General features: G+C 36.6%; 1 protein-coding gene, 1 non-coding gene and 1 pseudogene across 2 annotated transcripts; all 3 read right to left on the bottom strand.

Annotated features, from left to right (window-relative positions):
- Nucleotides 1-20641: 20641 nt before the first annotated feature.
- On the bottom strand, nt 20642-20749 carry LOC148576469 (small nucleolar RNA R71). Its single transcript, XR_015903553.1, has one exon. It is a non-coding gene; the product is annotated as a small nucleolar RNA R71 (small nucleolar RNA).
- A 9931-nt stretch (nt 20750-30680) lies between these two features.
- On the bottom strand, nt 30681-38041 carry LOC107629847 (protein transport protein SEC16A homolog). The gene is made up of 13 exons (XM_088501406.1): nt 35714-38041; nt 35298-35618; nt 34668-34796; nt 34463-34585; nt 34154-34321; nt 33883-34008; nt 33643-33777; nt 33202-33329; nt 33015-33123; nt 32601-32918; nt 32340-32468; nt 31953-32248; nt 30681-31583 (listed from the first exon to the last, which is right to left on the bottom strand). The coding sequence occupies exons 1-13, from the start codon at nt 37550-37552 to the stop codon at nt 31046-31048; spliced, it is 4359 nt and encodes a 1452-aa protein (XP_088357532.1). The 5' UTR covers nt 37553-38041; the 3' UTR covers nt 30681-31045.
- A 19112-nt stretch (nt 38042-57153) lies between these two features.
- LOC148576468 (uncharacterized) lies at nt 57154-58208 on the bottom strand (annotated as a pseudogene).
- Nucleotides 58209-72089: the final 13881 nt, after the last annotated feature.

The following is a 72089-nucleotide window of genomic DNA, read 5'->3' as shown; positions in this document are numbered from 1 at the left end:
GCAATAAAAAGGGGACAAAAATGCCCCAAAGTAAAGTTCAATAAAAATCAATGCATATGGAATGTTAATTAAAGAGAATGCATGAGTATGTGAAAAAAGTGGGAATCATAGGTAGCTAGGTTGTGTATTAGAATTGTATAGGTTGTTATATGTGTTAGGTGAGAGATTAGGTTAATCAAAGATTCAAATTTCAAGCTCACTTGACCATATGCATCCCTACCTTTACCCTAACTCCATTACAACCTATGAATAAGTCCTCATGATGAATGTATGCATGCATTGAATAATTGTTGATTGTTAGATGAAAAACAAATCATGGAAAGCATGATTAGAGGAGAATTGAGTGAATCGACCCTATACACTTGAGCGACTAGAGCGGATACACTTCCGGTGAGGGTTCGATACTCAATTCTTTGTTCTCGGCTCTCATGAGCTTTCTTCTTGCAAGTCTATTTGAACTTTATTTTGATATTTGAATTGGTAGAGTTTGTGAGTCGTCATATGACCTTTGCCCTACTTGCTTATATATGTTCTTGAAGATTGATTTACTGTTAACCAAATAGGTAGAATCATTTTGCATTTAGTTGCATTCATATAGATAGGTGCATATAGTTTCTTTACATTGAATAAATGTTCATACCCCTTTTCTTGTCCTTCTTTATTCTTAGCATGAGGACATGCTTGGTTTAAGTGTGGAGAGATTTGATAAACCCCAATTTTGTAGTTTATCTTGTGCTTAATTTGGGGGATTTTATCACTTTTTCTCACATTTATTCAATGAAATAGCATGGTTTTGCAATTCTCCCTTGATTTGTGCTTAAATGTGAAAACATGCTTTTTAGGCCTTAAAATAGCTAAATTCAATTCACTTTAATTCCATTCGATATCTTGATGTGTTTGTTGAGTGATTTCAGGTTCATAAGGCAAGTATTGGATGGAAGAAGTGAGGAGAAAAGCATGCAAAGTGGGAGAACTCATGAAGAAATGAAGGAACCGTAAAGCTATCAAGCCTGACCTCTTCGCACTCAATCGATCATAACTTGAACTGCAGAGGTCCAAATAAGGCAGTTTTAGTTGCGTTGGAAAGCTAACATCCGAGGCTTCAAAATGATATAAAATTTTCCATAGTTGCTTCGCATTTAGGGGTGCGCACATGCACTATACGCATGCGCGCCGATGTTGCATGTGGGTCCATTTTGGGCAACTCGTTGGGGGCGATTTCTGAAGCATTTTGGGGCCCAATCCAACTCATTTCTGATACTATTTCATGCAGAATTCAAGCTTGGGTAAGGGGGGAGCACTTGTTTGTAGTATAGCATCATGTAGGTTAGTTTCTAGAGAGAGAAGCTCACTCTTCTCTCTAGAATTAGGGTTCTTAGGATATTTCCATCTTAGATCTAGGTCAATTTTCATGTTCTCATCTTGTTTTCTTTACAATTTCATGCTTCTACTCTTTCATTCTCATGATTTGTAGTGTTAATTTTCCTTTTTGCTCTCTTTTGTGATGATGAACTCATGTTGGATTTGGATTTTCTTTTAGTGAGATTTGATAGTTGATGTTTCTTTATTGATGATTTGAGTTGTTGATTTACTTTTCTTGCCATTGGTAGTTGGTAGATTTATAATTCCTGTACTTTTACTATGCTTTTCTTATACACCCACCAAGTGTTTGACAAAATGCTTAATTGGGCTTTAGTGTAGATTTTGAGCATTCTTGGCTTGGGAAGAGTAATTGGGCAATCTTGAGTCATGAATACCCAATTTACATTGGTGATCTAGAATTGTTAGTTCATATCATTTCCAATGACTCTAATCTCTTGCTAATTCAATTAGTGAGTTGATTAGGATTTTTGACTTGAGATTAACTAGTCTTGTTTGAATTTCTCTAATGGAAGATAACTTACACCTTCTTCCAACATTGGGGATGACGAAATAAGATAAATTCTTGTTAAGTATTGTTATGATTAATAACTAGGATAAAAAGCCTATATTCTCAACCCTTGCCATGAATGTCTCTCTTAATTAATTGCTTTCTTTAATTACTCTCTTTACTTTTCTTGTCATTTATTTTATTTCCCCTTTTATCAACCAAATCCCTTGTTCTTGATAGCCAATAATTGACCACTTTATTGCAATTCCTTGTGAGATGACCCGAGGTTTAAATACTTCAGTTAATTTTCATTGGGGTTTGTACTTGTGACAAAACCAAATTTAATTTGATTTGAGGATTGACTATTGGTTTGGACTATACTAACAATGAAATTATTTTGTGAAATTCCGAACCGGTATAAATCTTACAATCAACGCACTGGTCGAATTTTGGGCGATAATGAGAAAGAGTGCCCCGTCTTGCCATTCTCTTTCTTCCTTCTTCTTTCTTCTCTTTTCTCCTTCTTTCTTCCTCTTTCTTCTTCCGGCTTTCTTTTTCTTCTCTCTTTCTTCTCTTCTCCGGCGAAGCACCACCACTGTGAGCCTCGCAGTGGCTATCACAAGTGCCACTATTACCTATCCCTTTCTTTTCTATTCTGCATCTTTTCACTTTTCTTGTTTTAATCATATTTGTTTTGTTTAGTTGCATGCTTTCTATTTTTCTTTATTTAACTTTGGTAATTTAGCTTTAGTTTTGTTTATTTATCTGTTTGTTGAATTGCAAGTGTTCAAATTTCTGATTTATGGGTTGTTGATGTTTGAATTTTGACTTGAATTTGTGAATATGTGCACCACACTCCATATGTTTGACATAATGCCTGAATGAACTTTTTGTTTAATGCATGTGTTGTCGTGACCATATGTGTTAGACCATATCCTTGTTTGGCATTCTAATCAAGAATTGTGCACTTTTAAATGATTATGATATTATTTTGGATTGAAATTTCAATAATGTACTTGTTTAATGCTTTGAGTTGCTAGCACCAAATTGATATGAAAAGTGACATTTGACTTCTTTTTGGTAAAATTTTTAACAAGTACATATTGAATTCAGTGAATTGAATGAAATTGCTTGTTCATCATGATTTTTAAGTCAATATAATCACATCACAAGGTATTTGCTCCTTGTTAATGCTTTGCATTTGTTTGAGTTGACTTGACTTGATTCTTATCAAGACTTGTCACTTTTTGTAGCAAGCACCTTCCCATGTGATTATTTGATTATTCTTAATGATGAATATGTAGTTCTCTTCATCATTGCATTGGTTATTGTTGGTTGTGCTATTTTATATTAATCTTGCACTTTCACTTACACAACTTCAATATCCAATAATTTCCACATTCAATTCACTCTTGTTGCAATTGCCTAAGCTTGCTTGTGTTTTAATTGATGCTCATCTCTTAGTTGCATCTTAGGCCATTTAATTGAGGAACTCATTCTTACTTTTTGATTGTGTGGATGCCACTTTAATCGACCGTTGTGTGTATTCCACATCACTATGCAAACTTCCTCAATTAGATGCTTATTTGCTCCTTCCTTTACCCTTTTGTGTTACTTGCCTCATGATTCTAATTATAATTTCTCCATTCTTTTTTAGGATGAGACGTCAAGGCAAGGAGCCTGGAGAAGAGGAGGACACCGAGGATGGAGATGCCGAGCATACATTAGACTTGGCGATTTCCACACAACTCAAGTCCCCGCATCCGCCAAATGAAGGTGGAGCCCTTGAGAGACATTTTTCCCAGATTGTGTTTATGCACGGAGGACCATGCAACGCTTAAGTGTGGGGGAGGATTCGTCATTTTCGGGGTGTAAATTTCTTTTCCGAACACTTTACAATTTCATTTTTTGTTTTCTTTTATTATGTTCTTGTAGATGTTTGGAGTATTTTTTATTGTTGTATTGCATTTTTTTCTAGTACATATATCTTAGACTATTCATAGTTTATATCTATTGCATTTCGCATCTTTTGCATGGTATATATTTTATAGATAGAAGTTGTGATTGGATGATGTGAATAGTATAACACCTAGTTCAATTTTGTCCTAATTGTTCATGTTAATTTTTTCATTGTTAAAAATTAGAAAAAGAACTAGGAAATTTTTGAAAAATTGCATCCATCACATACATACATACATATAGAAAATAATTTCGGTGATAAACAACAAGGATTTTCAAGAATTTTGTTTCAAGTGCATTCTATTGAATTGATTGAGAAAAATATTTTCAAACTTGCTTGAATGAATTTTTGTGGAACATAGAAGAGGAAAGAACAAAATACCTTGTGAGTTTTTGAGCCTATAATGAATGGTTACACCTTTTAACCACTAATTTTGTTCATTGTGTGCTATATCTCTTCTATGATTGTGATCTTGGTTTTGCTTGATTCTTTATTTCCAATATTTAATATTGTGATTGCATTTAGCATGATTGAGACCATATTTGAACTAAACTCACTCACCCATATAGCCTTACCCTTGCATCTACCATTGTTAACCCCTTTTGAGCTTTTTAATCTCCTTTGTTCTAATTATTAGCACATCACAACCCTAAGCCAAAAATCATGAATTACCTTGAATTGCATCTTTGATTAGCTTAGGTTAAGGTGTGTGCGTCATTTAAGTGTGGGAGAAATTTTGGAAAACATTGGTAGAGAAAAATTTTGTTTTGGGTAATTATTGAAAAATTTGGAAAAATGGGTGTACATTCATGTATCAATTTACTTTAACCATATGCATTTGTCATAAAAAAAAGAAAAAAAAAGAGAGAAAATATAGTAATAAGATGGGACAAAAGTTATCCCAAAAAAAAAGAAAAAAATGAATAAAAACTGCATATGTGTTTTGAATAGAAACTAAGGCATGAATGCGTGTGTGAAAAGAAGTAATGGGTGGCTAGAATGCAATTTTTGTGGGTTGATTGATATAGGTTGAGTTGGGTACTTGAGCTAATCAAAGATTCAATCCTTTAGTCCACTTAGCCATATACTCATCCTACCCTTGCCCCAACCCCATTACAACCTTCTAAAGACCTCATGATACTTGCATACATGCATCAAATATTTGTTGATTGTTAGATGAAAAGCAAATCTTTGAAAGCATGATTAGAGGAGATTTGAGTGAATTGACCCTAAACACCGACTGATGAAAGTGTATACACACCTAGTGAGGGTTGGATCACTCAATTCTATGTTTTCACCCTTCTTATCATGCATTCTTGCAAGGTGCTTCTTTTTGATGAGTTGAATCAATTCTTTAGATTTTGTTTACATTGAGATACTTCTTTACTTAGCCCTATATGTCCATACTCTTGCTTGGAAATATGATTGTTTGTTTTCACCAAATCAATAGAAATCATAGTATAGATATAGATAGATAGTATTTAGTATATTTGCATGCACGTAGTTAGTTGCATTTAATAAATTGCTTACTCTCCTTATCCTTTTCCTTTGATTGTGATTAGCATGAGGACATGCTATTGTTTAAGTGTGGGAGAATTGATGAGTCCATATTTGACGATATACTTTGCTTTGATTTGAGTGAATTTTATCATATAAACCCACATTTATTCATCCAAATAGCATATTTTGTGTTTTCTCTCTAGATTGCGCCTAAATGTGAAAACATGCGTTTTTGTGCTTAAATTAGTTATTTTAATCCCACTTTTATGCCAGTCGATGCCATGACATGTTTAATGAGTAATTTTAGGTCCTAAAGGCAAGTTTGTCAAGGCAAAAGTGGAAGAAAGCATGTACAAAGGGAGAAAGCATGAAGAAAACAAAGGAGAAGCACACATTGGAGTGTGCGTGCGCACAACCTCCTGTGCGTACGCACAAAAGCCGCAAAACCATGTGTGCGTATACACGACAACTTGTGCGTCCGCACACGTCCCAGCACGTGACTTACTTAATGAAAATTGTTCGGGGCGATTTCTGGGCCTCCAGAGCCCAGTTTTTGGACTTTCTAATGCTGATTCTTCCTATATTAACCAAGGCCTCACTCCATTTGAAGGGGGGGGGCAATTAGGGTTAGATTTTAGTCATGTAGTTCATTTTCTAGAGAGAGAAGCTCCTCCTTCTCTCTAGAACCTAGGATTTTTAGTTTAATTTCCTTGTAATTGCTACTTTTAATTCTTGTTTTAATATAGTTTCTTCTACATTTCTTTGTTCTATTGCCTCAATTTCCTTGTTTATCTTGTTAATTTCTCATTTTAGTTGTCTTTTATGTTTATGCACACTCTTGTTATTTTAATTTACATTTAATGCAATTTTATGTTTCATGTCATTTATTGCTTTATTGAGTTGCCATCTTTACTTTTCTTGCTTGGTAGTTGTAGCATTTATTATTTCTTGTCATTTTACCATGCTTTGTTTTCACACCCACCAAGTGTTTGACAAAATGCTTGGTTGGGCTTTGCATAGTTTTTTCTCACTCTTGGTTGGGAAATTGTGTGGTTTGGGTGAACTTGAGTGGTGGATGTCCATTCCACATTGTGTGTGGGTTGTTAATTAATTTGGTTTCCCTTGACTCTAAGTGACCCCTTAGTGTTGACTTAGGACTTAGGGATTGAGATTAATTATGCCTAGTTGACTTATTCTCGATGTAGGGTTGACTAATTAGGATTAATTCATGCACAATTACCATGTTTGTGGTCCACTACTAGGATAGAAAGCCCTAATTACCCAATTCTCACCAAGAGTTTGTTTTTGTCATTTAAGTTCCTTTATCGTTGCCTTTACTTGTTTTCTCTTTTAATTACTTGTATGCTAAGTTACTTTCTTGCCTCTTGCACTCTAATTTCTTGCCGTTTTAATTTCTTGCTTGCTCTTGCTCTCACAATCCCCCGTTTCCCCTCATGGCCAATAACATACACTTAATTGCAACTCCTAGGGAGAACGACCCGGGAGTTTAATACTCTCGGTTATTATTTGAATTGTATTGTGACATCTTTAGAATTAAATTTGATTGGGAGTCAGTTGTTCATCTAGACTATACTTGCAACGAAAGAAATCCTATTTTAGAGAAAAAAATCTAGATCGACGACAAACACTCATCATCAATATATATATATATATATATATATATATATATATATATGCTTTATTGTTTAGTATGTCTTAAGATTGAATCTTGTGATGGATATGGAGTCTAGGATTATCTTTGGCGTCCCCGAGTTTTATATCCTATATCACTGGGCACTGTTACTATACTGAGAACCTCCGGTTCTCATATCATATTCTGTTGTTGTTTTTCAGATGCAGGTCGCAACCCACCTCGGTGAGTTGTCTGGATGGTGACAGAACCGGAGGATCCTGTTGCTCTTGGAGTCTTTTTGATTTATTTTGTTTATACATCTCTCACTTTTGTCTTTTGCTGTTGCCTAGAGGCTTGTATTGAGAGAGAAAAACTTGTATAAGCTATTTTATTGTCAGTTTCCTGTATGGTCGGTATATCGCTAGCCGGCTTAAACTCTGCGAGTCTGGCTAGATTCTTATGTTATTATACTATTATCTTTTGTTATAATATACCTATGTCTTGTGCATTAAGTTAGAAGTTTCGTTAGTACGTTTTGCGCTTTTCAAATCCTGTTTTTGAGTTATATCCTTTATCAGGCTTCTTGATTATATTAATTATTTCTATATATTATATGTATGAGCTTAGAACTATCGTAACCTTTGATTAACCTTTGCTTTACGATGCGAGGTAAAGCTTAGGCTAATTAGGGTGTTACATTTAGTGGTATCAGAGCAGTTCGTCCTCGTGAACCTGAGGGATGGACCGATTGTGCTTCATTGCATACTTTGTGTGTCTTTTCTTTGATGCTATTAGGTTATCTATTTGATATATGCATAGCATGCTTGTTTGTGAGTGCTTGTTTGGGATAATTGAAATACTAGGCTTTTGATATTGAGACTTATCACCTCGATATCGATTGTTTGGTATAGACAGGAAACCCAATGGCCACTCGCAGACGAGGTCGAGCACGTTCACAAGAGAGTAGGAATGAGCAACTGGCTGATAACCATGTCGAGTTCATGGCGGCGATGACGAATCTGGCAGACACCATGGAAGCGAATGCTGCTGTGACTCTGCAAGCTGTGCAGTGGTTAGCCCAACCGGCCAGAAACGGAAACGAAAAAGGAGAAGGTGCTGAGGACAGCTTGAGTGGTGTCCCGAGAACACTAGCTGCTTTTCTAAAAGCTGACCCGCCTACTTTTAATGGATCGACAGCTCCTACTAAAGCAGACAACTGGTTCCAAGATGTGGAGCGGGTCTTGCAAAATCAACATGTACCGTATGACAAGTTCGTGGAATATGCGACTTATCAACTATTGGGAGAAGCTCAGCAATGGTGGCAAGGAGAGCGCCGACTGCTACACCAACAGAATGTGGATGTTACATGGGCGTTATTCTAGGAAGCTTTCTATAAAAAAGTACTTGCATGAGTCAATAAGGGAGGTCAGAGAATTGGAGCTCTTACAGCTGAAGCAAGGGTCCATGACTATAGCAGAATACATCAGCAAGTTCGAGGAACTCTGTAGATTCTCGAGAATAAGTCAGGGTACTCCTGAGTCTTATGAGGGATGGAAATGCGTCAAATACGAAGTAGGGCTGAGGGAAGATATCAGGCATTGACGATCGGATTTTTGCTAGTAAAGAATTCACAAATAAGTTCTCGTTGCAAGTATAGTTTCTAAACAAACAATAATCCTTTCGTACAAAAATTTGGTTGTCACAAGTAACAAACCCTAATGAAATTGATAACCGAAGTATTTAAACCTCGGGTCGTCTCTCAAGGAATTTCAGGGAGGTGGGTTTATTATTGGTTATGGAAAAAATATCTTTTTGGGGTTTTTGAATAAGGAGCAAGAAAAGTAAATTGCAAGAAAGTAAATTAATAATTAAGAAAATTCTTAGCAAGGTATGAAAATTGGAAATCCCATCCTAGTTATCCTTATCAATTGCAATGAGAATTGTTTATTTCCCACTTAGTTAACCCTTACTAAATAAAGGAAAGTCAAGTGGACTAATCAATGGGATTCCTCAAGTCCTAGTCAACTCCTAAGGAAAGACTAGCTTTAGAGGGATCCAAATCAACCAGCAAATTCCAATTGTCAATCAACAAGGGAGTTTGATAACTCAAGTGTCACCAATTAATCAATTCACGCTAAGAATATAAAAAGCTAAATTAAAATCATAAATCTGAAATACCTCAAATTGCTTTAAATAGAAATTCAAATCTAACATGAAAAGTTCATAAGCCAATTTGCCAACATAAGTAATTACCAAGTAGATAAACTAAAGTACTAGAATAAATAAAAGTAGAAGAGAAAACTAAATTAAAGGAACATTGAACCTGGGATTGAGAAGAAATCCTAAATCCTAAAACCTAAGAAAGAGGAGAGAGCCTCTCTCTCTAGAAAACTACATCTAAAACTTAAAATTGTCAATAATGAATGATTGATGAATGAATGATTTGATTCCCTCATTCTCCAGCCTCTATTCTGTGTTTTCGGGGTTGGATTTGGGCCGAGAAAGAGCCCAGAAATCGTTGGGGGCGAATTCTGCAACTTCCTGCACGTGGCGTCTGTCACGCGTACGCGATTTCACGTGTGTGCGTCATTTGGAGATTTTCCTTGTCATGCGTACGCATCAATCACGCGTATGCGTCGCTTGTGTTCTGCGCCAGGCACGCGTCGCTGCCATTTTCTTCAAAACTTCATTTTCGCGCGTTCCTTCCACTTTTGCATGTTTCCTTTCTATCCTCTCAGCCATTCCTACCCTATAAAGCCTAAAAATACTTAACACATAGATCACGACATCGAATGGTACTAAAGTATAATTAAAATTAACAGTTTTAAGGTCTAGGAAACATGTTTTTACATATATCACAGGATAAGGAAGGAATTGTGAAACCATGCAAATTATATGAATAAGTGAGCAAAGACTTGATAAAAACCACTCAATTGAGCACAAGATAAATTATAAAATAGTGGTTTATCAGGCGTGTTGTGGCTCCATTAGAGATTAGGAGATTCTTTGAAAAGGTGGACAAGGCGAAGGTTATTGAAGAATATGCAAGGACGGTAGCCTCGTCAAGGGACACTCATGGAGGAAACACTATTAGGGAATGCGATGATTACCTCGGACCAAGGGGACAGAACTTCAAGAAAGATGGACATACCCCTTAGCATCTGCAAGGTCAAGGCAACTTCAGAAGAAACAACAATGCCCAGTTTTATCAGGCGAAAGGAAATGGTCGCTGCTATACTTGTGGGAAGCCTAGACATATATCTAAGAATTGTCACCGCGGGAGGAACCGAGATGAGGGTCAGAATCAACAGTCAGGCCGTGTGTGTACCGTGGATGCACATGATACGACGGGGTCGGATCCTCCGACGAGAGGTAAGCGTATGCTTTGAATATTATATATTTCTTGGATATGAGGGTAACTTAGTTCTATCTCTGCAAAGTTGCCGTTAGGATTACAAGGGCTTAGAGTTGTGTGGGAGTAAACCATGGGAAAGGAATATTCTAGTGGCGGTAGTCGAGAATTTCGGACTTGTGATGACGAACGATCAGAGTGGACGTGCCGGAATGGTTACCAGGTATGACTAGAAGTTTTGGCGGTTCCCTGTATGGGTAATGGGTGCGGTTCAGTACTAGTGGAAATGGAAGTACCGACTGACGCCTTTGCGATTTTTAACTATGATTTTTGCGGTTTTAAGGTTTAGAATGATTTTCAAATCTGGTTTGGAGCTTTGGTTTAAATAATTTGGTTTTGAAACTAGGATTGGAATTTTTGATCAAATGACACGAATTAAAAAGGAAAGTGAGTCCTAAGATTATTTTAACTTGTGATTTTGGTTTGTAAATTTTAACTTAACAAAAGGGGTTCAAATTGAAAGGTTCTGATTTAAGGATTCTAATGAATTTAGGAAAAATCGTGCTTCAAAGTGATTGATTTAAAAATAAAATTTTTTTGACTCTTTTGATAAGGTTTTAACAATAGACTCATTTATATTGAACTTGTTTTAAAGGTTTTGAAAAATACTATAAATTCGGTATTTGGTTTAAGGAAAAATTTCAGATTCTTAACGACGATAATCAGAGTGACACAGCGGAAGGCGAGAGAGAACATCGACACGGTAGGATGATGGTGAACGAGATGCTTTGGCAACTTGTTGGGTTGGTAGCGTTGAAAGTAGGATGGTTCGTGGAGAATATGTATGTATATATATATATATATATTCAGATTTTCGAGGGCGAAAATCCTTTTAAGGAGGAGAGGATGTAAGAACCGGAGTTTTCACGAATAAAATAATTTAAATGCCCAAATTAGGTACCGGAAAGTTAGAATGTGAATTTTTGGATTTAAATATGATTTTTGGGCTCAGTGGGTCTTTCTGAGTCAGAAAATGTGTTTTCTGCGAAAAACTGTGAAAAACCGCAAATCGGCAGTCGAACCGGTTCAAGTCTGCCCGGTGCTGCGCGAGAAAAAGTGAAAATAGCCGAAAACCTTAGAAAAATATTAGAAATGAAAAACCGGGCGTTAGTGTTAAAGGTTTGGCCCAAAGTTGGGCTGAACGGGCTAAAAACGCTAACGGGTTGGACCGGGTCCAAGTTGGGCCCAAGCCCAACATATAAAAGGGTTCATTAATGAACCCAATCAGTATAACACACTAACAAACACAACACACACAACTGAGAAAGGAAGGAGAAGAAACCCTCCATTAACACTATTCACCTTCATCTTTTCAAGCTCATATCTTGAGCTACAGAGCTCCGATCGCCGCATCGTTTGCGGCTACGCATTCCTTGTGAAGACTCTACAAAACCCACCCAAGAAACTGGTAAGGCAAGCTTGAATCCCTCTAAGTTTTTCTCCTCAAAGTTTTGAGTTTTAGGGCTTTTGGCTAAGTGGGGTTTTGTGATTTTTGGGTGTTTAGGTACACTCTAGCGTTTGATTGATGTTGGTTTTGGCTTCCAAAACTGTTGGGCAAGGTAAGAGGCATTGAAACTCTTGTTAAATTTCAATTATAATGAGCCCTAGGTTGATTTGTGATTATTTATGTATATATAGCTTGATTATGGTGAGTTTGGAGCTTGTTGATGATTGTTGATGCTTGTTGGAGATTCTTGGTTGCTTAGATTGTGATTGAAAGTTTATCTTGGGCTCAATTTGGGATTTTGGTACATATTGGAGATCGGCCAAGGTATGGTTTCGATTTCTCCTATGTAGTATATAATATTCATGGACACTTAGGCTAGTGACCTATAGGATAGGTTTGGATTATAATGGTTGATGAGTTGTTGAATGATGATGTGTGATGATTTATGATGGATTGATGATATTTGAGTTTGATTATGATGATTGATTATGATATGATGATGATGAATGATTGTGTGAGGTTGAGATGTGGTATGATATATGTGATGTTGATGTTAATGATATGGTAATGTGGTTAGAAAATTGGAATGTGGGTTGATTATGGTATTACATCTTTGATGTTGATGGTGGGGAGTAGTGAAATGTGATGGAATGATTTGTATAAATGGTGTAATATGATATAAAGGTTAGATGTTGATGAAAAATAGAGTTTGGAATGGTTTTATTTGGTTTTGGTTGGTTTGAGTGGTGAAAGTGGGGAGATTGGTAACTTGTGAACATTTGGTAAAAGTTAGTTTTTAGTGAACTTTGTTTGATTATAACTTTTGCCTCGGTTTTCAAAATTTTTTAAAATTGGTTTAGAATTAAAGTTTATTGAAAACCCTTCGATTTGATATAAAGTTTGTAAAATTTGGAATTTTGTAGAGGGAGTTATGATCATTCAAAGATTGGTGTTAAAATTCTGAAATTCTGCAGAGTTGCAGAATTTTATGATTTCTGGTATGTGTGCACGCACAGCCTTGGGCGCACGCACACCTCTGCGAAAATTTTAACCTGTGCGCACGCACAGACTTGTGCGTACGTACACGCACATGCAGGCAGTCTGTTTGCAGCGCTAGCATAGCTTGTGCGCGCACATACCAATGAAAATTTGAAACCTGTGCATACGCACAGCCCTGTACGCACGCACACGTTGGGAAGACCAGTATGTTAGGGGAGTTGACACAGGTTGTGCGAGTGAACAGACCTAGTGAATTTTGGCACCTGTGTGTACGCACACCTCTATGCGTACGCACACATTTTGAAATTTCTCCAGCGCGTGCGCGCGCACACCCCTGTGCGTACGCACAGGCCCTGTTTCACAAATTTAAACTTTGTTTTCAACAATTTCACCTTCCCAACAAGGTTGTAAGCTTCTATAACACAATTTTAAGGCTTTTGAGCTAAATTTTGAGTATGCGAATATGGGAAATATGCTAAGGGTTTTAGTTGATGGTTATTATGAAAAATTAGCGAACGGAGGTTTAGGTTTTTGGTGTACTGAGGATGGGCTCGACGGAATGAGAAACAGGAATGAAAATGTTGATTTGACAGTAGTTGAGATGAGTTGTGGACTCGGAATGAGATGATGGATCCATGACATACTGAAAATGTTTTCTGAAAACCACTGATGTATCATTTGTATATTGAGATTATTGATGACAAGTCATCTTATGCTAGTTTTACAAGCATTTTTCACTTGTTTCATTAGGTTTTATGCACTTTCTTGCACAATAAGTAAGTGACTGGAGTGGAATTTCATGATTATTTTGAATCAATCAAACATCATTTATTTTACACAAAATCATAAGGTTTATGCTAGAATTAATTGATTTTATGAATGATGTAAAGATCTTGTAATTTTGGTGAGACTTTGATTGCTTGTTTGGTTGCTTGAAGGTGAAGAAATGAAGAAATGAAGAAAGGAAGCAACTAGGGAAGCGTTGCGTGCAATTAGTGAACTCCACGCTTAAAGAGCAAATGACTAGCGTTCATAAAGTGAGTGTGGCGCTCACTTTTCTAACTTTTTCGTGAATTTCACAAATGGGGAGGAAGCCTTGTGCTTCTTACACTAAGCAGCGCTCAAATATTGAACGCAGCACTCAACCAAGAGAGCGCTAGGAGAAGTGCTCAACCAAGGAAGCGCTGGGCGGCGCTCAAGGAGTGAGCGTGGCGCTCACAAAGTCACCTTTTGCGTGACTTTCACCCTGGAGGCAAGCAAGGAGAGCGCTCAAGAAGTGAACTTGCCGTTCACTGAGGGAACGCTAGGAGAGCGCCCAATTGCGCACCAAAGCACCCAAGAGCCAACGCTCAAAGAGTGAACTTAGCGTTCACTAAGGGAACGCTAGAGGATGCAAGGGGCACACCAACAATGCACGTGAGGGGAGCACCAAGGCTAGTGAACGTGGAGTTTACAAAGTGAACTGAACGCTCCACTGGGAGCACAAATTGCATCCTGATCCAATTAAACCAAGCAAATCCGGATCCACTTCTTCAAGGCCAAATCAAAAGCCCATTCCAATTGCTCAATGACTGAAAATATAGAGTGTATAAATAGGATCAAGTTTGATTTGAAAGGGACTTTTGAACCTTTACTTCACATTTTCTTTTACTTTTCTTTTTTTTGGCTCTCTTTTAAATTTTCTTTTTCTTTAGAATTTGGGAATTGGGATTAGATCTAAGTTTTCTTTCTGTTCGTTCTTTCATCTACAACTTCTATTTTCTGTTTTGGGTTTTGAATTTAGCTTGAAGAACACCACTGAATTTCTTCATCTGAGAATCATCTTTTACTTTTCCTATTTATGGTTCTAAGTATTGGAAATTGGATCTCAATCTTCTTTTCTATTTTCATTTTACTTCTTCTGCACTTTCTTCTTTTCTATTTTGGTCAAGAGAGCAATTGAGATTTGAGTTTCTTTCTGTTTTGTTATTTGAAGGCAATTGTTAAATTCTCTTTAAGAATTTAGATCTGATCCAAGTTCTCATTTTGTTTTGACTCCTTTGCAAATTTTCCATTTCTGTTTTTTTACTGAGATCTAGATCTGAACCTCTTCATCTCATAGTTCTCTGATTTACTTCAATTTACATTTTCCAACACAACTTTGAATCCCAGTACCCAAATCCCTTTATTCTTGATGCAATTTAAGTTTCTTGTCAATTTAGATTCAACAATTTACATTTCTTGCACTTTAAGTTTCAGTTATTTACATTTCTTGCAATTTAAGTTTCAGCTCTTTTACTTTCTTGCACTTTAAGTTTCTGCAATTTACTTTTTCTGCACTTTAAGATTTTGTCAATTTACCTTCTCCCTTTAATTTCCATGCAATTTTACTTCTGTTAACCAAGTTTCACTCAAATCATCAACTATTCGTTTAACTAAATTCATCACCTAACTAAAGTTGTTCAATCCATCAATCCCTGTGGGATCGACCTCACTCTTGTGAGTTATTACTACTTGATGCGACCCGGTACACTTGTCGGTGAGTTTGTGTGGAATCATTTTTTTCTCATCAACTATGAGACGCTATGCGCCCGGCAAGGACGGCGGTTGGATCCCGCCTGTCGAGGTAGCGGTGGCGGCGTAAGGGCGGTGGTTCGTCTCGCTTACATTGAGATGTGAGGTCGGTGGCAAGAGTATCCCGCTCGCATCCCTTCGGATCTCTATAATGTGTAGGCACAAAACCCTGGACAGTGATCCGAGAACTATATCTCGGGGTTCCCAATGATGATTCCGAAGTGCGACATCTCCATGGAGATGTGTCGGGTTGGCAGTTGAACCGACAATGTGATATCACAGCCAGTAGGACAGGCATTCATCATGTGCATTTTCTATCTGCTTGTTTGCTTTGCTGACTTGTAACTGTATGCCTATTGTATAACATGTTTAATTACTATCTGAGTTACTAGCTTTATATGCTTCTACTTGTGATTTACTTGCATTGTATATAATTGTGATTTCTACTGGGATTGAGGAGGTTCGGAAGGCGGTGGCGATGGGATCACATGGAGGATAGGTTGGTGAAGGTTGTGGAACAGTGGTGTTTGGTTAGAATAGAAATTCCTTAAGATAGAGTACCCTGTTTATTTATGTTAAGATTTATATATATGTGCTTTATTGTTTAGTATGCCTTAAGATTGAATCTTGTGATGGATATGGAGTCTAGGATTGCCTTTGGCGTCCCGAGGTCTTATATCCTACATCACTGGGCACTGTTACCATACTGAGAACCTTCGGCTCTCATACCATATTCTGTTGTTGTTTTTCAGATGCAGGTCGCAACCTACCTCGGTGAGTTGTCTGGATGGTGACAGAAGCGGAGGATCCTGTTGCTCTTGGAGTCTTTTTGATTTATTTTGTTTATACATCTCTCACTTTTGTCTTTTGCTATTGCCTAGAGGCTTGTATTGAGAGAGAAAAACTTGTATAAGTTGTTTTATTATTAGTTTCCTGTATGGTCAGTATATCACTAGCCGATTTAATCTCCGCGAGTCCGGCTAGATTCTTATGTTATTATACTATTATCTTTTGTCATAACATACCTATGTCTTGTGCATTAAGTTAGAAGTTTGGTTAGTATGTTTTGCGCTTTTCAAATCCTGTTTTTGAGTTATATCCTTCATCAGGCTTCTAGATTAATTAGTTATTTCTATATATTATATGTACGAGTGATGAGCGGATAATTTATACGCTTTTTGACATTGTTTTTAGTATGTTTTTAGTAGGATCTAGTTACTTTTAGGGATGTTTTCATTAGTTTTTATGTTAAATTCACATTTCTGGACTTTACTATGAGTTTGTGTGTTTTTCTGTGATTTTAGGTATTTTCTGGCTGAAATTGAGGGACTTGAGCAAAAATCAGATTCAGAGGTTGAAGAAGGACTGCTGATGCTGTTGGATTCTGACTTCCCTGCACTCAAAGTGGATTTTCTGGAGCTACAGAACTCGAAATGGCGCGCTTCCAATTGCGTTGGAAAGTAGACATCCAGGGCTTTCCAGACATATATAATAGTTCATACTTTGGTCAAGAATAGATGACGCAAACTGGCGTTCAACGCCAACTCTCTGCCCAATTCTGGCGTCCAGCGCCAGAAAAGGATCCAAAACCAGAGTTGAACGCCCAAACTGGCACAAATACTGGCGTTCAACTCCACAAATGGCCTCTACACGTGCAACACTCAAGCTCAGCCCAAGCACACACCAAGCGGGCCCCGGAAGTGGATTTATGCATAAATTACTTATTTTTGTAAACCCTAGTGACTAGTTTATTATAAATAGGACCTTTTACTATTGTATTAGACATCCTGGATTGTATTCTGATCCTGTGATCACGTTTTGGGGGCTGGCCATTCGGCCATGCCTGGACCTTTCACTTATGTATTTTTAACGGTAGAGTTTCTACACTCCATAGATTAAGGTGTGGAGCTCTGCTGTTCCTCAAAGATTAATGCAAAGTACTACTGTTTTCTATTCAATTCATGTTATTTCGCTTCTAAGATATTCATTCGCTCTTCAACCTGAATGTGATGAACGTGACAATCATCATCATTCCCTATGAACGCGTGCCTGACAACCACTTCCGTTCTACCTTCGATTGAATGAGTATCTCTTAGATCTCTTAATCGGAATCTTCATGGTGTAAGCTAGAATGATGGCGGCATTCAAGAGAATCCGGAAGGTCTAAACCTTGTCTGTGGTATTCCGAGTAGGATTCAATGATTGAATGACTGTGACGAGCTTCAAACTCGCGATTGCCGGGCGTAGTGACAAACGCAAAAGGATAGTAAATCCTATTCCAGCATGATCGAGAACCGACAGATGAATAGCCGTGCCGTGACAGGGTGCGTTGACCATTTTTACTGAGAGGATAAGATGAAACCATTGACAAGGGTGATGCCTCCAGACGATTAGCTGTGCCGTGACAGGGCATTTGGATAATTTTCCCGAGAGAAGACCGAAAGTAGCCATTGACAATGGTGATGTATCACATAAAGCCAGCCATGAAAAGGAGTAAGACTGATTGGATGAAGATAGCAGGAAAGCAGAGGTTCAGAGGAACGAAAGCATCTCTATTCGCTTATCTGAAATTCTCACCAATGAATTACATAAGTATTTCTATCCTTTATTATTTATCTTTTAATTATCTAATCCAATCACATTTAACCCTACCTGACTGAGATTTGCAAGGTGACCATAGCTTGCTTCATACCAACAATCTCCGTGGGATTCGACCCTTACTCACGTAAGGTATTACTTGGACGACCCAGTGCACTTGCTGGTTAGTTGTGCGAAGTTGTGAACCATGGTATTGGCATCATGTTTTTGGCGCCATTACCAGGGAAAGAAAGAGCGATGAATTTTACATAATTAAAGTGTAATCACAATTTCTGCGCACCAAGTTTTTGGCGCCGTTGCCGGGGATTGTTCGAGTTTGGACAACTGACGGTTCATCATGTTGCTCAGATTAGGTAATTTTCTTTTTGTTTTGTTTTCAAAAATCTTTCAAAATTTTCTCCTTTGTTTTCGAAAAAAAAAATTTTTTTTAAATAAAAATGTTTTCAAAAATATATTTTTCTTCAGAATTTTTAAGAATGAATTCTAGTGTTTCATGAAGCATGTGAAGCTTGGCTGGCTGTAAAGCCATGTCTAAATTCATTTAGACTGAGGCTTCCAATTTGTTATCAAGAGCAAGCTAATTGGTGCTAATCCACCTACTGCTGATTCACGATCTACCTGTTACATGCTAAAGCTTGGCTGGCTATTAAGCCATGTCTGACCCTTTGATTGGAGCTTTAGACTAAAGAGCACAAGATTCCTGGAATTCATACTAAAGATTTTGAAATCCTTATTTTTGTTTTTCAAATAATTTTCAAAAAAATACAAAAAAAATCATAAAATCATAAAAAATCAAAAATATTTTTGTGTTTCTTGTTTGAGTCTTGAGTCATGTTATAAGTTTGGTGTCAATTGCATACTCATCTTGCATTTTTCGAAAATTTTCATGCATTCATAGTGTTCTTCATGATCTTCAAGTTGTTCTTGGTAAGTCTTCTTGTTTGATCTTTGCATTTGCATGTTTTGTGTCTTTTCTTGTTTTTCATATGCATTCTTGAATTCTTAGTGTCTAAGCATTAAAGAATTCTAAGTTTGGTATCTTGCATGTTTTTTTTGCATTAAAAATTTTTCAAAAATGTGTTCTTGATGTTCATCATGATCTTCATAGTGTTCTTGGTGTTCATCTTGACATTCATAGCATTCTTGCATGCATTCATTGTTTTGATCCATAACTTTCATGCATTGCATCATTTTTCTTGTTTTTATCTCTCATCATAAAAATTCAAAAATAAAAAATATCTTTCCCTTTTTCTCTCTTAAAATTTCGAAAATTAGATTTGACTTTTTCAAAAATTTTTAAAATCTAGTTGTTTTTATGAGTCAATTCAAATTTTCAATTTAAAAATCTTATCTTTTTCAAAATCTTTTTCAAAAATCAAATCTTTTCCATTTTTCTTAGTTATTTTCGAAAATTCTAAAAATCTTTTTCAAAAAAATCTTTTTCTTATTTTTATATCAAATTTTCGAAAATAACAATAACAATTAATGTTTTGATTCAAAAATTTCAAGTTTGTTACTTGCTTGTTAAGAAAGATTCAAACTTTGAGTTCTAGAATCATATCTTGTGAATCAAGTCATTAATTGTGATTTTTAAAATCAAATCTTTTTCAAAACTAATTTCAATCATATCTTTTCAAAAATATCTTCTTATCTTATCTTTTTCAAAAATTTGATTTCAAAGTATCTTTTCTAACTTCTTATCTTTTCAAATTTGTTTCAACTAACTAACTAACTTTTTGTTTGTTTCTTATCTTTTTCAAAACTACCTAACTAACTCTCTCTCTCTAATTTTCGAAAATATCTTCCTTCTTTTTCAAAAATTTCTTTTTAATTAACTAATTATTTTATTTTTTATTTGAATTTTCGAAAAACTACTAACCTTTTTCAAAAACTGTTTTCGAAAATCACTAACTCTTTTTCAAAAATTATTTTCGAAAATCTTCTCCCTCTCTCATCTTATTTTATTTATGTATTCATCTACTAACATCTCTCCCTCACATCACTCACCAAATTCGAACCCCCTCTTCTATCTGTGTTCGAATTTTTTTCTTTTCTTCTTCTACTAACAATAAGGAACCTCTTTACTGTGACATAGAGGATTCCTCTTCTTTTCTTTTTCTCTTCTCTTTCTTATGAGCAGGGACAAAGAAAAAGGCATTCTTGTTGAAGCTGATCCAGAACCTGAAAGGACTCTGAAGAGAAAACTAAGAGAAGCTAAATTACAACAATCCAGAGATAACCTTACAGAAATTTTCGAACAAGTAAAGGAGATGGCAGCCGAACCCAACAACAATAATGCAAGGAGGATGCTTGGTGACTTTACTGCACCTAATTCCAATTTACATGGAAGAAGCATCTCCATTCCTACCATTGGAGCAAATAACTTTGAGCTGAAACCTCAGTTAGTTTCTCTGATGCAGCAGAACTGCAAATTTCATGGACTTCCATCTGAAGATCCTTTTCAGTTCTTAACTGAATTCTTGTAGATCTGTGATACTGTTAAGACTAATGGAGTAGATCCTGAAGTCTACAGGCTCATACTTTTCCCTTTTGCTGTAAGAGACAGAGCTAGAGTGTGGTTGGACTCTCAACCCAGAGATAGCCTGAACTCTTGGGATAAGCTGGTCACGGCTTTCTTAGCCAAGTTCTTTCCTCCTCAAAAGCTGAGCAAGCTTAGAGCTGATGTTCAAACCTTCAGACAGAAAGAAGGTGAATCCCTCTATGAAGCTTGGGAAAGATACAAGCAGCTGACCAAAAAGTGTCCTTCTGACATGCTTTCAAAATGGACCATCCTGGATATATTCTATGATGGTTTATCTGAGCTATCAAAGATGTCATTGGACACTTCTGCAGGTGGATCCATTCACCTAAAGAAAACGCCTGTAGAAGCTCAAGAACTCATTGACATGGTTGCTAATAACTAGTTCATGTACACTTCTGAGAGGAACCCTGTGAGTAATGGGACGCCTATGAAGAAGGGAGTTCTTGAAATTGATACTCTGAATGCCATACTGGCTCAGAACAAAATATTGACTCAGCAAGTCAATATGATTTCTCAGAGTCTGAATGGAATGCAAGCTGCATCCAACAGTACTCAAGAGGCATCTTCTGAAGAAGAAGCTTATGATCTTGAGAACCCTGCAATAGCAGAGGTAAATTATATGGGTGAACCTTATGGAAACACATATAATCCATCATGAAGAAATCACCCAAATCTCTCATGGAAGGATCAAAAGCCTCAACAAGGCTTTAATAATGGTGGAAGAAACAGGTTTAGCAATAGCAAGCCTTTTCCATCATCCACTTAGCAACAGACAGAAAATTCTGAGCAGAATCCATCTAGCTTAGCAAACTTAGTCTCTGATCTATCTAAGGCCACTGTGAGTTTCATGAATGAAACAAGGTCTTCCATTAGAAATTTGGAAGCACAAGTGGGCCAGCTGAGTAAAAGGATCACTGAAATCCCTCCTAGTACTCTCCCAAGCAATACAGAAGAGAATCCAAAAGGAGAGTACAAGGCCATTGACATAAGCACCATGGCCGAACCTGTAAGGGAAGGAGAGGACGTGAATCCCAAGGAGAAAGATCTCCTGGGACGTCCAGTGATCAATAAGGAGCTTCCCTCTGAGGAACCAAAGGACTCTGAGACTCATCTAGAGATCATAGAGATTCCATTGAACCTCTTTATGCCATTCATGAGCTCTGATGAGTATTCCTCTTCTGAAGAGAATGAGGATGTTACTGAAGAGCAAGCTGCCAAGTTCCTTGGTGCAATCATGAAGCTAAATGCCAAATTATTTGGTATTGAAACTTGGGAAGATGAACCTCCCTTGTTCACCAATGAACTAAGTGATCTGGATCAACTGACATTGCCTCAGAAGAGACAGGATCCTGGAAAGTTCATAATACCTTGTACCATAGGCACCATGATCTTTAAGGCTCTGTGTGACCTTGGTTCAGGAATAAACCTCATGCCCCTCTCTGTAATAGAGAAACTGGGAATCTATGGGGTACAAGCTGCTAAAATCTCATTAGAGATGGCAGACAATTCAAGAAAATAGGCTTATGGACAAGTAGAGGACGTGTTAGTAAAGGTTGAAGGCCTTTACATCCCTGCTGATTTCATAGTCCTGGATACTGGATAGGAAGAGGATGAATTCATCATCCTTGGAAGACCCTTCCTAGCCACAGCAAGAGCTGTAATTGATGTGGACAGAGGAGAATTGATCCTTCAAATAAATGAGGACAACCTTGTGTTTACAACTCAAGGATCTCTCTCTGCATCCATGGAGAGGAAGCATAAAAAGCTTCTCTCAAAGCAGAGTCAAACAAAGCCCCCACAGTCAAACTCTAAGTTTGGTGTTGGGAGGCCACAACCAAACTCTAAGTTTGGTGTCAAACCCCCATATCCAAACTCTAAGTTTGGTGTTGGGAGGTCTCAACAGAACTCTGCACATCTGTGAGGCTCCATGAGAGCCCACTGTCAAGCTATTGACATTAAAGAAGCGCTTGTTGGGAGGCAACCCAATGTTTAATTATCTAATTTTATTTTTATTTTTCATGTTTTATTAGGTTCATGATCATGTGGAGTCACAAAATAAATATAAAAATTGAAAACAGAATCGAAAACAGCAGAAGAAAAATCACACCCTGGAGGAAGACCTTACTGGCGTTTAAACGCCAGTAAGAAGCATGTTTTGGGCGTTCAACGCCAGAACAGAGCATGGTTCTGGCGCTGAACGCCAGAAATGGGCAGCATCTGGGCGTTTCAACGCCAGAAATGCACCCTGGAGGAGAGCTGGCGCTGAACGCCCAGAACAAGCATGGTTCTGGCGTTCAACGCCAGAAATAGGCTACAAATGGGCGTTCAACGCCCAGAACAAGCACCAATCTGGCGCTGAACGCCCAGAGTTGTGTGCAAGGGCATTTTACATGCCTAATTTGGTGCAAGGTTGTAAATCCTTGAACACCTCAGGATCTGTGGACCCCACAGGATCACCTCAGGATCTGTGGACCCCACAGGATCCCCACCTACCTCCACTCACTTCTTCTCACCCCTCTTTCACACAATCCCATAAACACTCTTCCCCAAAATCCTTCACCAATCACCTCAATCTCTCTTACCCATCACCTCTTCACCACTCACATCCATCCACTCTTTCCCATAAACCTACCTCATAAACTCCACCTACCTTCAAAATTCAAAATCAATTTCCCACCCAAACCCACTCTAAATGGCCGAACCTTCACCCCCCTCCCATCCTTATATATAACCCTCCATTCTTCCTCATTTTCACACAACACAACCCTCTCTTCTCTTCTTGGCCGAAACACACCTCCCCCCTCTTCTCCATCTTTTCTTCTTCTTCTTCATCTTTTCTTTCTTCTCTTGCTTGAGGGTGAGCAAAAATCTAAGTTTGGTGTGGTAAAAGCATAAGCTTTTTGTTTTTCCATTACCATTGATGGCACCTAAGACCGGAGAATCCTCTAGAAAAGGGAAAGGGAAGACAAAAGCTTTCACCTCCGAGTCATGGGAGATGGAAAGGTTCATCTCCAAAGCCCATCAAGACCACTTCTATGATATTGTGGCCAAGAAGAAGGTGATCCCCGAGGTCCCTTTCAAACTCAAAAGAAATGAGTATCCGGAGATCCGACATGAAATTCAAAGAAGATGTTGGGAAGTTCTAACAAATCCCATCCAACAAGTCGGCATCCTATTGGTTCAAGAGTTCTATGCTAATGCATGGATCACTAGGAACCATGATCAAAGTAAGAACCCGAACCCAAAGAATTATCTCACCATGGTTCGGGGGAAATACTTAGATTTTAGTCCGGAAAATGTGAGGCTGGCATTCAACTTGCCAAACATGGAAGAGAACGCACGCCCCTACACAAGGAGAGTCAACTTTGATCAAAGGTTGGACCAAGTCCTTATGGACATATGTGTAGAAGGAGCTCAATGGAAGATTGACTCAAAAGGCAAACCGGTTCAACTAAGAAGACTGGACCTTAAGCCTGTAGCTAGAGGATGGTTGGAGTTCATTCAATGCTCAATCATTCCCACTAGCAAACGGTCTAAAGTTATTATAGACCGGGCCATCATGATCCATAGCATCATGATTGGAGAAGAGGTGGAAGTTCATGAGATTATACCTCAAGAACTCTACAAGATGGCTGACAAGTCCTCCACTATGGCAAGTTAGCCTATCCTCACCTCATTTGCCACCTATGCAATTCGGCTGGGATTGACATAGAGGGAGATATCCTTATTAAAGAGGACAAGCCCATCACTAAGAAAAAGATGGAGCAAGCAAGAGAACCCATTCATGGAGCTCAAGAGGCGCATGAATCTCATCACCATGAGATCTCGGAGATGCCTCAAATGCATTTTCCTCCACAAAACTAAGGGTGGAACATCAAGAGCACTCCATCATCCTTCATGAAATAAGAAAAGATCAAAAAGCAATGAGGGAGGAGCAACAAAGACAAGGAAGAGACATAGAAGAGCTCAAGGACATCATTGGTTCCTCAAGAAGGAAACGCCACCATCACTAAGGTGGACTCATTCCTTGTTCTTACTTTCTCTATTTTTCGTTTTCTCTATGTTAAGTGCTTATCTATGTTTGTGTCTTCATTACATGATCATTAGTATTTAGTAACTTTGTCCTAAAGTTATGAATGTCCTATGAATCCATCACCTCTCTTAAATAAAAACTGTTTTAATTCAAAAGAACAAGAAGTACATGAGTTTCGAATTTATCCTTGAACTTAGTTTAATTATATTGATGTGGTGACAATGCTTCTTGTTTTTTGAATGTATGCTTGAACAGTGCATATGTCTTTTGAAGTTGTTGTTTAAGAATGTTAAATATGTTGGCTCTTGAAAGAATGATGACAAGGAGACATGTTATTTGATAATCTGAAAAATCATAAAAATGATTCTTGAAGCAAGAAAAATCAACAAAGAACAAAGCTTGCAGAAAAAAAAATAGAAAGAAAAAGAAAAAGTAAGCAGAAAAAGCCAAAAGCTCTTAAAACCAAGAGGCAAGAGCAAAAAGCCAATAACCCTTAAAAACCAAAAGGCAAGGGCAAATAAAAAGGATCCCAAGGCTTTGAGCATCAGTGGATAGGAGGGCCTAAAGGAATAAAATCCTGGTCTAAGCGGCTAAACCAAGCTGTCCCTAACCATGTGCTTGTGGCGTGTAGGTGTCAAGTGAAAACTTGAGACTGAGCGATTAAAGTCAAGGTCCAAAGCAAAAAAAAAAAAGAGTGTGCTTAAGAACCCTGGACACCTCTAATTGGGGACTTCAGCAAAGCTGAGTCACAATCTGAAAAGGTTCACCCAATTATGTGTCTGTGGCATTTATGTATCCGGTGGTAATACTGGAAAACAAAGTGCTTAGGGCCACGGCCAAGACTCATAAAATAGCTGTGTTCAAGAATCATCATACTGAACTAGGAGAGTCAATAACACTATCTGAACTCTGAGTTCCTATAGATGCCAATCATTCTGAACCTCAATGGATAAAGTGAGATGCCAAAACTATTCAAGAGGCAAAAAGCTATAAGTCTCGCTCATATGATTGAAGCTATGTTTCATTGATAGTTTGGAATTTATAGTATATTCTCTTCTTTTTATCCTATTTGATTTTCAGTTGCTTGGGGACAAGCAACAATTTAAGTTTGGTGTTGTGATGAGCGGATAATTTATACGCTTTTTGGCATTGTTTTTAGTATGTTTTTAGTAGGATCTAGTTACTTTTAGGGATGTTTTTATTAGTTTTTATGTTAAATTCACATTTCTGGACTTTACTATGAGTTTGTGTGTTTTTCTGTGATTTCAAGTATTTTCTGGCTGAAATTGAGGGACTTGAGCAAAAATCAGATTCAGAGGTTGAAGAAGGACTGCTGATGCTGTTGGATTCTGACCTCCCTGCACTCAAAGTAGATTTTCTGGAGCTACAGAACTCAAAATGGCGCGCTTCCAATTTTGTTGGAAAGTAGACATCCAGGGCTTTCCAGCAATGTATAATAGCCCATACTTTGGCCGAGTTTAGATGACATAAAAGGGCGTTGAACGCCAGTTCTACGGTGCTGTCTGGAGTTAAACGCCAGAAACAAGTCACAAACCAGAGTTGAACGCCAGAAATACGTTACAACCTGGCGTTCAACTCCAGAAAGAGCCTCTGCACGTGTAACATTCAAGCTCAGCCCAAGCACACACCAAGTGAGCCCCGGAAGTAGATTTATGCATCAATTACTTACTCTTGTAAACCCTAGTATCTAGTTTATTATAAATAGGACCTTTTTCTATTGTATTTGACATCTTTGATCAGTTGTATGCTATCTTAGATCACGTTTTGGGGGCTGGCCTCTCGGCCATGCCTGGACCTTTCACTTATGTATTTTTAACGGTAGAGTTTCTACACTCCATAGATTAAGGTGTGGAGCTCTGCTGTTCCTCAAAGATTAATGCAAAGTACTACTGTTTTCTATTCAATTCATCTTATTTCGCTTCTAAGATATTCATTCGTACTTCAACCTGAATGTGATGAACGTGACAATCATCATCATTCCCTATGAACGCGTGCCTGACAACCACTTCCGTTCTACCTTAGATTGAATGAGTATCTCTTAGATCTCTTAATCGGAATTTTCGTGGTGTAAGCTAGAATGATGGCGGCATTCAAGAGAATCCGGAAAGTCTAAACCTTGTCTATGGTATTCCGAGTAGGATTCAATGATTGAATGACTGTGACGAGCTTCAAACTCGCGAGTGCTGGGCGTAGTGACAGACGCAAAAGGAGGGTGAATCCTATTCCAGCATGATCGGGAACCTCAGATGATTAGCCGTGCCGTGACAGGGCATCTTGGACCATTTTCACAAGAGGAGGAGATGTAGCCACTGACAACGGTGATGCCCTTGCATAAAGCCAGCCATAGAAAGGATTAAGACTGATTGGATGAAGATAGCAGGAAAGCGGAGGTTCAGAGGAACGATTGCATCTCCATACGCTTATCTGAAATTCTCACCAATGATTTACATAAGTATTTTTATCCTTCTTTTATTAATTATTTTCGAAAACTCCCTAATCAATTATTATCCGCCTGACTGAGATTTACAAGGTGACCATAGCTTGCTTCATACCAACAATCTCCGTGGGATTCGACCCTTACTCACGTAAGGTATTACTTGGACGACCCAGTGCACTTGCTGGTTAGTTATGCGAAGTTGTGAAGATATGTTTAGACCATGGTTCTGTGCATCCATTTTTGGTGCCATTGCCAGGGAATCAATTTCGAACAACAATTCACAACCTGAGTAACAATTTCACATACCAACCATATAAAGATCTTTGTTATTAGACTGAGTATAATCCCTGTGAATATTTATTAGATGATTTAGATATCTGTAGTCCTTTAAAAATTTTCATATAGATGTCACGATCTAATGATCCATATAAATAAGTTGTCACCACATCCATTAGATGCATATGTAGTTTATGGTATGTTGATAAATTGATCAAATAATGCAATGTTATTGCATCTATTACAGGAGAATATATTTCTTCATAATCTATACCAGGTCTTTGTGAAAAATCTTGTGCTATAAGTTCAAGCTTTGTAGCGTCAACTTCATTTTTCTCATTTTGTTTTCTCACAAATACCCATTTGTAGCTACAGATTTTATATCTTCTAGTATACGAACTACAGGCCCAAAGGCTTCATGTTTTGCAAGTGAGTCTAACTCAGCCTTCATAACTTCTTTTCATTTTGGCCAATCATTTCTTTGTCGAAATTCTTCAACTGTTCTTAGTTCAATATTCTTACTTTCATAGATGATGTGTAATGCCACATTATATGCAAATATTTCATTGACAATTATTTTATTTCGGTTCTTTTTTTTTTATAAACACATAATTTATTCAGATCTCATCATTTTCACAATTTTCAAAATTTTTAGGTACCTAAACATCTTCTGGCGTCAAAACTATATCAGAATTTTGGACAATTACTGGTGTTCTTTCTATGTCTTTATCCTTTTCAACAAGAGTATCATTTGTCTTGGTAATATCAAATGCCTCTCTTCTTTTATGAGAATTTTTATTTTTGGTACCAATAGGTCTACAACGCTTTTGGCATGTACTTGTTTCAATAGCCATTTATTTAACTAGAACACCAATTCGAATTGGGGTATTTTCATTTGGTATGTAGGATTTGTTATCCTCTTTATATCAGAAAATACATCAGGTAATTCATTTGCTATTCTTTGTAAATGTATAATCTTTTGAACTTCTAGTTCACACTGTCTTGATTGTGGGTCCAGATGTATTAACGATGATGCATTCCAATTAAGTTCTTTTCAGGTGGCTTATTCTCTCCTCCTAATGTTGGAAACATTGATTCATCAAAATGACAATCTACAAATCGGGTTTTAAGCACATCTTTTATTTGTATCTCAAGATATCTCACTATAAAGGAAAAATCATATCTCACATATATCCTCAATTTTTTTGGGGGTCCCATTTTAGTCCGAGAAGGTGGAACAATTGGAACATATATCGCACACCAAAATATTCTCAAATGAAAAATATTTGGCTGTTGTCCAAAAGCTAATTACAAGAGAGAGAATTGAGGGTAACTTGTTGGTCTCAAATGAATAAGTGCCATGGCATGTAAAATCGCATACCCCAAAACAAAAATAGGAAGATTTGTTCTTATAAGTAATAGTCTAGTAATTAATTGGAGGCATTTAATAAGTGATTTTGCTAACCCATTTTGTGTGTAAACATGAGCTACTAGATGCTCAATACTTATTCCGTTAGCCATACAATAAGTATAAAAAGTTTGGAAGTGAATTCACCAGTATTATCAAGGCGAATTGATTTGATTGGATTTTCTGGAAAATGTGTTTTTAATCAAATAATTTGAACAAGTAATCTCGCAAATGCCAAGTTGTGAGAAGACAATGAGTACACAAGTGACCATCTCGATGATGGGTCTATTAGGACGATAAAGTATCTAAAGGATCCAAATGGTGGCTAAATTGGTCCACATATATCTCCTTAAATTCTTTCAAGAAATTCAGGAGACTCAAATCTAATATTTACTGGTGATGGCCTTACAATTAACTTTTCTTGAGAATATGCAACACAATAGAATTTATTACATTGAATAACTCTCTGACTCTTTAGTGAATGTCCATGAGAGTTTTCAATAATTTTTCTCATCATGATTGTTCCAGGATGACCAAATCGTTCATGCCAAATTATGAATTCATTTGGACTAGTAAACTTCTGGTTTACAATAACATGTGATTCAATTGCATTGATTTTAGTATAATATAACTTAGAAGAAAGTGAGGGTATCTTTTCTAATATAACATTTTTATTTGAATCATGAGTTGTGATATATAATTAGCTCATGATTTTTCTCAATATTGTTTCAATATGATATCCATTTCGCCGAATATCTTTAAAATTCAATAAGTTTCTTAGAGACTTAGTAGACAATAATGCATTATTTATTATAAATTTTGTTCCTTCGAAAAATAAAAGTATAGGTCTTTCACAGTCTTCTATCACATTGCCTGAGCCAATAATGGTATTAACACATTCTTCTTTTGGTATAAGATGAGTAAAATATATATTACTTTTGAGAATGGTATGCGAACTTGCACTATCTACAAGGCAAATATCTTTATTATTTTTCCTTGTCATTTTCTCGATACTGCTGTTATAAGAGCACATTTGAGGGATGAAAGGTTGAGAAAGTTTTCTCTAACATGTCATTATCAGTTATCTTTTTTCATATAATTTCTTTCGTAAGGTAATTCGGAACATCGCTGAATTGTATTCAATTATGGATTTAAAATTCTGTAGACGCAAATGTGTCCATTCATTTCGAGCTTGAGGAAATATCACTGTCTTTTGATGATTATACCTTTCTTCAAGGTTCTTCCAAAGATCTGTAGGATCTTTTAATGTGAGATACTCATTTTTCAGTCCTTCGTCAAGATGACGATGAAGGAAGATCATGACTTTAACTTTATTCTTCTGGTATGTTTTATTATCAATCTTAATGGTATCTCCAAGATCCATTAAATTAAGATGGATTTGGGCATATAATATCCATGATAAGTAGTTGTCTTCAAATATATTAAGAGTATTAAATTCAAGATGAGAAAATTTTAACATAATGTAAATTTATTACCTATGTCTTCTTGAATTTTTATCAGAGTGTCGTACTGATAACGTATTGTAAAATAAATAATAAAAAAATAAAAAAAATAAATATAAAATAGAAAAGTGTAAATAGAGAATTCTAATATTAATATTCTCTAATTATTATCTCAATATAATTGAGATAATTCATATGTATATTCACTCTTTCATATATATAGAAAAAAATATTTTAAGCCAGTGTGATATGTCTATGTATTATGCTTTTCTATTTATATACGTACAAAATTCACATTTTTAAATTTCATTAAGTTCAATCCATCTTGAAAATTTAAACATTCCACTATTAAAAAACTGACCTGCCCATATTTTGAAGAAAATCACATACAACAATATAAAATACTTATCACTTGATTCTCATAATTTCGTAATATTATTATAGTATCATTAATTCATTATAAATGAGAGAATAAGTAAATGCATTACTTTGTAAACCACGGTTTAAGATGACAAGAATAACGGATCCTTTGTAAATTAAATTCCATTAATAACCGAAAAAAATTACAAAGGGCCAAAACTCATATTTCACAATTCCATGTTGAGGGCCATCTTTTTCTTGTAGGATACATTGTATTTGTTGTTTTTAATAAAATGAACAAATGAACTATGCTATCTATCCCTTACTAAGAGACCACCGGTATCTTAAAGCCAAGATGGGTGACCTTTGCATTTTTTTTATATATATAAAAACACCTACGTATGTATTATAGAACAGTGGGACAGGGGAAGAGATCTTGTATCACCATCCTGAGACCAAAGAAATGCATTAGGGACATCCCAACGATGACTTAATCACGAACAAAATTTGATATTTACAGCTGAATTATCTTCTCAAAGTTCAACATCCTGGAGATCTCCGAAACTGCCACTGCCATTCTTTGGAAGAGGGCTGGTAGGCATGCTCCTCGGAGAATTGTACTCGTTAGGCATAAATGTTGATGGTGGCATTCCCAAAACTTCACCTAGAGGCCTATTGTTACCCTTTTTTCTCGGGCTAAATGAATTGCCAGCACCAGCATCCCATGAAGCTGTTCGCCGTTGAAGGAAACCAGGGTTACCACCATTCGTCATTGCTAGCTGGTTTGAGATGTGACCCATACTCGAAATCCTTTGCGGGGGCAATGGAGGCTTGGGACTGAGGGGTTGTGGCCTATCAGTCCTTGGAGATGTAGCAGGATTTTCATTGCCGAAGCTATCTCCTTGATTGCTTTCTGCTATACCCGTCATGGTCTGATCATTTAACGACGGTACAGGAGAAGGAATGAAAAACTTTGCACTGGCAGCAAGAGCAGGTTTGGGAGAAGTAATAGGTGATGTCTGAAAAAAGTTTGCAGAGCTTCCACCTCCTTGGTTGAAGGTGTCAACGTACCTGTATAATTCATACCAGTAATAAAAATTATGCCTTTCAAATGCAGTAAATGACACAGAATCAACTATCATTAAGAGACTCAGCCCCTTGTTTCGAGAAACCAATCCTAGCTGCAAAGAAGAGACAGAACTCATACGCTCTCCTCTTATTTTCAGCTCTAAATTACCGGTTATTTACAGTTTTTGAAGCATCTTTTTAATTCAATCTCAAAGTTCTTGAAGGATCTTCATCTTCAAAATTTATAGTTTATTGGATAAACCAGCGGGAGATTAGATTTACAATGACAACTGACAACTATTGCTTGTATTGAAGTTGAACTCTGCTTCCAAATATGACATGATCATATAAGAATTGAAAAAATTGTATTACCTTGACCTAACACCCATGCGGGAACGTGCAGAGAATTGATTTGTGCTAGGTGGGATTGGTGGCATCCCTGGAGTAAGTTCAGGACTCGAATGTATTGAATCAGAGCCTCCATTGACAGATGATGCTTCTGTCTTCAATGCAGATTTCAAGTTGTATTCAGTTGAACCATTTTGCAAAACAGCAGTTGTTGGAGGTGGTGGCAGTGCTGTTTCTTCAGCAGGAGGTTCAGCACCTTCCTCTACCCATCTCTTCAGTTTTTCGTCATAGTAAAACTTGTTCTTTTCTCCCAATTTAGCCTTCAAAGAGCAGAATAAAACCATTTGAATTAGTAACACTGTTGAAAAGAAAAAGAAAATCAAGCATGGAATAGTAAACAACTAATAATACCTGTTTGCCAGAACGAGGCCTCAAGACTAACCCCATCGTCTTTTGCAGAAGTTGTGAGCCAAAACCAAAACGAGAAAAGCGAGACGTGCCCCCTGATACTGCCTCTCCTTGTGAATCAGATGATGTTTCCTATAATAAAATGAAACAACCTTATTCTTTTATTTATGTAAGTTATTACAAGAGCTCAACCAAACACATGAAGCAGAAGCAGAAGCAGAAGCAGAAAATGTCCAAAATACCCCTTTCAAATCAATCACACACCTGTCTGGGGCTTCTACCAAAGTCTGGTTCTGAAACACTTCTGTTAGACATTGTCATTCTATTACTGTCAGTTGTCCACTCACTTATGGGTTCCATTGAAGCAGATGGAACTAAGGATGACATGGCCATTGTTGATTGGCTACTGGATACTCTATGTGCCACAGAGTAGTGATGTTGTTCATTTCCATGAAGGGTTCCTTGCGATGATGATGGAGCAGGTGGGGGCAAACCACCAACAACTTTATGTGCAGTACTATCAAAAAAGTTTAGCAATTTGCCCACTAATTTAGCAGGAGCCAAATTTGCAGCATATCCACCCTGAATAGATATTGTTAAATGTGTTATGGGAGATGCTAATAAGTAATAACCAAGACTATCAAAATAATGAAGATTCAATCAAGGACTAGGAAGTACCTGTTGATGGGTTCTAATTCTCTCTTCAAGAGACAATACCAATTGTTTCCATATTTCTACTTCTGGATTGCGGCCAGTTTTCAAGGACTTCAGTGCTGCTTGACAGTACCTGATGTTGTATTACAATGATTATTAGTTCAGGAAGACTACATAGCGCCTAAATCACAATTATATAAAATGCACTTACTTCAATGAATCTGAAACCTTTCCCACTTCAGCAAGCATATAGGCATATATAAGCTTATATGGCTGAAATGGAAGCAAAATAAACTGAGAGTTCCCAATCACCTTTGAATATTCATATAACTCGGTCCTCTGTTCAAGTAACCATTACAGAAGTTATGTTTTGAGCAGTTTCAGCAACGCAACTTGCAAAATATTAATCATACTGCGTAAAATATTATTTGAGTTACATGTCGAGGTCGCTTATGTATGTCACAATTATTTGTTGATAAACCTAGGATGGGAGAACATGGAAGACCCAATTTCAAAACTTAGATTCCCAAAGTACCCCCATGCACTTTACACAAGCCAAATCTATGAGAAAGTACTTAAAACATGTACATGCAATAGGGAAACCGAAATTTGTGGAAAAACCAACTTAAGAGCTCAAGTACTTTCAGTGAACCTGGATAGCTTCTGGACTAGCATAAGTTCGAGGAAACTTCCAGTGATCTGCCCCTAAAAGACAGAGCCTTGCAGTGTCTGAATATGACTCAAAGCTTGCTTCAGCAACTAAATAGCAGATGTGTGCAGCAGTGATCTAAAATACAAGTATCAAATCAAAAAGGAAACTGAACTCTTTTTTCTTAAAAAAAAAAAGGAAAGTCATCAAACAAAATAAAATAGAAATTCAGAAAAAGTATACCTCACTTCTCTCCTTCCACAAGCAATCGCCTAAATGAACAATTACAAGTTCATCATCTTTGGTTCTGTTTGCAGTTATTACAGCCAGATTTTCCTCCCAATCATCAAGCATGGCATTAGATCCTAGCTGAAAATTTAAGGAGACAACAACAAACTCTCCAAATCAAACAAAAACCAATAACCTTTGCAACTATTGGAACCTGGAAGTAAGAAAGACATCTGAAATTACATAAGCCGATGTATGGCTTATAGTATTATCCTATTGAGATCACCTGTGCAGACTGCTCAGGCATATTAAAGGCACTGGGATCCCTCCCAGTTGAGCTGTCAGAAGAGAAAACTTCAGCAGGTTGTCCAGCAATTAGAAGGCACAACGTTCGCAGAGGTGAACCTGCAACCAGTTGTCGAAGTGCCATTTGCTTTACAGTATCAACATACAACTGCATTGCAATCATGTACCAAATTCATTCCCATAAAAAGGCAGCATGAAAAAGGACTTTAGGACATAAAGACTGTCTTGCTCAGCAATTCAGGATCACTACTTCAGTCCAGTATATAATTAGTGAAAATTTGCAGCTGACCTGTTCACCAAGTTGTGAAGCAATGACAAGTGCAGGACCCCACAATTGACCTTCTTGTGCACATTGCAAAGCCTCCTTCCTTCTGCCAGATACAAGAAGATTTTGTACCTCACAAGCCGTAGCCTAGATCAAAATCAAAACGAATTAATGAATATAAGTTCAACAATCTGAAAGGAAGGGACAGCGGTCAGGATTTAATACACACCCGCATTTGTCCTTCAGAAGGCAAATTTTGCAGGCAGTGTCTCAGCACACCATATTGAGTGAACTCCTGGCCACTCGTCTTAGCAGATGCAAATAGTTTTGCAACGGCTGACTCAGGAGTATCATTTTCCTACATTCAATCCCAATAAGTTACCAAATCCAGAACTTTCTCCTGAGGCGAACAGTATTAGGGCAGTAATATGACAGTGAATTTATATAATAAAGGGGGGGCATGATAAATTAAAAAAATAATCATACGTCATAACTTCTAGGAATATTTTTTTTGGATAATGAAAAAAAATAAAAAAGAAGATAATATGGCAATTGGCAATAACTTCCAGATATCAACCAAAAATATTACAGAGTTGGGGTTTGAAGAAAGTTATAGCAACAAAATTAATCACCAACTGATGTTTTGCAGTGTGTCTAAATATGTTCAGGGCCTTATTTTTGCTCCCAATAAACCCATAAAACTGTCCCTTCTCAGTGCTAAGGTAGAGTACATACCACATGTCTACATCCACCAAAATCCTTTTCCTTGTTAATCTACAGCTCTCAAAGGTATGGAGAATTCAAGGAATGATGACAGATAAAGGAAACAATATAATTACAGGATATAAATCTAACTTACTTTCAGTTTGTTGTCCGAACCAAATGGCGAACGTAGTTTCCCATAATGTTGACACGCTATTTTAAGCAAGGAGAGAAGGAGTCTCAATCTTTCGCCTTTCTTATAATCCATGTCAGATGATCCACAGCGTGCAACCCGCTCATCTATCCATTTGTACAAATCTTTACTTCCTACACTGCCACCAACCAAAGGACCTGGGAAAGATTGCTGGGTCAACGCATGAAAATAATCACTGCTGCTACCAACGCTGGAAGAATCCCTGCTTCCTGTGACAACTTCCATCACGTTCAACACAGAAATTGAGCCTTTTCCAGCAGTATCCTGCGGATAAAAACTAATACAAAGTTAATCATCATAGAGACAAAATGAAGGTTGAAGCATATATCAAAATCTTTTAGAGAGAATCAAGAATTAACCTGGCTACCATATGATGAGCTCGTGAGACTAGAACCCTTCATTACAACAAGTTTTCCACCAAATCCAAAGGTTACCAAGGCATGAGGAGGACGTCCAGCTGATGATCTCCCTGCATGAGGGGCATAAGAATATTGATGCCCACCCTGATATGATTGCTGGGCATAACTAAAGGATTTCTGACTTTCAGCATAATCACTTGAGAAACTTTTGTGCTCATCAAACATTGTATTAGAACAATTTAAATGTTGAGCAAGATCTGCAGTAGGGGCAAAGCTTTGAGGTTCAAAACTACCAGACCGATGATGATTGCGATTTACTTTATTGTACAAAGGAACAGATCCAAATGAACTAGAAGTACTCTGTTGATCTTTGTTTACAGAAGCATTTGAGCCATAAGAATGATCAAATTTCTTGTTTCCAACAGATGGTACATGATCCCCACTTCTATTAGCATTCTCAGTTTTGTATGGATCCCAACCCTGCTGATGGTTAACACCATACGAAACACTCCAGCTACTATCCCCAGCTGCTTGGCCACCAATGTCCTGTGAACTGTAATTGCCAGCTTGACTGTATTCTGGATACAAACTATTATCGGTATGCAAAAGAGAACTGGTAGAAGCATGCCCATTTTCCAGTCCCTGAGCTGTGGATTGAACTGATGAATTGTAACTATCTAATGAGCGCCATTCTTGGGCAATTGTGTCATAGTACCAACCAGGATATTGAGGATCGAGATACATATGTTCTGGGTACCCACTGTTCCCTTGCAAAACCTGATTCCAGCTAGATACACTTTCAGTTCCAGTTTCAGCCAATGTTCCTGAAACTGATTGAGAAGTTTGCTGCATATAGGAGACCTCTGCTGTAGCATCGGAAGCAGCGGTCCAACCTACTGCCACTGCTGAATTGGCATCAGAGCTTCCTTGAGTCGCAGCCGTCACATCATCAACTTGATACCATTGCCCAGTATTGTAATCATACTTCCATCCAGGATAAAGATTTTCCCAATCCTGCACATCTTGCCCACTTGTGCTATTTTCAAGAGATGCATCGTAACCTTGACCCTCTTGATATTGCCCATCACATTGAATCCCATTATCTTGTTTCACCTCATCGTTAGAATCACCATATGCTTTCCCAGCAAAATCCCCACCAGATTGATTCCCAAAATCACTGAAAAATTCAGAATAACCCTCTCCCCCGCCAGAATTGGTATAAAAAGCATTCCAATCTACTTCCTTAATTCCCAGACTGGTGGCTCCGTTGCCTTTGCCCACACTCAAATCCTTTGTAACTCCCCATCCCATTTCATGATTTCCTGGATCTGCAGTTACTTCGCTTGAAGACACCAAAGAACCTACCTTTTGATAATTTCCTTTAACGGTTTCCACATTAGATTTATCAGCATCACATTCCCTTTTAAGCTCAATCTCATCCTTGCCGACACCACCTCCCTTTTGATAATTTCCTTTAACAGTTCCCGCATTGGATTTATTGGCATCATGTGCTGTTTTCAGCTCAATCCCACTCTTGACAACATTACCTTCCTTCTGATAATTTCCTTTAACAGTTCCCACATCGGATTTATCGCCATCGTCTTTTCTTTTCAGCTCAATCCCACTCTTGCAGACACCTGAATTCTCAAATGCAGCATCGGCACGGGCATCGTCAATTGCCAGATTTGCAAACGCCTTCACGGAATCATCAGAATCGTTTCGTACATCACCGGCGGCAGGCTCAACAGGTGCCTCGTCGACATCATCGTCCTCAACCAGCTTATCGAAGAAATCCTCATCCGTTTGATCCTCCAAATGGAATGGAGGATAAGAAGCCATCTCCCAAAACCCTAGCTCCTTGATTTCAATTCCCGATTCGCATTAAAAATCCCTAATTCTCACCTCCTAACACAAATCCTAACCTCCGTGTCGGAGCTTAAACTCGAGATCCAAAAAGAATAAAACATAAAAATACAAATCACTTCTCCATCAAACCACAACCTTGAGTTGCAGAAAAAGCAGCAACAACAACATAACCGAGATCTATGAACTCCGAAATGGAAGAACCTGCGAATGAACGAGGAAAATTTCAAGGAGGAAGCATTACCCAGAAACTGAAGAGTTTCAGCCTCAATCAAACGCACCGTTTTGTGCCGCGGAGCAAAAAACATTTATTTAAAAAATCTTAAAGTTGTGCATTATGGATTTTATTTATTTATTTTCTTTTTTCTTTGTTCCCAGAAATGAAAGAAAACCAGAGAGAGACAGAAACGAAAGAGAAAGAGAATGATAGTAAACAGGGGAAAGCCCTTGATTTCGCACCTCACCACCTACTAACGTCACAAACGGAAAACTACAACGTTTTTTAGTTTTGGATTATTTATTATTTATTTTACGACCCTTAATATATATATTTTTAGTTTCTCCAACTTCCTCATCCTTTTTGTATATTTTTTTTCCGTTTTCTGTTGTTTGTTTTTTTTTCACACTTTACCGCCAGATTTTGATTGTTCAACATTCAGTTATGATTGGAAGAAGGTTACCGTGTATTTGCATGCAACTCCACCTTGCACATGTATATTTTTGCTGCTCCAACAAGGCACTACCAAGGTCACAGCCTCATAGCCTGCGGTAGACACAATAATATTATTCAAGTCATCTAGGAAAGTAGAAAAATAAAACCAATGAAATTTCAGAAATGATAATTGTGTGCGGTATTAAGTATTAACGGTGTAAAATATTGAAAGTAAGTTCAATACTTCAATTTTCATAACCCTATTCGCAGTTTGGCACAGTTCAACAGTTCAATGCTGAAGCTACTTTTTAATCATAATTAAACTAATAATGTATAAATGCACTTATCTAACATAAAATTAGGGTGTTCATGAATGAGATCCGATTTGCATATTCGTGATATTTATCCAAATTCGATCCAAAAATTGTGGATATTAATCCGATCTACACACTAATAGAATCGAATTGCGAATTCTATGTAGGTATATGCATATTCGCAGATTCACAAAAATAATAAATAAAAATACTCTTTTATATTTTATTTCAACTAATAATTATTATATATATTTATTATTTTATTTTTATTATTTAAGAAAAGTATGTTTAATAATATTTTAAGAATAAACATATTTAAAAGTGTAAAAAATATTATTTTATTGATAATTTTTAATAAAATAAATTTTTTAAAATATTTATATATTTTACGAATATATTCGAGGATCAAATTTAAACTTAAAAATTACGAATATTAAATTTTAATCTCATCTAATAATTTTATTGAGGATCGGATCGAAATTTTGGCTAAATTTAATCTGCGTTCACCACTATATAAAATCCGTCATACTACATAGAAAAGAAATCAATTACTGCATAAAAAATGTCTATTTAGTGTTCATACAAAAAAAAAATCATATTGCCATAGAAGTATTAGAATATTATGGCATGATAAATTTGATTATTCTACTATGAAATGTTTAATTATATTATTTTGATAATAGATTACTTTTGTTAAAAAATATATAAAATAAAATGTATACTATGGAGATTTTTAATATCAAATATGGAGAGTGAATTATAGTTACACTTATTGAGATTTGTTGAAATTACACTTCACTATTTTATATGACAATTATATAAATCCTTATAATCCTCAATACAATATATTTTCTTCTTCTTATTTTAATATGTAACTCTCTAATTAATTTTTGTTATGTAGCTATCTTTTTTTTTTTTTAATATTTCTTTCATATTCATTACAAGAAAGTTGAATTTTACTGACAGGTCTACCAGAACGTCCGTAATGATAAATTTTTATCAAGATTATCGATTAAAGTGCATTGGTAAAACTCTTGGATATATATTTTCAATGTCCTGATAAGAAATATTTTTTTAATATAAATTGGTGAAAGAAAATAAAATTAATCATATGAACGTATTGTGAAATTTTTAGTAATTATTAGTGTACTGTATTCTTAATATATTGGTAAAATTAGATTATATTTCGGTAGAATCAAACAAATTTAAAATAGATAACTCTCTATTATAATAAATTTTTTCTTCTAATCTCATATTTAATCGGGATATAAGATCACAAAATAGAATACACAACACTATATTTATTCTTTTTAAAATATTTTATTGACTTGAGTGTCGAAGTTCTTTTTGCAAGTATCACACTTAGGTTCGAGTTCATGAGACTACTCTTCCGTTGTAACTCGGCAATATACGTTATAAATCATTTATGTGATATGATCGTTATAACTCATCTTTAATGCTATAACTCAACAATGTACTATATAGATTAGTTAATGCTATAACTCCACAAGAACAATAACTATAAACCAAATACAAGAATATTGATTACCAAAATAACTAGATAAGCATATAAAAAAATCATGTGCCAATAAACACAGATCTTAATTTTTCTGAAAATGTGATTTTTGCTAGGCTGGGAATAACATTCCAAAGAATCTAGTTTCCAGTTAAAAAAAAAATCATAAACATACAGTTAAGCATTCCTTTGTTTAGTTGATGGTTATTTACTTTTATATATATATATATATATATATATATATAATGAAAATATTGTTCTAATTTTTTAAAGAATAAACAACAAAATTGATTTTTAAAAAATTTTAGATAAAATACTTTAATTCTAACCCGTTCTTATTTCTATAGAAGTCCCCAAGACAACATAGCCTCTTTATAAGGGGATAAATTTGTCTTATAATAAATTATTTTGAAATATATTTGTTATATAATAAAATTTACTAAAATTTATTTGTCTAACATATATATTAAAAATTTTATTGAGTGCAATGGAAAGACCAACCTATATGATAGGAGTAATTATCAGGAATTTTTATATTAATCTATTCTATTATATTAAAATTGGATTTCTACACTCAATGATGGAGTTGATGTAGCATGCTTCGAAGAGTGTTTTTCGATTTAATTATTTTAACTCATTTAATATAATTTATTGCACTGACTTAATTATATCAACTAATTGATTTGATTAGATATTTAAATATTAATATAATTTATTATATTTTATATTACTTAATTAATTATACTACATTATTTTTAATTCGTTATATTAGTGAATAAGTTTTTTTATTTATGAAGTCTATAATAAAATAAATAACTTATTGTTTATTCTAATTAACTTCATTAATTTTATTTATATATTATATATGAATTAACGTTAATTTATAAAACATAGAACTTGTGGAGAATAGCACCAAAAGTCCTCTTTTAGTTTTTTTGGTTCTTCTCTCTCCAGGCAAACAAGCATATACAGCAAGCACATAAGCCAACAATGGAGAATAGCAGCTTAGTACTGGCAACTTCAGAATGGCAAAGACGAGATGACTGGTATCTCCTGATTATGCAACCAAAAATTATCACGTGACATCTCCTGATTTCTCTTAAATTAGAAATGTTTTCGGTATTTTTTTCCAATTGCAAATTGATTTGCTTAACAATATTCTTTATCCAATTTTAATTGGTCTTCTCCTTGCGTCCATGGTCAAAGGTAAAGCAATCTAACCCATCCTTGCATGTACTATTTACGATGTCCTTTGCTCTGTAATTCTGCTTGAAGCTTTGCTTCCAAGAGCTTCTGCAAGAAGCAAATAATGCAAATCAGAAAAAATGCAGTCTCCAAGTCATTTCACGCATTTCCTTTTTCGATTTCCATCCAAGCCATACCATCTGCCATCAATGGAGTCGCTTAACCCTTTGCTCTCTGCCACTATTGATGTTTCATTAGCTTACCATTGCATAAGCTCTTTCAGATCCTTGTAAGCAACTACGTACTCCTTTTTTTTTTTACCTTGCTCTTATGATTAGAGAGTGAATTTGCTTATAATGCTGTGCTAATATTCAAGCAAGAAATTGATGAATTGCTATAGTTTTTTTACCTGCATATTACACGTTTCATGAATTTCTGATATTATAAATTCATTATATTTTTATTTGGCATTATTTTCTTGCACATTACATATTTGATGAATTATTTTGTATTATGAAAGTTTGATAGTGGAGCGTATTGGTTCAACATACTACAATGATTGTTGAATTACTTTATTTTTTTTCTTTACACATTACATGTTTGATAAAATATATAGTTGAATATGATAATGTCTTCCTTGAATGTAATAATCGTGATTTATAAATATAATAATCTCGCACATTACACTTATCAAATTACAGAAATAAGAAGATCATAATTTTGCATAATAGCAACTACAGATTAGACCTTACTTATTTTTCAGGTGATTATCCATATTTACTTTGTATTATGAGTGATTAATTCAGTTTATCTTATTACTTTCTTTTAAGTGTTTATCTTATTCACTTTAATAAGTGATGACCATCCATTAAAATGATTTTATTTGCTTATTCACTCCGAAAAATGAAGATTGTTTATAACAAAAAATAATCATTCTATTTATTAGAGGCACATCAATCATGACTGCGATGAGTGATTTTATCGGCATATGTGCAATTAGTCACTTACTATCCACTTCTGAGAATGGTTCTTATTTCATTTTATTATTTTATTCCTTTTCAATTTTCAAGTAATCAAATACTATTTACTTCAAATTAAAGGAGTGTTATTGAATTAAGATAAACTATAGAAAAGAAATTTAGTTAAAATAATTGAAGTAAATAAATAAGAATGCATACAAAGTTAAGTAACCAAAACGTCAAAAAAAAAAAAAAAAAAGAGCATTAGAAGGAGAGAAAATGTATTATTTATAAAAAGGTATTATTATATTTCTATGCTTGAAACCTGTATGTACCAGCTTACTAGTAATTCTAATTTTTTGGACTTTAAGAAATATTTATGGTAATAAGTTTTGTAATTGCAAGAAGGCATAGATTCATATCTTATTTTCATACCTTTTTTTTATTCAGTATATTTTGAATTGTCAGTATTTATGATGTAGAATAAGTGTTTTATTTTTAAATTAGATTTTTTTTCGTTTTTTAAATTATCAAGACATATTTTTTCTTCTTTTGGATTATGGAAAATATGTGATTTTGGATGCACTCTAATTTTAAAATGATTTACCAAAAAATATACCTCTTCTTGGTTGCTATAAAAACTTAAGAGGCGTGGTAATATAATCTTACCATAAGTACTTGCTAGAATATAGGTTTGCTCTTATTTCTTCACTAGAGAAAAGATGAATAGGCGATATGATTTGTTGGAGATGATTGCACCTCGCCAAAAGAATGCTGAAAGATTCATGTCAGAGTAATCAGACTTTGGTCTTTATCGAGATTCAAAGACCACACATCCATTAGCTCTATTGAAATGGTGTTGATGGATGAGCAGGTACTTCTAATTTTATTCATACACACAATTGTTTCTCTATTTTCATACACTTAGTCCCACATTTGTATGATCCTCACCCTCAGCCGTTTCTGCTTTTCTTGGGACTATTCATTTAAAAACTGAACAGGAACAAAATCCAGTTCTGTGTTTTCCTGCAAGAAAACGTACACTTTTCATCGTAAAAAAAGATTTTGCAGTCAAAAATAGATTTAATATATAGCTCATGTTGTATTCGGCCAATAAAGAGAGGGGTTGGGGGACTTTTAGCAAGATTTTCATAGATAGTTATATAAAATTATAAATTTTAGCTTGCAAAGACATGCACTAATGCCAATATATATAATCACTAAATAATGCATATTAGATACAAGAGTTTATGCTGACCAAAAATAACAAAATTTGAGCCATTCTTTCTTTCACATTCTACAAAAAGCATAATGTATATCTTTGATAAGAAATAATAAGCATATCATAAAAAAAATTAAGAATCAGATTATTCCTTACTTCTTTTTTTATTATTCTCATCTTGAAGACTTAAATTTCATCCTCCCGTATGGGTGACAACTAACAAGAGAGGTTTGTATTAGAAAAATTTGTACCAAACATCCCAGGTAGTGTTGATTGTTGGGAACCAATTAAAGCAGTATAGCCTCCACTATTTTAACATTCAAAATTCTATACTAAATCAATCACATTAAACAAAGATGCATATGGGGGGAGGGAGGACGGAGAGAAAAATAATAAGGACATGACTAATGCATATGCATGATTGTCATTAATCTTAACCCTCTTCTACATAACACTTAATGTTCATGCATGATTGTCATCACACATTTTTAATTTCTAACATCTGTGTTAAAAAAAAAATAAATCAAAAGTTTTCTCAACCTGTTTTTCATGAGTTGCATGAAAACAAAAAGTGTAGTACAAAAATTTTATACTCAAGTAAAAGTCACTAAACAATAAAATTAGTCCTTTTAAATTAAATATTTTAATTATTGTCTTAATATATAATTAAATGTAAGTTTAAAATATAATGATAGTATATATTAAAGTATTAAATATTTAAATCTATTGTATGTATATTCTTTCTTTTGGATGAAGATAAATTCGTTATTAATGCCTAATACTTAATATTTTGGAATTAATTCATATTTTTAATTTATTTAGTTATAAATATTGAAAGAAATATTTTATATAAATTTTGTTTGTTTATTTAGTTGGACTTTATTGGTATTGTGTTTAGAAAGTGAATAATAAAATAATTTATTTTGTGAAAAAATAGGAAACAACTATGCATGCTTTTGTAGGTAAGGATCTGATATCTGTGTTCGAATCATTGATATCGAAGGGAGCTGTGTATGTTTTTACATACTTTGGAGTTAGCAACAATCGTAGGTTGTATCGCACAACATCACATCAATTTCGATTATTTTTTCAAGCAAGAACTACTGTCTTACCCTCTTTCTGTGATGCAATACCGTTATATGGTATTAAGTTGGTCCCTTTTAGGGAAATTATAGGATACTCTTCTCAACATCCTTTTTTGGTTGGTAAGTATATGATCTATGGCAAGTACATAAGTTGATTTTTTTTTATTTTTATGACAAAATATCACTATGACGGGTGATTTATGCACAATCTTCTGTTTGATATTTATTTTTAGACGTTGCTGGAGTTATGACCAGTGTAGAGGGTGAGAGAAAATATGTGAAAGATGGCAAACTTATTGATATATTGGTCATTCATATTGAGAATGACGGGTGCATTTTTTCGATGCCCTTAATTACTCAGCACTTAACATGTTTATATAAGCAATTTTTTTTTTATTTTCTAAATAATTTGCTTTTTCTCTACAGTTTAAAGCTTAATGTTTCTGTTCTTGGAGAGATGGTGGACCAGATCAAGAGTCTTGTGGCATCGGGTGAGCATAAGGTGTGGAAGCTCATAGTACGTGTCATTAGACTTTTGACCGTTTTTCACTTTGCAAATTCTGGGTTGAAGGCACCTATTGAGATGGTTGTTCTTGATAAAGAGGTAAAATCTTCTCTTTGCATTTGAGATTTTCTTTGGTAATGATTGAGCAATAAACCTCATTTATCTATGACCTTATAAAACATGCATTTAGGGAGATACAATTCAATGCTCTATTAAAGGCATATTTGTTCCTATCTTCGAGAGCCTACTCGCTGAGGGCAATGTGTACGTGGTCACTAATTTTACAGTTGCTTTGAATACCATCAAGTTCAAGCCTACTAGACACGAATTTAGAATCCACTTCAAAAGGGACACGATTGTGCGTCCGGTACAAGATTCTTCAGTTCCATTGAACGGATTCAATTTTGTTCCGTTAAAAAAAATTCATGCAGAGTCTAAAGAAGATGGTTATTTAGTTGGTAAGTACTTTATTAGATTAATCTATAACGCATGCGTTTTTAATTCTGAGGTCTAATTTTTTAAGCAAAATAATTTATCAATCTTATTGTATTACATAATATGTCTATATTTAATGTATGTCATTTAAATTGGCTGATGCGTCATTTTTGTTATATGTATAGTATAAAAAAATTGTATTATTTATTAAAATTTTTCTTCAATTTGTTAATGGCTTTGTTTCCTATTCTTATGCGTTTTATTTTAACACATCTAAAGACAGATTTCATATATAGCAACTAAAGAGTTAGTACCTTTAAAAGTATCGTTCGTAACAAGTACTAACCTGTTTATTTTTTGTTTATTCACGAACTTCGATTTCTAGGCTCTAACTATTTATTAGCAATCTTTTATATTTTATTTTTAAGAAAATTAAAGAAATCTGATTTCAACATGGATGAAACTTTGGAAAAAATATGTCATTTTTGGACAAAAATTTGAGCAGATGGAGTTTTATTAATGGAAAGATTGATGCCTTTATTTTGTAGATATGATAAGTCAGCTTGCCTCTAAAGGTAACTTGGTCGAGTTCACACAGGACGGAAAGCCGTCAAGTTATATCACCATAGAACTTGATGATCTTGAGTAATGCTTAATATCTTTTTGATAGTAGCTTTTGTTTTAAAATCTTATTTTGAAATTTTGTGCCTCTCTTTACTCTACAAGTATTGCTATTTCTTATAGGGGTGGACGGAAATTAAGGGTTACTGTTCATACCCTGGGTCGAGCTATCTGATCTGGGATGTTCAGTAATAAAGCGACCGACCTCTTCAGGTCAGGCTATCCGACCTCTTCTCAAAGAGGTCGGACGAATCGACAGAAAAGCCCAGTAAGGAGCCCAAATAGAGGAACACGACCCAAATCCAAAGGCATTCCAAGCTTATAGAGATAAGGGCGGTTCCCTTAAAAGATAAGCTGACCTCAACTAAAAGATAAGATAAGATAACTAACTTATCTTATCTAAAAAGGTCACTCTACACCATTATAAATACACTGGAGCACCCATGTATAACTCATACTCTGATTCTACTAAAAACCTGTTTAATACCCATGCTAACTTAAGCATCAGAGTCTCTTGCAGGTACCCCCACCCTCCGGTGACGAAGGATCAGCAGTGCAGCCAGTCCCACAAGTCGGACACGACAACTCCGGCCACCACCCACCAGCCGGACACGTCATCTCCGACCAGTACAGAAGATCTCGTCCGAGATCGACCTACAGTTTCAGGTAACCCTCGGAATAGTTACGTTGTGGCAGTCTTTTGCTCTTGACTTTCTCAAATATCTAGAGGAACTCCCGTGTCTTACCTATGTGGTTATTCTCCAAATGGGCAAGATGAAAATTTTTAATAGTTTATTTATTTTATTGGTATTTGAATGCATATTTTATGTCATCATAAGCTTCTGGTATTTTCTTTAATTTGTTATGTCTTTTTGTAGGGGTCATAGGTGTTTCGAACCCAAACTACAATTTGAAACTCTTTATAAATGTTGAGTTTTCAGCTGCTAGAGATTTCTTTACAAGGTACACTGTATAAATCAATAGTTTGGCCAGCAGAATATTTATACAAGGCTTGTGATTATTTAACTATTAGCAAATTTCAAAAATTTTGATTTAAAAATGCAAGAGTGAACAAATTCGATCCTGTTGACGGACAAGGCATAATGCTGCTGGTCTGTGATCAACCTATTTCAGTTGAGGAGGATTTTTCACATCTGTCAATCTACAAAACAATTGCTGAGATAAAGAAGCATAATCAAGTAAAACTCTTTCTTTATTAGTCTCTCTTTTTTTTCAATTATTATATCTAATGTTTGTTGGAACATAATCTCAGTTGTTGTGTTGTACCCTTGCATCCATCGATTTTAGGATGCTATATTTGTTACTGCATGGACGATTAAGGAAGTTGAGACCGAGTTTGGTTGGTGGTACAAAGGATGTAAAAAGTGTTGTCGTGGCTTCAGGAAACTTGAGAAAAGATATTTCTGTCCCAAGTGCATTGACGAATACGGATTCTATGTGCCTAGGTATAACTCACGATTCTTCTTTAAAATTCACACACTACATACTCTTTGTCTAACATAATAATGGTATAAACTAATCATTTGTATTATTTCTCCAGAAATTTTGTTGTCGAATTTCAACATTCGTGATTCAGTTAGCCTAATAGGTTAAAGATAATTGATTTTAAGTAAGGCTAACCATCTCTTTCAAAGCATAACATAGAGCAAGAGTTAAACCTAATTAACCAAATGAAAGGGTTTCATTTTCATTAGAGGTGGATATGTATAGCAAAGTGTACATAGTATTTTTTGTGGGTCATGCTGTTTGGGGTTGTGATGTGCTGTTAAATTAATCTCCCGTGTGGGATCGAGACTCTTGGATAAACCATTAAAAGAATTATTTGCATCCAATTCAATAATAACATAGAATAGACAACCTAACTATTGGTATAATTTATGTAGTATATTGTTCTTGAATTGTAAATTTTTTGGTGAATAATAGGTACAAAATCCACGTAAGGGTGATAGACCACACCGATGCTGCCTCTTTTGTTTGGTTCGATGGAGAAGCTGTAAATTTTCTTGGTATTTCTGCCAGTGACCTTAGGCAGTCTTGTGTGATTAAGGTTTGATGTCATATTCACTTTTTTGTGTTATTTGTTTTGAACTATACCTTAATATTTATTATTTGTGAGAGCATAAATGAACTTTTTTTCGCTAAATGTGAAGGGTGTTGAGAAAAATTTCTGACCCGAAGAGATCAATAAGCTTAGGGATATTAAGTTTCCAACTCAAGATGAGGAATCTGAACTCTTATGAGCCATATGTGATTCATGTGCTGAGAATGACTAATGAGAATTCTTTGGTCTCTGCTTTCTTGAATAAATACAATCCTGATCCTGTAACTCCCTCCCGCTAATAACTTTCTCTTTTGTTCGGTATCACAAAAATAAATCAACCAAATTTTGATGATGTTTTTTTATTGAATCAATTGTTTTGTAGGGTCTTTTGTCGCATGAAAATTCTAATCTACTGAGTTTGTCTACTGGTTCATACGACCCTTCTAAGGTTTATGTCAAATAATTTTCAATTTAAATTGTTACAATGATACTCTTAGTCTATATGGTAACTAAAATATTATTATTCTTATTATTATTAGTACATGATGGCGTATCTCAGGCTTGTGAGAGTGAGTCAACTCCATCCCCTACAATTGATGAGAAACATGGTTCTAAGATTCTCGGAGCTAAGAAACATATGGAAGAGGCTAGAGACGAGTTAGTTTCATCCAAATCTAAAAAACGGAAGTCGGTTGTGATGGAGGACTAAATCATCGCCCCTATAGACAGTTCAATTTATAATATATGGGAATAATTTATTTAAATTATTATTTGAATGAACTATAGTCATTTGAGAGAGATTAGGATCTACCATATATGAGTAGTTTATTTCTCTTTAATCTTTGTGTTGACATTAATTTATCTCTTTAAACTTGATACAAGAGTTGTTTCGTTTATTTGTTTATTTAATTCAAGATTTGAGTGTGTTTTCCTTTAATAAATACTTATTATTGTTGTTGTTGTTATTGTTGTTGTTGTTGTTGTACGTTTTAGGGTGATAAGCTTTGATTTTGCTGCACATATTTACTAAAGAAAAGTATTCACTAAATATAGCTTTAACTTCTTCTTGAATGTTAGATTATCAAATAAAAAATATTATTAAATGAGAGGAGCTACTGAGTGAAAGTGATTGTTAGGGTGTTGATGTTATATGCGGTTGTGACTCATTAAAGTAGGTTATGTTATATTTATATGACTCCGTAAATGAAAATTTTTTATTTCGCTCAAAAACGGAAATTTTTTATTTGAAATAAAATAATTTCTTTGATTCTTTCCAACAAATTATAGTATCTACACATTAAAATTTTAGCCCGGCCCAAAATACAATAGCTCTATATAAGAACTCTACAATTACATACCATTATCATATTCAACATTTGATTATTAGATATTTTTGAAAGTGTTACTGTTGCACATTGCACCACATCTTTATGTAAGTTTTATTTTTTTTATTTCAAATAAATTTTTTAAGTGTCATTAGTCTTCTATTGATTAGTGTTTTCATTTTAATTTGTTCAAATTCTTTGCAATTTTACTTTTTTACTGTTCATATGTTTGATATTATTTTACTTGATTAGTCTTACAAACAAAATGTTAATGTTTCGGTCCATAGAAATTATTTTTCTATCTCTTTTAACCTTTTTATTGAGATAGTAATAAAAATGGGCCTTTAACGATAAAATTTGCATGAGCAAAACCAACTTTTTTTAGAATAGCTAGCTACATGGCTAAAATAAATAAGATTTCATTTTATGCATTACATGTATAAAATTACAGTTATAAAACTTCAAATTTTTTTAGTTGAAAATAAATAATATTTGTATAATTGTTAAATATTTAAAAAAATAAAATTATTATGCACTCTCTATAAATGTTATTGTTACACAATATACTACGTTTTATGTAAGTTTCATTTTCTTTTATTAGATAGATTAATTTTTTTTAATTCAGATAATAATTTTTATTATTCATTTAATCTAATTATCTAAAAAAATTATTTTATTATTTATAAAATAAATTTGAAAACGACATGTCAAGGAGAACACGCAGTACTACTTTTCACGTGTATATTATTATTATTATTATTATTATTATTATTATTATTGAAACATACCACAAAATTGTTGTTATTTTTTAATATGTAATCCAGTTTTTAATGCTTAAATTTTAAATGACTAAACTTATTATATGTTAAATATTTTGTCCTTAACTAATTTTATTTGTTATATGTTGATTAAAAAATGTGATTTATTAATCACTTCTAAATTCAAGTTTAAAAATTGTTGTGCATAAATGTATATTTTTAATTAATTATTTAATAATATATAATATAAAAATTAGTTTGTTTAAGGCAGCTATATTTAAATTGGTTTGGCGCATATATATATATATATATATATATTTTTTTTTTTAATTAGATTTTTGATTTGTGAATTCAAAGTCACCGTTAATATATTTTTACATATTTAAAAATTAAGTTTTTTTTTAATTTTTTAAGTAAAAAATAATACCTCATAAATTAATCAGTCAGTATTTTAAATTAACGGACATTTAAAATTTAACTTCAAAATTTGTATAAAATTTTAAAATTTGTATTCATAGCTCATTGTTGTGGGAAAAGTACATTGTAGATAAGTGTTACGGACCACCAGTCCAGCCCGACTAACCGACGGGTCGGGTCATCACCGACCCAGGCCCAAACTCCCCCAAGAAAATCCTATGGGTCGGTTTCCGGTACCCGACTTGGCCGATGACCGACTTCACCACCCGCGTAATCCATCACTACGCCTAGCAAACCGGTTGGGTCGGTTTTCTCGGGGCCACGACCCGAACCACCGACCCGAAGTTTAGAACGACCAGCTCCTCCCACGTGGACAAGGACAACTTACAGGCGTCCTGACCAGTGGGCTAGGTCATCTTTGGGCCCACCCAACACAGTATATAAGGAGAGAGGTCAGCACTCCTCCCGAGGTACACATCATCTTACCTAATTTGGGTATCCTCTCGTACGGACACTGACTTGATCGTCAGAGTGTCCTTGCAGGTGGCCATCCCCCCTTTTGTCTGTTCTACCGCCACTCCCACCGACCTCCGATCCTGGACCAAGAGCCCGCTCCGAGTTGCTTCAGGGTCTCACCATCTCATCCCTTCACAGTCTCCCGACCCGTCGAATACCCGAGAACCTCAGGTATCGAACATTGGCGCTGTCTGTGGGGACTCTGAAGCAAACATGGAGAGACTCCCCACTTCGGAGGAACTCCGTGAAAGAGGCGGAGCCCACCTGAGCAGGGCAAGCTTGACAGCCCATGCCGGCGAACAGCTACGATCCTTCGTCCAGACGAACCAACAAATCTACACCGAAAGATGTCCCTTCGGAGGAACGGGGGCCAACAGCGCCAAGATCATGCAAGAACTCAGGCATAGAGTACAAAAGCTTGAGCGAGAGCTGGCAGCGAGGGGCCGATCCCACGAAGACGTCAGCCACTCCCGCGGCAACGCCAGCCGATCCCGCACCCGCACTCGCTCCCCCTCCCGGAGACACAAGAGCCGAGAAAGGAGCCTAACAGAGCATGGCGAGGCGCATACCCAGGCAACCTCCCGACCTACCCAAAACAGGTCTGAGATCCACTGGGAGTCCCAGAAAGGAAAAGTCAAGAAACAGCAAGACCCTATTTTCATGGGAGCCACTCCTTTCCACCCCTCGATCCTCAAGGTCCGGCTCCCAAAAAACTTCGACAAGCCGACGGACATGAGGTACGACGGGACTAAGGATCCCCAGGAGCACCTCGTAGCCTTTGAAGCAAGAATGAACTTGGAGGGGGTAGGCGATGTGGTCAGATGCCGAGCGTTCCCTATGACGCTAGCCGGCCCAGCGATCCGATGGTTCAACGCCCTCCCACAAGGATCCATCGCAGCTTTTGCGGACATCTCCCAAAGCTTCCTGGCTCGGTTCACGACACGCATAGCCAAGGCCAAGCACCCAATCAACTTGCTAAGGGTTACCCAAAAGCCCGGGGAGCCGACCAAAAAGTTTCTAGACAGATTCAACGATGAGTGCTTGGAGATTGACGCCCTCATGGACTCAGTCGCTAGTCTTTACCTAACAAACGACCTGCTAAACGAGGACTTTAGGATGCACCTCACTACCAAGCCTGTCTGGTCCATGCAAGAAATTCAAAGGGTGGCCAAGGAATACATCAACGATGAGAAAGTGAGTCAGGTTGTAGCAGCCAACAAACGGTAGCTCCTAAACCCCCCAGCTCGGCAAGCCCCCCAGGTCGATAGGTATAAAAAAACTCCCAGGGACGGCACCCTAGGTAAGCAGTCCAAGCAACCTCCACGAGTAGGAAGGTTCACGAACTACACGCCACTTACGGTGCCCATAGTAGAGGTTTACCAACAAATCGCAGACAAGGGAATCCTATCTAGACCTAGACCATTGAAAGAAAGAACAGGAGGCAACAAACGCCTTTACTGTGATTATCACAAAGGATTTGGTCACAAAACCCAAGACTGCTTCGATCTCAAAGACGCCTTAGAACAGGCCATTAGAGAGGGAAAGCTGAATGAATTCTCCTGGCTCATCAGGGAGCCGAGAAGACGAGAACGAGAGTGCTCCGAGAAAGATCGTAGCCGAACTATCAAACAAAGACAAGAACCCATGGGGGATAGCAGTAACCCCCCAACCTTTGTGGTCAACATCGTGGTCGGGCGTGACAGCCCTCCTAAGTCCAAATCGGCAGCAAAAAAGGATACCCGGATACTCTCCATCTCGACAGAAGGACTGCCGCCATGCAAAAGGTCTCCCACGATATCCTTTGGCCCGGAAGATAAATGGTTCCATGACCTCCCCAAGAACCCCCCCATGGTGATCACTGCGATGATCAGAACAAGATTAGTCAAACGAATCCTCGTCGATACGGGAGCTGATTCTAACATCCTATTCAGGAACGTGTTCGACGCGATGGGGCTCAAGGAGTCTGACCTCAAGAACCACCAGCACGGAGTCATGGGACTAGGCGATAACTACATAAAACCTGACGGGACGATCTCTCTCCCAATCTGCCTGGGAATTGGGGACACCAGGAAATCGGTTATGGCAGACTTTGTAGTCCTCAGAGACTCCACAGCCTACAATATCATCCCGGGGAGAAAGACCATCAACGAATTCTCAGCTATAATATGTACCAAGTTCCTGACAATGAAGTTCATAACGGACAAGGGAACAGTCAGCTTCATAAGAGGAGACCTAGAAACGGCAGTCGCCTGCGACAGCGCCAGTCTCTCCTTAAGGAAATAATCTAAGAAGGCAGCCGACGTGTTCTTGGCAGACCTAGACGTCAGAATGGAGGACAAGCCAAGACCAGAACCAGAGGGGGACATGGAAAAGTTTCAAATAGGGAAGTCGACAGATCAGTTTACCTTTGTAAATAGGAACGTGCCCAATGAACTCAAGGGCCCCTTCATGGAGGTTGTAAGGGCAAACGGCGACCTTTTCACGTGGACGCCATCGGACATGCTGGGACTGGACCCCGATGTCATGTCCCACCGACTAGCCGTAAAACCTGACGTCAAACCAGTAGCCCAGCGGCGAAGAAAGATGTCTCAAGAAAGGGCCGACGAAGTCGCCAGACAAACAGCGGGGTTACTAGAAGCAGGATTCATCAAAGAACTCGAGTACTCAACATGGCTGTCCAATGTCGTCCTAGTCAAGAAAGCCAGCAGAAAGTGGAGAATGTGCATTGATTACTCCGATATGAACAAAGCATGCCCAAAAGACTCTTTCCCTCTCCCCAACATTGATACCTTGGTCGACTCAGCGGCAGGATATGGTTTTCTCAACTTCATGGATGCCTACTCGGGCTACAACCAGATCCCGATGCACCGACCTGACGAGGACAAAATGGCATTCATAACGCTAGGGGGTTTATTGCTTCAAAGTAATGCCCTTTGGGCTGAAAAACGCAGGGGCCACCTATCAAAGACTAATGAGCAAGGTCTTCCATGGCCTCATCGGCAAGTCGGTAGAAGTATACGTTGACGACATCCTGGTGAAAATAGCAGAACCGAATAGGCTAATAGACGACCTCCAAGCTGTCTTTAAAGCGCTAAGAAAATTCAAAATGAAGCTCAATCCACTCAAATGCGCATTCGCCATGGAAGCAGGGAAGTTCTTAGGGTTCATGATAACACAAAGAGGGGGTAGAGGCCAACCCGGACAATGCGAAGCTGTCCTCAAGATGACAAGTCCCGGGTGTGTCAAAGACGTACAACGACTCACCGGAAAACTTACAGCTCTATCCCGGTTCCTCGGTGCCTCGGCAGGAAGGGTCATCCCATTCTTCAACCTAATGAAGAAAGGAATCACCTTCGAGTGGACTCCGGCATGCGAAGAAGCGTTCAACCACTTCAAAAAGATACTCTCGGAACCTCCCGTACTCAGCAAGCCTAGAGAAGGGGAGCCCCTGTACTTATACCTAACTGTAACCACGCAAGCAATGGCGGCGGTCCTTCTCTGAGAAGAAGACAAGACTCAACGCCCAATATACTTCATCAGCAAAGTACTCCAAGGGGCGGAGTTGAAGTACACCAAGTTGAAAAAGTTGGACTTTGCCCTACTGACCTCATCCAGAAGACTAAAACAGTACTTCCAAGGGCACGTAATCATCCTGAGAACCTACCAAGCCATTCGGCAAGTCCTCCAGAAACCCGACCTCGCAGGAAGAATGATGGCATGGGCGATAGAGCTATCTCAATATGACCTGCAATATGAATCCAGATAGGCAATCAAAGCCCAAGCCATGGAAGATTTTCTGGTAGAGGTCACAGGGGAGGCTCCCGACGTACCAAACACACGGTGGAAACTCCACGTTGACGGAGCATCTAACCAAACGTTCGGAGGGGCCGGGATCATTCTCGAAAACTCGGCAGGAGTAGCCTATGAACAATCAATCAAGTTTGACTTCCCAGTCTCCAATAATTAGGCATAGTATGAGGCCCTAATATGAGGGTTAATATTAGCCAGAGAGGTCGGAGCATCAAGGGTGGAAGTTAGTAGCGACTCCCAGATCGTTACTTCCTAGATAAACGACAGCTACCAAACCAGGGACGCGCTACTACAAAAATACTTGGAAAAGGTAAAGAAGATATGCAAAAGTTTTGAAGAAGTCACAATTCAGCACGTCCCTAGAGAAAGGAACGCCTGAGCCGACCTCATCTCTAAACTAGCAAGCACCAAACCCGGGACAGGAAACAGATCCTTAATCCAAGGGCTAGCAACTGAACCCGTAATCGTCATGTGCGCAGCCCAGATGCCGAACCCCTCCTCATGGATAGACCCTATCTTCTGATACCTGGAGAACGGAGAAACACTTCCAGACGAGAAAGAAGTACAAGTTACCAAAAGGGAAGCCCCCCAAATACGTAATCATACAAGGGCAGTTGTACAAGCGAGGGCTCCACCAACCCCTACTCAAATGCTTGCGCCCCGACCAGACGGACTACGTCTTAAGTAAAGTCCACGAGGGGTGTTGTGCTCACTACATCGGGGGAAGGTCACTGGCGAGAAAGATCATCCGAGCAGGATACTACTGGCCCACAATGATGTCGGATGCCCAGGGGTTCGTTAAAAAATGCAAAAAATGCCAAGAAAATGCCAACTTCCACAAGGCACCACCCGAAGAACTCAACCTGATGATGTCCCCCCGACCTTTCGCCCAATGGAGAGTCGACCTATTAGGATCATTCCCACCTGGGCCTGGACAAGTGAAATACTTGATAGTAGCCATAGACTACTACACCAAATGGGTAGAAGCAGAACTACTGGCTAGCATATCTTCAGTGAATTGCCAAAAATTCATGTGGAGGCAAGTAGTCACCCGGTTTGGAATCCCAGAAACTGTCATATTGGATAACGGGACACAGTTCACCGACAAGAAGTTCAAAGGATTCCTAGCAGGATTAAAAATCAAGCAAAGGTTCTCTTCAGTCGAACACTCCCAAACCAACGGCCAGGTGGAGGCAGCCAACAAAGTCATCCTAAAAGGGTTAAAGAAGCGATTTAAGGGAAAGAAGGACTCATGGGCAGACGAACTAGCTTCAGTACTATGGTCTTACAGGACCACCCCCAATCATCTACTGGTGAAACCCCCTTCCGACTCACATACGGGGTCGACACAGTCATCCCAGTCGAGGTCGGGGAACCAAGTCCAAGGGTACTCCTCGGAGGAGGAAGTGAAGCAATCGAAAAGGATCTGGTCGACAAGACAAGACAAATGGCGCACCTAGCAGAAACAGCAATAAAGCAAAGGATAACCCTAAGGTACAATGGCAAGGTGCTACAAAGAAGCCTGGGAGAAGGTGACTTGGTCTTACGACGCAACGACATAGGGCTACCAACCCCAGGAGAAGGCAAGTTGGCCGCAAACTGGGAAGGCCCTTACAGGGTAAGAGAGGTCCTCGGCAAAGGAGGTTACAAGTTAGAGAAGTTAGACGGAAGCGAGGTGCCGAGAACATGGAACATGGCGAACCTAAGAAGGTTCTACTCATAAAAAGAAGGCAACCAAACGACTTGACGACCTCACCCAAAAAAAATTTTTTTTACACTCCTCTTTTACTTTCACTTAGTTATGCATTACATCATTTCCTTGCTTCAAAGTTCTAACAATACATATATGATAAGTTTGTCTTTTTGCAAGATTGGCGAAAAAATATAACGAACGGTCGACCTAACGGCATCCCGGGACCGATCACCCTGGGAACCAAAGGGACCCGAAGCAAAACAACTTAAAGCAACGAGCAAACAAATGGTGAATACCATAAAAATGGTAAACCAAAAGGCTGCGACGGCCCGAGCAAGCAAAAACATAATAAAAGCAAAGCTAGGACGGCCCGAGCATGCAAGCAATAACCAAGAAGGCGACCTAATTAAGATAAAAAAGTACCAAGTGTTTGTTACAACCAAAAGGCGCCTTAAATAGGCCCAGAGATAAAAACAAAACAGAGATAAAGAAGCATAAAAACTCAAGACTTAAAGATGTCAACGATTTTCCCGTCCTCGACAGTCTTGAGAGCTCCTACTTGCGAAAGATTGAGATCGGGAGCCAGCACGGCTACCTGAAGCTTGATCCCCTCCTCAGTCAGCTTCACGGCCTCCCGGGCCCCCTTTACAAGCTCCTTGTTTTCCTTCTTTAAAGCAGCCATCTTTTGGCGAGCAGCCTCTACCGAGCTCTCTGCCAGCTTCAGCTTTTCCTCAAGTTCCTTGGCCTTCTTCTCAGCAGCAGCAACCTCACCAAGAGCAGTGTTCATATCTTGCATCAAGGCGATGTCCCGATTCACCAGCCTATTGATCTCCTTGGCATTCTCCTCAGCCTTCTTCTCCTGCTCAGACAATTTTTTCTTCAGAACCTCCTCCCAAGATCTTGAGTTAGTCAGATCTTTTTGGGAGTCTCGAAGCTTCACTTACATAGCATGATAATTTCCCAAGACAGGCTCCACCTTCTTGGCAATGGCTGCAGCTCGAAGAAGACTGCAGTAGATCCACCTAGCCTGACCGGAAAGATCGGTATCATGGAAAAACTTTTCGGTGCCAGAGAGCAACTGGGATTCAATGAAACCCCCAGCATTGAAGTTCTTCTCCATAACTGAGAGCGCCTTCCTGGAATCTTGTTTTCTCTTCTTAGGGTTGCTAACGACTTTCAAGTCGTCGTCACCAAACCCCAGATCCTCCTCGTCAAAAGGAGATTCCGCCTCCACACGCGAATTCCCCGAGGTGTTCTCAGGAGGAACCTCTTTCCCCGGCTTCCCCTGGTCGGCTCCGTCAACCCGACCACTACCCTCCTCAGTATCCTCCCGATCTTGACTCGCCGTAGGGGTCGCCAAGGAGTCTTCGCCACCCTCACCATCACCCTGGATGAGGTTCATCAAGTCAGCCAATGTTTTTCTCCCACCAGCCATGGAAACTGCAAGCAAAGGAAGGAGCAAAGGTGTGAATGATATAAAAGTAAAACACTAAAAACACAAAGGGAAAAGAACTCACCAACATACGACCGACCGGTCTCTCGGTCTCCCATAACCATGCGAGGATTAAAGTTTTTCTAGCCAAAAATAGCCAACAAAATGTCGGCGATATTGCAATCCTTCAGACTCAAACTCCAGTAGGTCGGGATCCGTCTTTCTCCCTCGGCAGTAAGCCAGAAGGGTTGATGACCCTCGATCGGCCTAACTTTGAAAAAAGTAGACTTGAAGCCATGGAAGGAGTTCTCAAAAAGGCCAAAAATCCTACGACCTTGTTGGGCCCTAAAGGACATGTATCCCTTCTTCTCCTTCCCCTGACGAGAAGGGTTTGTGAGAAGAAAGAGGTAGAGGAAAATATTTACAGAGGTCGGAAGCTCCAGATATTCACAAACCGCCTCGAAGCACTGGATGGCAGCCCAGCTGTTCGGCTGCAGTTGTGATGGAGCTACATCGCAGCGATTCAGCAAACTCATAACAAAGGGGGAGAAGGGTAGGCAAACTCTAAAGTCGTAAACATGGGTTCATAAACCCACAACCAGTCAACAACCCGAGGAGCCACCAAGTTCTTCTGGCAAACACGCTCCTGATCAGCAGGGACATAGACTTGGTAAAATGCCTCCTCGGGACCTCCCCCACACAATAGCCCCGATTGGCGCAAGTCCTGGAGGCTCTCCTTTGTGACCTTAGAAGGGGTGTCCTTCACGTCGGAAGAGACCCAGGCATAATGATCGATGAAATCAGCTAGCGGCCGCTGAGCCTGGTTAGGGAGAATGAGGCGCTTAGCCATACCTATAGCGGGGGCACCACTTAGTCAGAACGGGAGGTCGAGAACCCGCAAAACAGTAAAATCAATTACAAACCAAAACCACCCCAAGACATCCCAATGCTAAACTAGAATCTGAACTAAACCCAGAAAAACCTAGTGGCGCCCCCTCTAAAGGAAGAAACAACGAAAAGCAAAAAGAAACCAAGACATGCACAGGAAACACACAAGATACCAAAGGAAACCAGAAAAGGAAGAAAGAAAAGAAACTATAACAACTTACCAGGGAAACGCAGAATCTGGAAAGGATGAAGGAGAAATCCAAAAGAGCAAAGCAGCAGCAAGAGCAGAAATGGAAATAGAAGCAGCAGCAGTTCAAGAAAATAGAGAGAAAAGAAAAAGATAGTGGGGAAATGAGGGGTTTGCAAAGATAAAAAGGGGCGAAGAGTGTAACCGTCGGAAGAAGCGCCAAAAGACGGGGGGCATACCTGTCTTTTCACACAAATTTCAAATCGTGAAATGATGGGGCATTTAATGCCCCGTGCAGAAGCCAAGGAGGCAGCACCAGAGACGAGACAACCACGCATGCGAGACACGAAATGCCATCAACGGACTCCCGAGAAGAAGAACACATCCCCTCTCGGTGAGTAGGACAAACGCGCCTAGCCCCGAGCTCCAAACCTAAAGGCTAGCGCGTTGGGAGCACTGTTACGGACCACCAGTCCAGCCCGACTAACCGACGGGTCGGGTCATCACCGATCCAAGCCCAAACTCCCCCAAGGAAATCCTATGGGTCGGTTCCCGGTACCCGACCCGGCCGATGACCGACTTCACCACCCGCGTAATCCATCACTACGCCTAGCAAACCGGTCGGGTCGGTTTCCTCGGGGCCACGACCCGAACCACCGACCCGAAGTTTAGAACGACCAGCTCCTCCCACGTGGACAAGGACAACTTACAAGCGTCCTGGCCAGTGGACTAGGTCATATTTGGGCCCGCCCAACACAGTATATAAGAAGAGAGGTCATCACTCCCCCGAGGTACACATCATCTTACCTAATTTGGCTATCCTCTCGTACGGATACTAACTTGATCGTCGGAGTGTCCTTGCAGGTGGCCATCCCCCCTTTTTGTCTGTTCTACCGCCACTCCCACCGACCTCCGATCCTAGACCAAGAGCCCGCTCGGAGTTGCTTCAGGGTCTCACCATCTCATCCCTTCACAGTCTCCCGACCCGTCGAATATCCGAGAACCTCAGGTGTCGAACAATAAGTGACTTAACAACGATAATGTATCCCACTCCAGTCACACAATCCAAGATTGCAAGGTTAAGACGAAGGATAATTTTGGCAAGAAAACGAAAAAGACTTGATGAGTATGAGTATGCTTTTTTTGTGCTTCTAGTAAGTGTTCTTGTGAAACTTTTTTAATTTCTCTTTTTTTTATGAGAAATATAACTTAAGCTAATTGTTGAGAATATTAGCGAAGTAATTTGTACTATACATAATTTTTTAAATATTTTAATTTAGTGATTGAACAACTGTAAATAACTATTCATTTTTTATATTTTTTTAAAATTCATATTTAATAAGTTATAAATTATATAAAAACTATGCAATCTTCAAATCTTCAGGTACTAAATTATTTAGGTTAATTAATTATTTAATATTATTTAAGATATATTCTATCATAATTTAAAATAATATACTATTTAATCTAAATTAATATATAAAATTCTGTACTAATTGGAAAAATATAAAATTTGATGCTTTTGTTTATATCTATTTAACTCAATTTAAATCAATTATAATTTTAAAATTATGTTTAAATTTAGTGTTTTATTTATTATTTAAATTGAATTGTATTTATTTTTAAGTCATGACTTGATATATTTTAAATAATATGATATAGATACTCATTGATTTAGTTTAATAATTTTAAAAATAATTCAATAAAACTAAACCAATACAATTTTTTTTAACTACGAAAATATACTACTAAAATTACATAAAATCAAATACGAAATTCGTTAATTGAATAATTGTTATTTGTGTTTCATTTATTTTTCTTTACTTAACAGTGTCAAAGAATAACAATAATACAAATTTTGACGTACATATAAAAATGTGCAACATATTACTGCAAGTCAAAGAACAGTGTGTCAAGAAATTGGTACCTCATCCAATATTCTCAATTTACAATCAAGTGAAGATAAAGGTGATATTTTTTTCACTGTAATTGACTAATATTTATCTAAATTTAATTTATATCAGTTTAATGACAAAATTTTTTTATATATTTCTCATCATTCATTAATAAGAAAACAACTATCTATGTATGGTGTACATTGTGCGTCGCATGAAATTGGACAGGAAAATACTCCTAATTATGTAAGACCTTCTACATCAGAGATAAGATCTAAATCTTTAACTCTACCAATGGATCTCCTATTGACAAGAACTCCACTGTCCATGTTAACACATAGTACGTATAATTAATGATTACCAAATGATTCATGCACCAATATTTAACAAAAAGTTTACTTCATCATGAATCATTTATATGACATAGATTTATTACAATTTTAGCATACTCCAGTGTACAAGGACCCACCAATAATCTAACGGAAGTTGTTCCGCAAAATCAATTTTTGTCACGCTGCGGTTCTCAAAGATCGTGCCTAACAGAAAGGTAATTTAGAAAAGATGATCATCACTATTAAATTCTTTTCTTTCCTATAGTGTCTAATATTTAATTGAATAAAATTGAACTTTTTGTAAAGAAATTCTACTATAAATGGGATGCAAAAAAGACAATCTTCCTCTGTTGTTGCTTCGGTGGCTATTAATTTGGCACAACTTTATGAAGATGTAAACTTATTGACTGTTAAGACGCACCCACCAAGTAGTGACACACAAAGCGGCCAAAATATTGACCCTTTTGTTGATGATGAAGGTAATTTCTCATTATATCAAGAATTTCAGTTGGTAGTTTGTAGGAGATATGAATTATTAGTAATACATCAACATATGTGTTTGTATTTTATATAACTTTTATTAATTGTAGTTTTGAATGGTTATGATGATTCAATGTTGGATGTGGATATGTGAAGAAAAGGGAATGTGTACTAGACAATAAGTTCATTGTTCTATATAATCTAAAATTGTTGCTCAAATTCGGGTGCCACATAAATGTAGAATATACATGTCAAACAAGTTCTATTAAGTATCTGTTTAAGTATGTACAAAAGGTTAATGACCGCGTAACAGCTACTCTATACAACGCTGGTGATCCATCAGAAGTCACACAAGTTGTTGACGACATTAGGAATTACTACGATTGTAGGTACGTTTCGGCATGTAAGGTAGTCTGGTGTTTATTTCGATACGAAATTTAAGAGAAAGAACCATTTGTGATTAGATTTTCATTCCATTTGGAGGATGAGCAACCTGTGGTTTACGGTGAAACTTGTAATGTGAATGATATCGTCGAAAGAGCAATATCTCATAAGTCCATGTTTTTGGGATGGATGGCGGCAAACATGTCATATCCCTATGCTCGAAGTCTGACCTATGCTGAGTTTCCAACTAAGTTTGTTTGGAAGGACGATGCTTTAAGTGGTTTCCTTGAAAGCAAGGCTTCGCAATTGGAAGGTTGACTCATGTACCTGCAGGTAATGACGAGTTTATATTCAATTTTGATCTTATTTATTTGATGATTTAAATTTAAAATCTTAACAGCATGTACCCCACGTCCATTTCGATTTATCTACACTAGAAAATAAATGTTCAAATAACTTTCAGTAGTTATAATATGTATATTATACAATTTTAGAATTGTTATATATTTTTTAGAAAAATGAATCTTATGCGGATGTGTAGCTACATAATAATTGAAATCGTGTAGCCTAATCCATTTAACAACTTAAAAGTGGGATTTTAACCAAGTTTTTTTGCAGCAAATACCGAAGAATATTACCAGCGACTTCTCTTGAATACTCAAAGAGGATGTATGAGTTTTCGAGATATAAGAAGAGTAGGAGGAACAATTTATTCTACGTATAGAGATGCATGCTTCGCCCTTGGACTCTTGCAAGATGACAGAGAATTCATGGATGCAATTAAGAAAGCAAGCTCGTGGGCCTCAGGATCATATGTTAAGATGTTATTTTTCATTCTATTAACATCTAACAATATCTCAAGATCAGAATATGTTTGGGATAGATGTTGGCATGAACTCTAAGATGATATTTTGTATCGACAGAGAGCCGTAATAAACATGAGGGGTGAGTTTTTATTAATTGCAATTATAAAATTTCTTCATTATTGATCATTTTTAGTTTGATTAAATTTTTACAGTATCGTATAATATGCAGAGTTAACCATGTCAGATGATGAGATTAAGCAGTTGTGCTTAATGGATATAGACAAAGATCTTACATTCCTATGGTAAAACCTTGAAAGACTATCCTCCTATGGCTTTAGCAACTGAAGTTGATAGTTCTTTGTTAATTGAAAGGGTTATCAGGGAAAAGCTAAACTTTAACAGGGATAATTTAAAGAAAAATGCCTCAGACATGTTAGCCATCGCAACACCTGAGCAGAAAAATGCGTTCGATAAAATTGTTACAGCTGTGTATTGTTATGAAGGGGTTTTTTTCTTTGTGTATGGTCATGGGGTACTGGAAAAACATTTCTCTGGAATCTTATGTCTGCTAAGATTTGCTCAAGGGGTGATATTGTGTTAAACGTTGCTTCGAGTGGTATTGCATCTTTACTTCTTCCCAATAGAAGAATGGCACACTCAAGATTCAAAATACCGCTGAATATAACTGAGGATTCTGTATGTATCATCAAACCTGGTTCCCCTTAAGCAATGTTGCTGTTGAAAGCCAAACTTATAATTTGGGAGGCTCTAATGGTTAGTAGATACTGCTATGAAGTGCTTGATAAATGCTTGGGTGATATCATGAGGTTTTCTCCAACATATAACAAAGATTTACCCTTTAGAGAAAAATTGGTTATACTAGGTGGAGACTTTAGACAAATTCTTCCTGTCATTCCATGAGGATCGAGACAAGATATCATTCATTCAACCGTGAATTCGTCTTACCTTTGGAAGTTTTATCAGGTGCTCAAACTAACAAAAAACATGAGACTCTCTATAGGGACGACTGCTTCAGACCAAGATGAGATAGAGCAATTTGGTGAGTGGTTATTGAAAGTTGGTGATGGTCAAATATGTGACAATATGGATGGTGAATCTGAGATATGTCTTCCAGGAGATATTGTTATTCCTTCTTCAGACCAGGCATTTGATGAGTTGGTTCATTTTTCTTATCCAAATATTTTGGATAACGTCCTCAAAGGATTTTTTCAAAGTAAGAACTATACTGACTCCCACACTGGACATCGTTGAAGAGGTCAACAACCATCTGATGGCTATCATTCCTAAAGGGAAAAAATTATATCTTAGTTCGGATTCGATTTGTATGGATGAAGGGAATATGGAGAGTCAACTAGATCTCTATGGTCCTGAATTACTGAATAGCATAAATTGCTCTGGTTTGCCTCCACATAAATTAATACTCAAGGTTGGTGTTCCGGTGATGTTACTGAGGAATATTGACCAATCCAGTGGTCTTTGTAATGGTACAAGGCTACAAGTTAGGAAGCTTGGAAATCATGTCATAGAATGTGAAGTCTTAACGGGTAACAATGTTGGTCATATTGTTTTGATTCCAAGAATGAATATAGTACTAACAAATGAAACTATCCCAATTAGATTCCAACGAAGACAGTTTCCATAATAGTATCGTTTTGCCATAATAATTAATAAGTCTCAAGAATAAACTTTATCTCATGTTGGATTGTACTTTCAAGAGTTAAGAATAAGAGAGGTTTAAAAGTTTTACTTATAAATCACATAGAAATGTCTACAAATTTAATCATCAATATTATTTATAGAAAAGTCTTCGAAAAAATAAGATTCTAATGTAAATATTTTTATTTTATTTTAAATTCTGTATCAGTGTATAATTATTTAACCTTAAAAAAGTATAAAATAATTATTACTCACTTTTTTAAATTAAACTTTAATTTTTATAATAATTTAAAAATTTTTTAAATTAATAATTATTTTATATATTTTTTAAAATATTCAAGCATATAAACCTTTTTTTTTGCATAAATTTTTCCGTGCTAAACACGGATTCATACGCTAGTAAAAGATTTAAAAATCGAATTGTGTGATTTCATTTGAGAATTAAGATCAATTTAGATATTTAATGTTTTCTAATACGGTATGTATAAAATTTGTTGGTAACTAAATTTAACTAAATTGGTTTATTTATTAATTGGCCCAACAAAAACTAATTAGATCACTCAATGCAATACGTGAAAATCATGTACTTCACATCTTTTGCTGATGTTGTTTTTACTTCCTTCTTTTTATTATTGATACAAAATAAATTCTATGTATCCTTTTAAAAGAGCGAGGATTTTATTAAAATATTATTTCTCAAATTGAATTGTATATAAACATAACCAAAAAAAAAAAAAAAAACAGAAAAAATACAAAAAATTAGTTAAAAAACACTGAAATTTTAGTTGAAAAAATACATAAATTATTTTAAATTATGTGTTTGATTGAGTGATACAAAAGAATATATAAAATTTAAGTTAAAAAATACAGAAATTTTAGTTGAATAATACAATGATGTAAGTTGAACAATCCAAAATTGATTTGAGTTGTATAGATCTTTTAGATGAGCAACATTAAAGAAAAACATAGAAAATTTAGTCGAACAATACAAAAAAATTAGTTCAATAAGACAAAAGTGTTACTTGGATTTTTGTATTTATCACCACAAATTTCTATGTTTATCATCAATAAATTTATATATTTTCTTTCTTTGTTTTTCATTAAAAAATTGTGTGCTTACTTTCAAAAAGTTTACATATTTATCGTCGTCAAGTTTATTTTTTCCTCAATAAATTTATATATTTTTCTCTTATGTTTCTATTTAAAAAATTGTGTTTATCTTAAAAAATTCATGTACTTATCACCACAAAATTTTTGTATTTATTTTTAATAAATTTTTTTATTTTTTTTCCTTTGTTTTTCTTCAAAAAATTGTGTTTACCTTCAAAATTTTATGATTGATAAATTTCTCTTTTTTTTTTTCCTTATTTCTCTTTAAAAAGTTGTGAATTTACCTTAAAAGAACTTCAGTATTTATCATCATACAATTTATTTTTTTTTTCAATTATTTTTTATGTTTGGTTCCTATGCTTCTCTTCAAAAAATTTGTGTTTAACTTAAAAAAAAATCTATGTATTTATTATCGCAAAATTTTTATTTTTTGTAGTATATAAAGAATTGTTTTTTTTTTTTCATACATTTCTTCTTTTTTTCTTTATTCCTCCTTTTCATAAAATTTTAAAAAATTCATAAAGTAACAAGCAAACAAATAAACAAAAGTAGGAGAAAATGTAGAAAAGAATTAAGAAAAAAATAGAAGATCCAAAGAAAAAAGAAGAAACAATGAAGAGGCTGAGAAAGAGAAGGAGAAGTGTAACATTTTACCACATAGAATCTTATACTTAAGTCATAAAATTAAACTGAGGTGGTGAGATATTACAACATCTAAAAGTAAAATTATATATATAATATAATATAGTTGAAAGTAGTTTTATCGAGGAGCCCTTGAAGAAAAGTTAAAATAAAAGCGTTAAATCAAAAAGCGCAACCCTCACGTTAACGTTAGTGTAACCGAAGCAAAATAAGAGTAAGCTAAACATGGTTATATACTAAAGAGTTCCAAGATACAAATAACAAGGCTTCTGACTCGGCTCGCGAAGATAAACCGACCAGAGCACATAAGTATATACATATATATAAGAGAACCCAAAATATACCCAAAATGTAGTTTTACAGAACCTATTTCTCCAAAATTACTTCTAAGAGGGACAAAACATCATATACATAAATGGTGGAGATATTAAGCATCTATATCTAAACAACATAACCAAAAGTAAAGCCCCAAAATGCAAAAGGTCTTCGTTGTAAGAAGCTCCCAAAATGCCTCAGCGAGGTGTCAACTTCCTGCATCTGAAAACCACAAAATATGTATGGGGTGTGAACCAGAAGTTCTCAGCATGGTAATAGTGTCTACATCTTTAATATATAATGTCCCGGAAAAGTCAAAGGCGATCCTAGAACTTTCGATATACAATTCAAACTTAAAACTATTCTTTACAACCATAAATAAGCCATAAACAAAGTGGGGTAGCTAAAGGTTCAACCTAACTTGATCCTTTGGCCTCTCACTGATGAACCACTAATTTATGGTATATTTTGGGTTGAATTGAGTGGATTTTATCAACTATTCTCACACTTATTCGTGTAAATTGTATGTTTTTAAGATTCCTTCCTAATTTTGTGCTATGATTGAAAACACGCTTCCTAGGCCTTTAAATTACTAATTTTTAATCCTGTCTTATTACCATTCGATGTCGTGATGTGTTTTTTAAGTGATTTCACTCACCTTCCTCCATTCCTCCAGAACTCCATAGCACAGACAACCAAAATACAGACAAAGCAAGCACAAGTAGAATACAATTACAGTAGGTAGCAAATTTAGCAAGTAAGCATAATAATCATATAGGCAAGCCCAATCAATGCAGAATCAAACAAGACATACAAATGCATATGATGCATGACTGTCCTAAGGCTGATGATATCATCTGTCGGTTATATAGCCAACCCGACACGTCTTGGTAGCTAACCATGGACAGAAACACCCATAGCGGAGCAAGTGGGTTTGAGCTACAACCACCTTACTACTACCCGCTTAACCTAGAGCGAATGAAAGAACCACTACTACCGCTACTACCCAGGCGGATGTTTAAAAGCTCAACCTGGAGCAATGACGCATGAGCATCTTATACCCTTTTTACTAGCATTTTCTAGTTATTTTTAGTTAGATTTTATTTAGTTTTATTTGATTTTAGTGCAAAACCCCTCTTTGGATGCTACTTTGATTTATTTTGGTATTTTTATGATTTTAGGTGAAATTCGGAGCAGTTTGGTGGAGTTTGGAGCTAAAAGGAAGAATTGCTGACAACACTCTCCCCTGGTGCTAAATGTCCAACTGGCGTTTAGTGCCAACAGGGGACTCAGGCAAAAAACGTGCAACTCCCCCTGAGGCGTTTAATGTCTAATCTGGCATTAAACGCCAATACCTGTCCTAATTCACACTCATGTGAGCCTCTCAAGTGGATTTAGCACTTATTAGTTTTATTTTATTTTCTTTTTGTAATTTTTATTTACAAACAATATCTTTTAGGTTTAGGATTTATTATTTTATTTTATTTTCGTTTCAAATTAGGTTAATATTTAAAGAAAAGGATCACTTAGGTCTAGAATCTTCTTCCTTCCACACATTTTCAAAACCCTAGTTTCTCTGTAAGTCATGAGCAACTAAACCTCCTGGTTAAGGTTAGAAGCTCTGTTTATTTCTATGGATTAATATTATTATTCTTCTATTTTAATTTATGTTTGATTCAATTCTAAGGATTGTTTTCATTCTTAATCTTATGAACTGGGTGGAACGAGAGTCCGATCCTTTTCTATATGAGTTCTTATGATTCTCGAGAGAGTTATTTTGCTTGAACTACAGCTTGAAAATAAATTCCTCTTAAATCATTAATTGCATGAACTAATTTGGATATGTGACATATAATCCTGTTATTCTTGGGTGATTAAGGTTTTTGTGGCACTAAGCTAGTTTTCTGAACTTCACCCTCTAATCGGAATTAAGTGACCATGAGAGTGGCAGTTGATGAAAGTTAGAGGAGGCTAAATCACTAAGAGATTAGGGTTTAGACATTTAAAGTTTGCATTTAATGAATAATTCATTGTTAAAATAGTTGGTAAGGCATTTTAATCCGTAAAGATAAACATCTCCGAAGCCTTAACTGTTTTCTTATATTGTTTTCACACTAAACTATTTATTGCTTTCTTTATTTGCCTGTTTACTGTTTTATGCGTTTCAACCACAAACCCTTTTTTTCTGATTCACCTGACTAAGTCCAACTTTGCAACCATTGCTTGCTCAATCCGACAATCCTCGTGGAATCGACCCTCACACACCTTAGGTATTACTTGGATGACCCGGTGCACTTGCCAGTTAAGTTGTGGGAAATTTGAATTCCTGCACCAAGTTTTTGGCGTCGTTGCTGGAAATTGTTTGTGATTGACAACTACCAGTTGTCTTGTTGCTTAGATTAGGTAATTTTATTAGTTTTTGTTTATTTACTTGTTCTTTTAATTTTAGATTTTTTTGGCTTTATTTATTTTCCTTTAATTTTCAATTTTTGTCTTATTTAATTTCTTTTAATTTCTGATTTTAAGTTTGGTGTCCCTTTAATGTTTTCCCTTTCTTTTAATTTCAAAATTTTTAGAGTCCTTTTCTTTCTAGTTTTCAAAACTTTTTAGGTTATTTTTGCATTCTTATTTTTGAATTCTTTTAGTTAAATTGCTTACTTTATTTTATTTTATTTCTTTTACATAGGATATCTTACTAGGAGTTCTCTATACTCTGACATAGAAACTCTCACTTTTTCTTTGTCTCTTGTTTGTTTATGAGCAGGAATAGAGACAAGGAACCCCTTTTTGAGTTTGATCCTGAGCCTGAGAGGACCTTGAGGTGACATTTGCAATAGACTAGAGCTTACAAAGCCAGAGAGAATCTCAAGGAGACTTTTGAGAGGGAAGCTGGAGATCCTACCATGGCCACTAATGGTGGAAATGAGAACACTGATGAGCAAGCAAGGAGAGTGCTTGACTTATACGCTACACCAATGCCCGACTTCTATGGGCGCAGTATAGCTGTACCTACTATTGGTGGCAATTATTTCGAGTTGAAGCCTCAATTGGTCACTCTTGTGCAGCAGAATTGCCAGTTTCATGGACTCCCACTGGAGGATCCCAACAAATTCATCTCTGACTTCCTGCAGATATGTGACAATGTAAAGACGAATGGAGTGAATCCGGAGGCCTACAAGCTCATGCTCTTCTCATTTGTTGTAAGGGACAGAGCAAAACAGTGGATTGATTCTCAGCCCAAGGAGAGCCTGGACATGTGGGACAAGGTGGTCACTGGATTTCTGACCAAATTTTTTCCACCTCAGAAGCCGACTAAGCTTAGGGTGGATGTCCAAACTTTCAGACAAAAGAAGGAGAGTCCCTCTATGAAGCCTGGGAGAGATACAAGCTGATGGTGTAACACCCTAACTATCAAAATGTCACGCTTTCGGCTGTGCCACTCTGATAGCTCGGGTATTACGACGACTCTTATAATATCTAATACTAAGATATGAGTCTGTTTAAAACTTTAAACTGCAATACAGCTCCAAAAATACTTTTGTTAGGTAATGTACATCCATACATACCATACAACTTACAAAACTCACAAAGAGTATATATATATATATATATATATATATATCAAATAATTTTACAAGCGTTAACTAATACAATTCCTATCCCTCTTACAAAATATATAAAGATAAAGGCGAGGGATCAATAAATAATAAATAAAGCAATACAAGACATCATGACAACAACAAGATAAACTCTTCGTGACTTCTGCGTCCATATCCTGAAAAGGGAAATTTGTAGGGGGGGTGAGAACATCATCCTCGAAAGGGTTCTCAGTAGAGGGTTTTTGGGAATTACTATAATAGGATACGTGAAGGTAAAACCATTACAGTGATTAATAACCGCCTTATGCATCTATTCAAAACAACGGTTTACTATAAAAGGAAAATCTGAAATCTTTTCTGAAAGAGGAACTGTTCATTTCTTGAAAATTCAAAAGCCTTTCAAAGGGTTTATCTATATTGATCCAAATTAGTTTTTCATACTTTTCCAAACCAGAGACATCAATCAAAGATGGCCTTCGGCCCACCTCATGATCAACCACGGCTCTAGGCCCAAACAACCCAAAAAATAACCAATCACCACAGTCCAACAGAGTCTCAGTGGCAAACACAAATAGGAAAGTCCAAGCACAAACAAACAGTTACTGCAAGTAGAACAAGTAGCAGTTAATCACAAGTAATCACAAAGGAAAACCAAGTATAATATGCACACCCATATAATGTCTCATAGATGCATATGATGAATGCCTGCCCTAGTGGCTGATGATATCATCTGTCAGTTATAAAGCGAACCCGACAAGTCCTGGTAGCTAACCATTGGACTGTCCCTCTGTCGTGTATCCCCAACTCGAGTTATTCACAATCATAATCATAATTCACATCCAATACCCTCACTGGTGTATATTCACGGGGGCGAGCTCATCCGGAACTTTCACAGTGTCCGGCCATACTTACGACATAGGTCAACAGAGTATCGAGTCTCAACCTGGAGCACATGGTGGCTAGCCACTGCTTATATGTTGGGAAACTCGTATCTCAAATAATTGAAAGTGCAACAATCACAATATCAATAACTCAGCATATATGCATTTATTCTCAGCCATAAATCAACATTCATCTCAGCCATCCGGCTTAAATTCATGATTCATAGTCAGCCCTCCGGCTCATAACATATTCCGCAATCGGCCATAATATTATCATACACAGCCATTCTGGCTCATAACAAAATAGCATTTCCACCATCCAATATAATCAAATTCATAAAATAATCATTCAAGCCATAAATCACTTTTTTCTCAATTCACTTCACTTTGAAATCAAATTTCAACTCTTTTCAGCATTGGCTTTAAAGTTTCCATTCCTCAAATTATCTCAGGCTCATAAGCCACTTTTACTCAAAGTAAGTTCCATTTTTTCAAAATAAAGCCACCATCGTCATCCTCTTTCCAAAACTTCCAAAACCATGGCAAATTAAAGATCTCTTTCAAAATATTCAAAATCATCCACCCAACGACGGGATTTTATAACAAACGTCCCTCGGCAGAGTCTGAAGTCTTTAGGGGAGAATAACATAACTCATTTCCTCAATTTCGTTCAAAATATTTAAAACCTTGGCTTCCTGATTTGAGTAATAAAAATAGAATCTAAGCCAAACCGAGTCGTGTAATCAATTACTCATTTCAAAACCATTTCCTTTACTTAAACAAAACCAGCTTCAATTCCATGATTAAATC

Source organism: Arachis ipaensis, chromosome B1, assembly GCF_059453495.1.
Source record: "Arachis ipaensis isolate K30076 ecotype BB chromosome B1, ASM5945349v1, whole genome shotgun sequence".
Lineage (NCBI taxonomy): Eukaryota > Viridiplantae > Streptophyta > Magnoliopsida > Fabales > Fabaceae > Arachis > Arachis ipaensis.
This window is presented reverse-complemented; position numbering and strand designations above follow the sequence as displayed.

Bases quoted from the DNA above. Each gene is read 5' to 3' on its own strand.
- LOC107629847 (XM_088501406.1), bottom strand. From the start codon at position 37,552: ATGGCTTCTTATCCTCCATTCCATTTGGAGGATCAAACGGATGAGGAT. The intron at 33,124-33,201 runs GTAAGTGCATTT...ATACAACATCAG, and splicing joins AAGGTTTCAGATTCATTGAA to GTACTGTCAAGCAGCACTGA. The intron at 32,919-33,014 runs GTACTTCCTAGT...ATATCTATTCAG, and splicing joins GAATTAGAACCCATCAACAG to GGTGGATATGCTGCAAATTT.